We start from the raw sequence: 72,089 nt of genomic DNA on the forward strand, positions 1-72,089 counted from the left end.
GACGGTGGTGCACAACGTTCTTTTGACTAAAGTGCTTGAAACCACATTTTCTAGCGTGGTGAGTGTACTACTCACTTGTGTGTTACTATATGGCTTTGAATGTAAATTGCTTGAAGTGAATTGAATGTGACTTGATTGAAGTGAAAGTGTACTTTATCACTCTCACTTATATGCTTTATATCATTGTTGCCATGTTCTTGGAATGTTACATGAAATGTTACATGAAATGAAGAGCCATCTTATTCAACGACTACAAATGTTATCATGAGCTCAAATCCTGTGGCTAAGTTATTCGAGTCGGGCCGGCAAGGGCCTGGACGATTAGATAACGAACCACGGTAGTCTGTTTTGGGATCTTTGGGTATTGAGACCCTTGATTCCGGTATACTCGAGTAATACCACAATGCATGCGTTTGGATGGCGGGCCCGGTTGGGGGATGTTAGGAGGAATGGAATGGGAGTAAAGTGGAGTCTACGGTTGGTTACTTTTAAACATTGACGGAGAGTCAATGAGATCCGATCAAGAATGCAAACGAGGAAAAGGGCTCTTGAGAGCCACCCGTATCCTTTTATCCTCATTATTGATGCGTGGCTTTACTTATTTGTGGTAAATTGGACTGTTAAGCTTGATGCATCTATGAACTTGGTTGCTTGAGTTGTATTCTCACTGGGCAATTAGCTCACCCCGTTCCTTTTGTTTTCCTTACGGGAATATGACATTTTTTTGGAATATATCTTGATAGATGGTTGCCGAATGAACTAGATGAATGTCTCTTTTGTATTGTATATGAAATGGGACCCTAAATGTATCATTAGGGTCGTTTTACTTTTGATTTGGCAAACCACATATGTAGTGACTTTTGTATCACTTTTAAATGCCATTTTGGCTTGTAAATGCTTAATGTTATGTTGTATATGTATTTCGATGTTTGGTTGGGTTCGGACGGGTCGGTTACTATTCATGGCCGACTCCAGATTTCATTTTTTTTTTTATTTTGGGTTATTTTGCCCTTTTGCCTTGTTTACGCGCGTTATAAGTTCCGGAACGTGATAGATCGCTCTATACTGCACCGTTAGTCCTAGCGAGAGCTGGGCAGGCAGTCCGCTAACGTCTTTGGTTCACCTTAGGGGAAAGTGGGGCTGTCACAGTCGGCCTTATCCTGAGTTAGGGACACTATTCACGAGGGGAGGGATCCAACCCCTTTTTCCCTTTTATTGCTTTATTTCTTTGTATTGATTTATTTGGTTGCTACAATGTGTTATGTGTATTTATCTGGCTGAACTAACTTTCTTGGTTTTGCCCCCATTGCATTCACAAACCCTAGCAAATAAGAGGTCTGGCATGACCTTCTTTTAGAACTTACCCTTGTAGATAGGCTATTGCACGTTTAAAGATTTTGGTATATTGCATTCTTATATTAATAATGTCATATCATTTTAGGCTTACCCTGGCAAATAAAGGGTCCTTTAGGTCATATTTCATTTCAAATTGCATGTTTTATCGCTTTAATAAACTGGCATCATGCATAAACTGTGAGGACTCGCAAAATTTACTTATTTAATCTCCTATTTCTAGCTTATTTAATTAGTTATTTGGTCTTTTACTCCGAATATTATTTTCTAAGCTCTTGAGACCTAATTACATGGAAATATAGTTTCATTATATTTTTAAAATGACTTGTTTCAAAAAAATTAATTTCCGGAAGTTCGTTTAGTGAAAATAGTGAACACGTCTTTGGAAATCTTGATCGATTGAGAGTACAATAGGTTTGAAATATTGGAGACATGTACAATGGACCTAAATTAGGCATTTTAATGTTTAAATACTCAAGTGATAGTTATTAGTACTATCGTTATAAGAATTTCTCGGAAGTTTCGCGTTATTGCGCTTAAATTGGAGATACGCGTTTTCACACGCGCGATTTAAATTGAGGAACTTTAGACCCTTATTTTGGGACAATTAAGAGTGAATAATATTTATATGAATATAAGTGCATTAGAGGTTTAGTGTACTAGTAAAACAAACGCAAGAGGAATCGAGCCGAATCGCGCCAAACGCACCCTAATGTGAGTTGACTAATGGGTGATTTGTGGCCACAAGTTATTATCTTCTCTTGGAAGCTAAAATCTGATCACTCTCTCTCTCTCTTGAGCTCCAAGCAGCCGGCCATCTCTCTCTCTCTCTCAACCTCCAAGTTTCAAAATTTCTTCTCACAAAAACCACCACCAAATCATCTCCAAATTCAACCAAACTTGCACCACACTTAGCTTAACACTAGGAGATCATTTTGAGCTGCAAAAGGGTGCTGGAAATCACGGTTTCTTGGAGCATTTTGAGGGCCAAAAATTCTGATCTAGTACATTAAGAAGGTATAACATGATCCATCCTCTTAAACTTGATTGATAGTAGTGGATATGCATCTCTAAGTACTTGCATGTAAGTAGATGACTTGATATTGTTGGAAAAATGTGAAAGTGGGCTCTATGAACTCCCACTCTTGGGTTGTTGCTGATTTCATGATTGATGATGGATATATTGTTGGTTTAGTGGTTAAAATGATGAATTAATGGTGAGTAATTGATAGAAATTTCATTGGGTGCAAGAAGCAAAAGTTTCCGATTTTACCCCTGCCTTGTCCGACCACTTTTGTGCAAATTTTTGAGGTTCTAATGACTTGATTATGTTGTTTACATGTTATTGTGAGTGTGTACAAAATTTCATTGAAAAATAACATGATTTGGTTGGTCAAATGAGTTGATTTCCAAAGTTAGCAAAACTGGAAAATGAATCCCGTATTGCCCAGGCAGTCATTTTGTATCGGCCATAACTCTTTGCTCCGATGTCGAAATCAAGTGCCGTTTGCGGCATTGGGAACTAGACATTCTCAGCTTTCCATTGGTACCAAATTCACGTTCTGGTTCCACTTGAGTGAGCCACACCATTCGTTTGAAAATCACTGCCCTGTTTCGTTGCTCTCCAGGAGACAGGACAGAAATTGCTTCTTGATGCTCACAAACGAGCTGTTTGTGGATAGAATTTGAAAATGGTTTCTTCTGAAAAAATTCAGCTTTATAAGAGAGCTTTCCAACGCCACCAACCACGTCCAATTCCAAGTTGAATTGAGTGAGTTGTGGCCATATTTTGAAACTGATGCAGTGAGTAAAAATCCTCTTTTGACTAGTTAAATGGCCTAGCTTGATTTGGGACTTGTTGTTTTGGAAAATTTGATGTCCAACATCTACCAAACTTTATATTAGATGTTTCTTGGACTTTGTTTTACAAATAAACCAGATTTGGGTTGGTTGCTTTGGACAAAATGTTTAAAAAGGAAAGAAAAGCTAGAAGACAGTTTTACCTTGGGAAATTTCCTGAACTTTGATGGTTTAGTTAACTACCTTCCCGTGTGAATTTTCAAATGAAATTTGATAGAAGAGTAATCCTCATATGGAGGTTTAATTGTACAAAATTTGGTAAAATTCTAAGACCATTTTGATATGCAAATGATGTCACAAAATTCGCTCATCGAATCTGGAAAACTTTTCGTTTTCTCTTAGCCAAATGGTCAAATCTGATTTGGAGAGTTTTATTTCTAGAATTTGGATGTCAATGGTCTTTAAATTGCTCTGTGGATGTTTATGAACTCTTGGTTTCAATAATGGAGAGATTTGGAACTGATTTCATGGTACAAAAAGTTTGTAAACGAAAGAAAAGTGAGAAGGTAGTTTAGCCTTGAAACTCTTCATAAACTTTGGTTGTTTTAATGACTACCTTACCGTGAGAGTTTTTGTACGAAACTTAGTAGAAATGTTGTTCACACATGGAAGATTTAGTGTACCAAGTTTGATGTATTTCTAATGCCAACTTGATGACCAAATGATATTTCGAATCTAGTTTTAAACCTGGAAAATAGCCCAACAGTCTTAACTTTTTCAGCAACTTGGAGGTACTATATCTTGGTGCTCAAAACTCCGTTTCTCGTTCCGCTTGTTTTGTTATACTCTTGGATTGCAACACTAATTGATTTCCAAATTTCAAAGGTTAGTTCAAAACAAGTGAATTTTGCCGAATTTCTAAAGTTGGCCAAAAACCAACTTAAATCTGTCTTGGTAATTCAAGTTACCAACTTTGAGCCAAAATTTGAGTGCCTTTCACTTACATTCGTGGAAAAGTGTCTTCTAAGAACTTTTAGTACTTTGAAAGAGGATTCCAACAGTACCAAGTTTTCCAATTTTGGACTTGTGGAGAGTGAAATATGATTTTTCAAATATTGCTTGTTAAATCTGGAATTTTCTAACTTAAAGGAAACTAAGGGTTTCAAACCCTCCATTTTCCTTCAATATCATTTGATCGTTTTACATTTGATTTCAAAGATGGAAATCAGATTTGTCTTGTATTTTAAAACCCACTTTTGAACCTCGAGTTACACGAACTCTTAGACTCGTCTCTGCGTTAATTTCTTAGATTGTACTAGTGTACAATTTTCCTCGATAATTAGAATGATTTTGAGTGGTAGTTGATTATTGTTTGCTCAGGCACTCGAGGGAATCTCCAAGAGGAACTCGGAGCGGACACCTAAAACGCTTGTTTGAAAACTACTCGCTTGTTTTGACTAGGTGAGTGTTCCATATAGGAATACGTAATTGGAATAAGTCTATGACATGCTTAACCCCTGGTCATTAGGTGTTAAGTGCTATATGTTAAGTATTTACCACACTCATGCATATTTGAATAGTGTATACTTGAATTACTCGACATGAAACACCTGAAGTATGTATATTTGAACTATTCGATATGAAACCCTTGAAGAGCATATTTACATGACTACTTGAACTATTCGATATGAAATGCTTAAAGAGCATACTTATGTGATTACTTGAAATACTAGATATGAAATGTTTGGAGAGCATATCTACATGATGTGTTTAAATGATTAATTATGCTATGGAAGCATAAGTCGGTTGGAGTAAATCTCCTCGACTCTTACGTGGTGAAAGTGAAAAACGGCCAATGGCGGCCTATTGAAATGACATATGTCTACCAATTAACCGTAATTACTACCGTTAACCGTTTACTGTTTACCGTTAACCGTGTTTACTTACCGTTTTCTAATCTATTTGGTTACTTGCTTACTTGGTTATCTGCTTACGTGATCACCAACTTACTTGGTTACTTGACCACCTGATTACTTGATTATCATGAATCACATGTTATATGAAGCTGTCCATCATTATTAGGCGAGTGTGTACTTTACCTCACTCGACCTACTCAAATGATGAATTTTACCTTTTGTCGAATTACTTGGTTACCTGTGCATGTTGTAAGCTCTAAGGTGAACTTGGGCCCTGCCCTTGGTTACTGACCTACTCGAGCCAGGACTGGGCTCGGTCGGGTAGGTTGGAACCCTGGGCCACCGTTTCGGTATACTCGAGTATTACCACTGGAGGGATAAGGCGATGGCCAGACCGTACCGTGGGGATCAGAAGTCATAAGGTGCAGATGACCGACAGAGTTCCACTGGAACACCGTATTGTGACAGCCCCACCTTCCCCTAAGGCGAACCAAAGAGGTTAGCGGACTGCCTGCCCAGCTCTCGCCAGGACTAACGGTGCAGTATAGAGCGATCTTTCACGTTCCGGAACTTATAACGCGCGCAAATAAGGCAAAAGGGCAAAATAACCCAAAATAAAAGAAAATGAAACCCGGAGTCGGCCATGAATAGTAACCGACTCGTCCGAACCCAACCAAACATCGAATTACATATACCCCATAACATTTAGCCTTTACAAACCAAAATGACATTTAAAAGTGATACAAAAGTCACTACATATATGGTTTGCCAAAACAAAAGTGAAAACGGCCCTAATGATACATTTAGGGTCCCATTTTATATACAATACAAAAGAGTCATTCATCTAGTTCATTTGGCAACCATTTATCAAAATTCATTCCAAAAGAGTCATAATCCTGTAAGGAAAACAAAAGGAACGGGGTGAGCTAATTGCCCAGTGAGAATACAACTCAAGCAACCAAGTTCATGGATACATCAAGCTTAACAGTCCAATTTACCAAAATAAATAAAGCCACACAATAATAATGAGGATAAAAGGATATGGGTGGCTCTCAAGAGCCCTTTTCCTCGTTTGAATTCTTGATCGGTCTCATTGACTCTCCGTCAATGTTTGAAAAGTAACCAACTGTAGACCCACTTAACTTCCATTCCCTTCCTCCTAACATTCCTCAACCGGGCCCGAAATCCAAACGCATGCATTGTGGTATTACTCGAGTAAACCGGAATCAAGAGTCTCTCATACTACAAGATTCCCTATGATGTTGCCCCAAGGCACATTAATTGGCACGACCAAGCCCTCGCTGGCTCGATTCAATCAACTACCAATGGGGTTGAGCTCATGGATAACATTTGAAGTCATGTATTTCATTTCATATAACATTTCATGTAAAATTCCAATAACTTTTCAATAACATGCGATACAATAAGTGAGAATGATAAAGTACACTCTCACTTCAATTATTTAACATTCAACATCTCAAGTTGAGCCATATAATAGCACATAAGTGAGTAATACACTCACCAAGCTAGCAAATGTAGTTTCAAGCACTTTAGTCAAAAGAACGTTGCACCACCGTCACGACCTAAAAACATGTAAACAAATACAATAAGACTCGCTAACGAGTCATAAACCAAGGCCAAACATGACCCCAATAAGGTTCCATAAGCATTTACAAACATTAAAGGAAACCAGAAATTAAGAAAGGGCTTTAACTAAAGGCCTTGATATGAAAACCGGATTTGACCTCATAATGCGGTAATGGCACAACTCTCACTACAATTATCGGATGGGGGTGTAAGACCCACCATTTCGAACCCAAGAAACAGAACTACAACAATGTAGAAGGTCACTCAATCCAGTTCCTAACACAACTAGGTCAAATATACGAAATACTATACCACAATTCCCAAAACAGGTTTGCAAAACGCAGAAAACTGTAATCGGTATATCTCAGTCCATACAAGTCCAAATTCCGAAATTCCAAAGGTATATGTTAGCTAAGACATTCAGGTACATTTCATCAGAAGACACCAACTTCAAAATCCAAACCAATTCCAGTCAAAACAGGCAATTTCTATCGCAGTTCGGACATTCTGTGCACCAAAAACAGCAACAGTAAAAACGGCATAACTCACTCTACACTCGTCCAATTGCCCTGAAATTTTGCAGGCACACTAAACTCATCAATACCTACAACTTTCATGTTTTGAGAAAAGTCCAAATCGGCCTCTAGCTATGACCTAAATTTTCGGACAGAATAGGGGTTCATGAACCCTAACTTTGCACATTTCATTCCAATTCCAAAATTGGTTGCATTTAACAACAATTCACACCCACTAGAGTCATTTCCAACCATTACAATTCATCATACAAGCCCCCAACATCAAGATCCTATTAAACCAGAAAAATTCCCAATAAAATAAAAACTTCACCAAAACAAGCCAAATCAAGAAACAAATCATATATTCCTTCACTCATGCCACCATTAAGCATAATATAACCATCATTAGGTATAGGGGAGAGGTTGTAGCATCACTTACCAAGAAACAAGGGAAAGAGAGATTGTGGACACCTTAGAGCTTCAAACAAACTTCACTACAACCCTTACTAGCACTAGAAGATAGGATTTTATGGAGTGAAATGGATGGAAGCAAATGTTTTGGGTTGATTTGCACCAAGTAGAAGCTAGAACTTGAAGAGTTTCTCCTTCCTTCTTGAGCTTAGAGAGCCGGCCAACAAGAGAAGAAAAATGGTGATTTTTGGGCATTTTTTTGATATTTAATCCTTGGGTCAAAAAAGTCAAGAAATTGAATAGTAATTCTTAAAGTGCAACCAATGAGGAGGTGACACTTGTCACCTTATTAAATGCATCCTTATCATTCTTTTCTCTCTCACATCAATCACTTCACACATTCTACTTATCACTTAACACCCGACAAATTTTACACAGTATCCGAAACTTAACCTTATTGGCCGAATTTTTCCGAACTTTTCGCACTAGTGGGTCCCACGTCCAATATAGATTCTTAATTTTCTAAAAATTCACCAATGCTAGAAAAATCATCTTAAAACTATAACTGCTCATAAAATCCACTAAGAAAATATTTCTAAGCCAGAAAATGCAGAAAACATGCAATTAAGGGGAAATAAACCCTAGGAAAATAATAGGGTTTTACGGGTTCTCACACGTATCCTACCGTATATGTTTACCTTGTATCATGATAATTGTTTCATGCTAAAATGTCAACATGAAATCCTGAACTATGCCTGTGATATGCTCCATACCTGTTACCTGACCAATGTACTTATATCATGATACCTGTCTCATGATAAATGTCTCATACCATGATAAATGTCTCAAATTACTCGTACAATGATTATCACCTCATGATAACACGCCATTGTGTAACATTGAACCATGCATATGATATGCCCAACTTACTTGATTTATTTGAACTGTTAGAGTGTCTTGGAACCTCACTGGGCTGTGTAGCTCATCCCACGTTGTGGTTTTCTTTTACAGGGTTCGAGACCAAGGGTGCTCGTGAGTAGTACTAGATTGTTTTCTTTTGAAAACTTTAAGTTATATTATAACGGATGGCTATTGTACCCTTTTCCGTTGGGTTGTATTTAAGCTTGGAAGCTGCATAATTGTAAGTGTGAGATATTTGGAGTACTTTAATTATGTATTGAAGTTACTTAAAGTATTTCGAGCTTTTGAATGATGGATTGTAGTGAGTCCTGGCGAGAGCTGGGCAGGCGTCCCGCGGATACCCTTTGGTTCGCCTTAGGGAGAAGTGGGGGTGTTACATAAACCCTAGAAGGGGAATGCCATTTAGGGGATCCCGCTATTAGGATTAAACTCACCTTGATTGTTCCCATGGGTACATAACCCTTCAAGGGATTGCATGTTTAAATTCTTGCCAACCGGAGAATGGGACTCGTAGGTAAGGTAATTGACAACCCGCCTCTTCCATTTTTAGATGGAGTGCCCCCGTCGAATCTACCAGTTGTTGGTACCGTCGGCCGAGATTCAAAGATGGCCTGCCCTCATGCTACCTAGCGAATTACATCAAGTAGCTCAATATTTAGGGCCAATTGGAGACCTTAAGGAGATCAAGCCCAATGGCTATCTAGTAGAGGCATTAGTACATCTGTGGGATCGGGAATGTTTGGCCTTTAGGGTAGGCAATAAGCACATGACAGTGACACTTGAGGAAATTGCCGGCCTCTTCAATTTACCTTTGCATGGAACCGCCTTGATTTTCCCATACGTTTCAGACAAGATAGAATTTTGCAAGATCATAGGATTGAGAGAGGCTGTACTGCGAGGGTCGGATCAGGGAGTCCCCGTGAACACTTTGTCTGAGCATTTTGCACTACGAAATGGGTTCGAGAGATATAGGGAGGATTTTTCATTCACATCCAAGGATGTTTGGGAACGCAAAAGGCCAGTGGTGTATGCAATAGTTATGGCGGGAGTTTATTTCTTCCCGAGAAGAGATCAGAAAATAGCTTTCAAGGTAGCAAAGGTTATACAAGACCTCTTTTCAGGAATCCGAGGTAAACAATGCACCATAATCCCGACCATCCTTGCGGACATTTTTCTAGCTTGTACCAACTGCCAGAAAGGGGAAAAGTTCTTCTGCGCGGCTAATATAGTTTTGCATATCTGGGCCCTAGAACGTTTTAAGAGACGAGCGTCCGTTCCGGAAAGTTTGCCAGTAGCTGGGTATAACTGGGTAATCACGCATCATAAGCGAGTCAACGAAGGGGGTCTGCCGAACGATACGGATGAATGTGTCAAATACTTAGAGATGTTGCCAGATCAAGACATTAGGTGGGTGTTAGACTGGACGATTTGCCTTAGGCCGATACTCCGCACTAAAGTGTCAGATTTTGTTCTCCTATTGGGTACCCAAGGAATCGCCGCATACACTCCAAAGAGGTTCCTCAAACAGTTAGGACGTACATAAGAAGTGCCGCCTGTGGTTGATTTGAGTAAGCTTACCGTCGTTTTCAGTAAAGGAATGTGCCCAAACGAGCTCCCTATGAAAGACCAGATTATCGAGGCATGGGTGACACTGTCGGATGACGAGAGATTTCAATACATCCCGGAACTCAAGCAAAAGGGTTTGACCACTACACAATACAAAGACTGGGTAACAAGATCCGCTGCGCAAGAGATTCAAGATGAGCCAGCTGAGGAGGTGAAAAGGTTGAAAGCCATTGTCGAAGCAAAGGATAAGGAAATTCTGCAGTTAAGTAAGTCTGTCGAAACATACAAAGGGATAGCAGAGCCAAACAAGCAATTGTATGAAAATGAACGAGAAAAGCGTCAAGAGCTGAAATGGATGTCGCGCCCCACTTTTTGAGTGTGTGAAAGTGGTGTGTGGAATATGTATGTGAACGTGTGTGAAAATGAAAATAAAAGGCCGGGGGATTGTGAAATGCGACGGTTTGGCCAAATAAAGTTCAAAAAGGGTTTTGAATGGAAAATGGAGTCGCCACTTGGTATAGAATTAGGGTGTACCAAGTCACCCAAAAAGTGATTTTTTAACAAACCCTTTTTAAAGAACTTTTAGGTCTACGTAACCAAAAGAAAGGGATCGGGGGTCACATTTGATAAGGGAGAAGGCAAAGGCAAAGCCTAAGGCACTCCCTTACCCTAGCCAAAGCTAGTTGCGTGACTTAGCCCTTCTTTTCCCAATTTTTCTACCCAAAGTATGTGTTGCATGTTGGACATGACTAATGGATGCTAAAAAAAATGCAATCCTAAATCTAAAATGTCTCTTATGAAGCTTTTTGGTTCCAACCACATGAGTCGTGGTGGCCAATAAGGAAAGTCTTCATAGAGGTCACGAGTGATGCAAATGAAGACTCAAATATGAGTGCAAGTGTGAAAATGTAAGAAAACGTGCATGTGTGCAAATGAAAGACAAGTGCGTGTGTGCAAATTGAAAAAAATAAAGGTGTCTGTGTGCAAATGGATGAAAATATGATAGTAGATACATATAAGTGCAATTGGGTGCAATTTGTGAGGTAGAAAAACAAGTGACAGGAAGAAGGATGTGTGAACATGACATTTGTATTGAGAAAGATGTAAGTAGTGAGAAAATGTGGATAAAGAAGGTGAGGGAGTGACATAATGAGAATGAAAGTGTATGAACCTAGAGGAATGCATCAAGTCGGGTACGGGAATGACTCCTAATTTCACGACTTTAATTTTCCCTTTGATTAGAAGGAAGAACTAGTGTGCTAAGGCTATTTTGTAGCCACACTCGCTCGTTTCCCTTATCGAGAGGGGACCCTCAAGCAAATGTACCCTATAACTAGCATGAAGATGCAAAAGCCTAAAATGAAAGGGAAAGGATTGGTGGAGCATGCCAAATGCTTAGAAAACTAAGAAAAATGCATGAAATGTAGTGAAACATGCAAGTATGAACTAGCAAGGGGAATCCCTAAGGGTCTAGCGTTGGACTAGCCCATATCTATGAATTCCTACTAGCGTTGGACTAGTGGAAAACGGAGCAATGAGCCACAACTAGCGTTGGACTAGTGTGGTGACGTGCATTCATTCATTACATCCATCTATGACTATAGGAAGCAAGTAGACATGCCAATCACTTAAAAACACGTAGCACATAACACTTAGCATGCTCGACTAAATGCAAGAGCCTAATAAAGCAAATTAACACGTAGCAACAAAAGCAAGCAATCAATCTAATGAACCTATTACATTTGCTAACTAAAACAAAAGGGGAAGGGGAAAAATGGACAAAAATGCTCGCCAGGCCCTATCTATTACAAGCCAAGAGGTGTACACATACCCCATAAATAAATAAAAGAGAGGCTTAATAAAAAAAGCAAAAGTAAATGAAACAAATGAAAGGTATTAAGGAAAAGCAAGGAAAGCAAAGTAGACATGCAATTTTCACTTAGCACGTTGGATCACATAGGGTCAAATAAAGTGCAAATAAAGGGTTAGCGTGTACCTCCCTTGAAATGATGTCCCTAATGAGGCGAAATTACTAATTTATCCTCCAAAAGAATAAAAAGGTCAAGGTACCACTTTAATTATCAAATAATTACATGAAAATAAAAATTAAATATGAAAGATGAAAGTTAAACACTAAGTGGAGTCAACTAAAGTATTTACATAAACAAACCAACCATATACAAGAAACTAAAGCAAGAAGGACTTAATTAAAATAATTAAAAATTTTGAAAGGGTCTAAAATAAAATACTAAAATTGATGGCTTAAGATGAGACCTATTAAAATCAAATGCTATAATCTTCATAAAAGATGAATGGAAATCTATTTGTCCAAATTAAACATCAAAATTATCCAAGATGTGATTAGAACACAAATCCAAGCTAAAACTCTATCAAAACATATTGAACCTCAAAATGCATCCTAAAACTCACTAAACGTTTTACCCAAAATCATATCAAAGCATACCAAGAGCAATTAAGATTCTAGAATGACAAAATTGATTAAATTATTCAACTAATCGGGCCATAGTAGCACTAAACCCAAATTAAGGGGTTAAAGTACAAAATTTGGAGAAACATTTCCATGCATGCTACGGAATTCTCTTCGTTTCTGCTGGTTCCTTACCAGGTTTCTCAAATGCAATCCTAACGTAGCTAGAATATCAGCCCAACAATCAAAACCGCAACACTAAACCAAAGACAACCATAACCCAACAAGTCCACAACTAAAAAATGAAATCATGCAAGTTCTGGCAACACAAAGAAAATTCGGAACTTTTCTTGTTCCCTGCTGCGCTTTTCATTCAACAATTTTTTGCAACTCCAAGAAACTTTCGGCCAGCAAGATTCCTGCCAAGCCTTGATTTATTTCCAATCCAACATGGCTACAACTTAATAACAATAAAATTCTTGGAAGACTTCATGCAAGTTTCATGCAACAAAAGAAAACAAGAAAGTTTCTACAACTAGAGTTCACATGTTTCTGCAATAATGGCTTTCGGCAACTCCCGAAATTTCTGTAATTTCCAGCTTTCAACCATGCAGGAAGACAGCCGTAAATCATGAATTCAAGTGGAAATGCAAGCCTACCAACTAATTCTACAGGACCCAATCCAACATAAATCATGCAACAAGAACTCTCGGCAAGCTAAATTGCTTCCATTCTGCTGTTTTGCTGTAATTTTCATGCGCAAGCTTCGGCAAATTTCGGCAAATAAGATCATTCACAAACTCACAAAATAAACCATGAATTCGTCAATCCCAACTACCTATTTTGGTGATCATGCACTTCTGGAACAAGGAAGGACAAATAAATCACGAAGGAATGAACAATAACTCAGCAACATGCAGACCAATTTACTTCAAGCCTGCTGCAAATTACTCACGAAGCATGTTCATATGACCATCTTAAATCCAACCTACCAAATGTAAGTATTCCCCAACCACTGATGCCATTACCTTAGCATGCATCCCCAACAGATTTGAAAGTGCATAGAATGCAGGAAAGATGCATAAGGAAAGAAACATAGGAAAAACGCAACAAGGCCTGCTCAGCTTGCCTTCTACCATTTCAGCATGTTTATAAAACCTTTACACTCCCCATTGAAACTTGTAGATATCCTACCCAAATGACCCAAGTCTTCAACCCAACCGACTTTGAGTCAAAGAGCGAAATCATAATTTTAGTCACTGCCTTCCCCCTCCCAGAAAATCCGAAAACAAAAGACGCAAACTTTGGCTATTTTCTGCAACTTCACAAACATGGCATTCCGGGCAGATGAGACTAACAAAATCCACCAAAACAGCGATCTTTCTAATAAAAGCAAACCCTCATTCAACCCCCAATGTCAAACAGATCAATCGCTACACTCTAACGCAAGATAATAACAAAACGGAGATAAGAAAGCAAAGAAACGAACACGAAATGCCGAGAGCAAAAAGAAAAATGAAAAATTTCTGTCCTAGAACCCGAGCTTATATAGCAAGGGGGAAACAGGGATTACCTCTGGTAAGATGAACAGACTCAAGCCACCGGTGGAGAACTGCAAAGTTTTCTCCTTTCTGCTACTTTCACTCGCCTCAAAGCTCCCTTTTTTCTCTGCCATTGTTTCACTCCCTCCCCAGATTCTTTCAGCTGCCTTTTTCCTATGGTTTCTGGTTCCTTTTCACAGCCGACCACCTCTCTCTTAGCTCTCTCCAAAACCTAGTCGCCACTCCATTTCCCTCAGCACCCCTTTGCTGTCTGCTCTCTTGTTTCTTTTTTTCAGGTTTTTTTTTCGTTTCTTTCTTATCAGCCGTCAACCTTCAATCCTCCTCTATCTCTCGGCTGTTTCTTCCCTTTTATATGGGGACCTATATCCCCTAAACCCTCACCTCAAAGGTGAGGATGAGGGGTTTGTCCCTACCTTAAAATCCAGCCCTCCGATGGGGCATGCGTGACTGTCCTTGCAAGCTGCGTTTCCGCAGCTTGCATGTAAAAATCTATTTTTTTTTTGAATACTAATTTAACACAATATAAATAACTAATTAAGAAAAATAACTAATGAAGAAAGATTGAATAAAATGAGCGGAACTAGGCATAAAAAAAATGAAATGTTAATTTTTCTTTCTTTTTCCTTTTTTTCCTTTTTTTTCATTTTTCCTTTTTCAGTTAATCAATAATAAGTAAAATCGAATAAAAGGAGCAAAACTAGGCATAAAATAAAATGCTAAACCCTTCTTTTTTATTTTCTTCTTTTTTCTTCTTTTTTTTATATATTATAATAATGAACCCAAATAAATAAAGAAAAATAACAATTTAAATAAAAATCAGATAAAATGAACAAAACTATGAATAAAAGATAAAAACAAAATGCTAATAATTTTTCTTCTCTTTTTCAAAAAAAACCTATGCTAAAATGACTCAAAACAAAAATAAAAGACTAAAAATAAATAAAAACTAACATGAAAAATAAAAATAAAAATAATAGTAAATAAAAATATACTAAAATTTTGGTGTCTACAGTTTGCCCCTCTTTGTCTGAGTTTTGGAAAAACTTAAGACAAAGAAGTAGACACCAAATACTCACATGTGCTATTTGGCTGCGAACAACTCAAACGACGGGGACTGACCCCTGACAGGGAATTTTAAAACGGGACTGATCCGAACAGGAATTTAAAACGGGACTGACCCGAACAGGAATTTAAAACGGGACTGACCCGAACAGGAAATTTAAAACGGGACTAACCCGAACAGGAATTTAAATGGGATAGACCCACGGGATAGACCCAGACAGAAATGTAAATGGGATAGACCCGGACAGAAATGTAAATGGGATAGACCCACGGGATTTAAAACGATGAGTGAAGTTTTTACTTGAGAACAGCTAAGAGTTTTGTATTGAGGAAAGATTTGATCCTTGTAGCCAAAATGGTAGCTGACTTTGTTTTAACATGTTGCTCCTTCTGATTGCACTTGTCAGTAATACTGTTGATTCGTCTTTTGTCCACTGGGGGGCTTTTCTGACACTAATTTGGGCGAGAAAAGAGGGTGGTTGTTTCCATTTGTAGATGTAGCATCCCTGCAAGAAAAAGAGGAAATAACGAACTTGCCACCATCATTGGATCCAGTTTCCCTTGAGAATCGTGTAAACATGAGTCTTTTGATGCTTTTGCCTCTACTCTGTGGTGTCTTGCTTGGTTGAATTTGCGAAAACCTTTTGACTCCTGAGACTGATGAAGTACGCATTTGCCATATCTACAAATCTGTGTAGCAAGTTTGTTGCATTTCACCCATTTTAATAGATGATTGAATCCATCGTGTTTCACAAACCTTAGGGTTTATCATCCATTCGAATCCAATGGTGAAAGAATGAATGATGCATGAAAATTTGTCATATAAAATCAATGATTTATACAAGATGATTTCCTATGTCAGGCAAGAATGAGTATGCAAAAGAAGACACACAACCATAAGCAGTCGAACGCAAGTAATCGAAAAAATCAAGAGGTTTATGAAGATACATTTTGCAAAAGGATACTTGTAAAGAAAAATACAAATTTGGCCAACGAATATCATATTCAAGACTTTGGATATATTCGCTTCGGAATTCGATACTGGCAGAAGTATCATAAAAATGAGGAAAAATCCAAACGAACCAGGTCACCAGCTGTTCCTTCTCGTGCTCGTCTTGTTGAGAAAACCTGCCTTGGCGCCCTTTCGGGTTTTCACCAAGGTTGCCCCCCACCCTTTTTGTTTTTGCTTTGTCTTTTCTTTCTTTCTTTCTTTTCTTCTTTTTTTTTTCTTTTCCCCTTTTTTCGAAGCGCCCTTTCGGGTTTTCACCTAAAGAACAATGAAATATCTCGACCACGATCAACTTAGAAAGATGAGTTAAAGATTTCCGGCATCAGTAAAATGCACTTCCCTTGTAAGACTAGGCGAAGGCATTACGGACATCACTTGCTAATTAATTAGCAAACTCTCGAGTAGAAATGCAGCAAGTGACGAAAGCCAGGACTTTGGGCTTTTGTAATGAGGTCAGGTGGGGTGTTTTCAAGATAAGTTGAGGCTTGAAAGAAAATTTCGATGCGAGGTGTGACATAACCTGAGATTGCACTATTTTGAAATTATTTCCAATTTTGAACGAAACTGAGGAAAGTTTGCCCCAGTTGGATTGGATTTCTCTCTTTGCATTTTTCATTGCACTTTCTCACTTTTGCATTTTCCTTTAAAACTAAATTTGCCCAGTGTGGGGCTTTCTGCTTTCTTTTTCTTTTGATCATCTCTCTTTCAAAATAAATTTGCCCCAGTGTGGGATTTTCCTTCTTCTTTTTCTTTTTGAGCATTTCTCCTCAAAAATAAAAATTTGCCCCAGTGTGGGGTTTACAATTCTCAGGGGCTGCCAAACGAAAATCATTGTTCTGATAGCTCAAGGGGGACAAGTAGGGATAAAATGTCTTAAGTGTAAAAGAAGATGGCCTGACTTGCATTTCGCCGTTTGCATGAATTTCCAAAGAAAATTTGCATGATCAAATGGAAAACTTCTTGCACATATCTGAGTTGATGGGTTGAGGGAATGTTCGTCCATCCATTTCTGCCAAAATAAGCACTCCGCCAGGTAATACCTTTTGGACAATGAACGGCCCTTGCCAATTTGGAGCAAATTTGCCTTTAGCTTCATCTTGCATCGGCAAAATTCGCTTTAGTACTTTGTCACCTTCCTCAAAATGAATGCTGGTGAAACTTCTTGTTGTAGGCCTAGGCCATGCATTTTTGTAACATTTCATGACAAACGGCATTTTTTTTTTTTGGTTGAACTCCCATTAGAGTGTGCAAAGATAGAATTTCTGCTGCTGCAAACGAGACTGCCTCCAACCATCTGTACACTTTGACACATAGTCAAACCCTTAATCATCTCCTTTTCTGCTTTTGTCCAAACGAATGCTGATTTATGTCTTCTTGACCTCATTCTCAGTGCCAAAGTGAACAATTGCTGTGGCTTCTAGGTTTGGTTCGAATTTCTCCTCATGTTGTTCAAGATTTTTGAAAAGAATCAAATATTTTCTCATTATCACTCTCGCTTGGAAATTTGGGTTCCAAAATTCTCAAGTCGTGAGTGAGATAGAGATTGCCATTATTGAATTTCAGAACGGTGATATCCAAAGGGTCAAATAGCTTTATTTTTGGCCATCTGAAAGAATTAACGAATTTGGGATAATAAACAAGCAAGTATACAACAAACAAATGAACAAGCAATATGACCGAAATATAAACAAACGAATAAACAAAATAACATGACAAGAATGACTTGTGCATTTTCATAAAACCTTTGATTGAAAGCGGAAATAAAAAGAAAGCAAGTGGAAATGAAATGAAAACATGCGCAAACTTTTAGTCAAAAATAAAGATGCTTTCATTCGCTATTTACAGATGCATGAATGACAAACCCCTTTAGGTTTACGACACTCCTTCTAAATGGCAGAAACTCGGCTGTTCAATTGGAAATTGATCCTTCAGGGATGTCGGGAAATTCTGCATCATTCCCAAACACCTCAGCCTCACTTGACGAGTTTCTAACAGGCTCCTTAAATTCTGTATTGTCCATAATAACCCCAATGGTGTTATCGTACTCTGGCAGGGGGTTCTTATCCACATTTGGTGCTTGTGCCTCTTTTCTTCTAATTACAATCTCTCCAGCTTCAATCATGTCTTGAATTTTATGCTTGAGTGCTTTACACTCAGCAATCGGATAGCCGGGTGCCCTTGAATGATAAGCACAGACAGTCCGTATGGCATACCCAACGGGTATGCCATACGGATAGGTTGGAGGGGGAATGATACCTATTTTCCCAGCAGCCTTCAATTGGTCATATAATTGATCCAAAGGCCTGTCGAGATTGGTGAATGTGCGGTTACGTCCCGGGTTGTTGTCTTTAGGGGGCTGAGGATAGTTGTAAACGGGTCTGTTTGGTGGGGGCGTTCTTGGATTGAATGGAGGCCGATGACGATTTTGGTAAGGATTTGGTTGAGAAATTTGAAAAGGGGCCAAAGGTGGGTTAGGATAGCTTGGGCGAGGTCGAGGGTGATTGATATTGGTGTGATAAACAGGATGAGGGTTTGAATAGTAAGGGTGAGGGCTTGAGTAAGTGGGGTATTGTCGAGGTCTAGGTTTTGGGATAGGGTTTCGATCCCAGACGAAAGCGATTTCCCCCTCTTTCTTTTTAAGTTGCGGGTTCTTCCCACTATTCCCCTGTCCTTGCAAGGCATCCAACTGGAATTTGAGGGCGGAGATATTAACAATCTTCCTAGCTTTCACGAAGTCATCGTACTCCTCAAGTTTATTAACAATGGCAGCGAACGAGCATCCAGTCATGCGGAAAATTTCTTCAAAATACGGCGGATCATGTGCTTTAATGAAAGTGCGTATGATTTCGTCCTCAGTCATCGGTGGCTCGACTTTTGCAGCTATTTTCCTCCACCTCTTCGCATAAGTCTTGTGATCCTCGGAGGGTTTTCTTTTTGTTCCTTCCAACGTGGTTCGTGTCGGAGCCAGCTCGTAGTTATACTCGTATTGCCTTACAAAAGCATTGGACAAGTCAATCCAGGTTTTTACTTCTTCAGGCTTCAAATTTGAGTACCAGTCGAGGGCATCCCCCTCCAGACTTTCCGGGAACAACCTTAGAGGCAGGTTCTCATCGTCTACAGGCTTTCCCAACTTATTAGCAAATAGTCGGAGGTGTGTCTTGGGATTACCCGTCCCATCGTACTTGTTAAACTTAGGGGTTTTGAACCCCTCAGGCAACTGCACATTCGGAAAAAGGCAAAGCTCATCGTAATCCAGGACTCCTTGCTTGTTCAACCCCTGACTCTTTCTCATAAACTCATCAAAACGGTCAAGGCGTTTGAGCAGCTTTATATCAACGGGAGCGGAAGATTCCCCCATTTCTAGCTTGGTTTGAACAGTATGGTCTGGTAGGAATGGCTCAGCAGTAGTGTGATAAAAGGTATGTGGCTCAGGTGGTATGTTTGGACCACCTTGACCACCTTGAGGCTGAAATCCTTGCCCATAGGAAGGATAGAACGGAGGATTTTGAGTGTAAGTATACTGCGGGTTGAAAACTCCCTCAAAAATGGTTTGAATTGGAGGAATGACAAATGGTTCGGATTCCGGTTGTTTGACGGGCGGAGGCTCGGGCTGCACTCCGCTACTAATGAGCTCGTCGATCAACTTCTTTTGGGCGGCCATTTCAGATGCCATTTCCCTAAATTTGGTGAGTAATTCCGTCAACTGAACCCCGGGACTTGTGGTTTCCGATTGGGTAGTTGCAGCGGTCTTATCAGACGATTCTGGCTGAGTACTCATGTCTACACGATTCCTTTGGGCTCGACTACGGGATCGCGTTATGATGGGGCTTCGACGAGAAGCTATGTTTAAATGTTACCTGAAAATACAAAATGGCGTGCTTTTAGATTTAGCCCTGGCTTAGCCTTTTTAACAAAAATAAGACAAAGAAAAAGAAAAAGACAAGAGTTAGTAGATGTTCCAAAAATTCGGATACATGTCCTATCGGGGGGACCCTTTTTGTGCCAAGGGTAGGCCTAGCATGATGCAAGCCTTCGGGGTAAATTCCCATTTCCAAACCTGTAAGTGAATTTAGAACTTTGAAATGGAAAGCTTCTCATAAAATGTGGAAGAGTTCAATCTTTCTTTACAACCTCGTCAATGGTCTTAGTAACCATGTTTACAAAATCCCTATGTCTCAAGAGACTTGTACTTTGTGACTCTCTAGAGCTCCCTAAACTGAGCTTACGCGCTCCTTCCCTAATTCTATCAAGGGCGTCTATGGCTTCCTCTAGTTTCTCGTTCTTCTTCTTCTCCCTCCTCAACTGCACTTGGGTATCTTCTAGAACTTTGTTGGCCATTATAAGCTGGGCTTGAGATTCCTCTAATTCCTTCCTTAGCTTCTCCATTTGTTCTTCGGGACTGGTCGATGCTGATTGCTGCCTTGTCCTATCATGTTCCACCCTTTGTTTGATCCATTCATTGTACCCAGGCATAACTGCAGGTGCCACCTTGTTTACCAATTCCAACTGCAAATTCTCAAGACCTTGCAAATTTCCCCAAGTCTCTAATACCATGCTTCGACTCTCGGTCACCGTACTCAATCTGAAATCTTCAACCCCTTGTACCATTGGAATGCTTTGCGGGTATCCAAACTGTCTCATAACCCTTTGTGGAATATAGGCGACTAGACCATTAACTCCAGCTAGAGGGATGAAATCATGTTGAGTGGTCCTAAAAGCTGGGTCCCTAACCTTGGTCCAATCTAGAACCCACTGTACCTTTTCTGGTGTCAAACTGTTGAATTCCTCAATAAACTGGCTGGACGACATCACGCGGTAGTAGCGGCCGACTCTCTCTCGATGTGAATCAATCCAATTCTCAACTGGGAGACAAGGACCCAAAGGGTTAAGTGATCTCTTCACCAAATGTTCCATGATCCACATTTGAAGTACCAAATTTGAAGCGTAGAAGAAACCCCCTTTCCTTTGGCAGTTGGTAAGGGCTGAGAAGATGTCCGCTACGACAACGGGTATCAAAGTTGGTGTTGTTCCACGAATTCCTAAAAAAAGACTTTGAATCATGTTGATTGTTGCAAATGTCACCTTGCCATGCCTTTGAGGGAATAGCAATAAGTTGATCAAAATCAAACCAAAAGCTTGCACACGCTTCTCTTCCCATTGCCCCCTTGTTATAAAGAAATCGATCTGATGGCGCTCAAAGGACTCCTTTTCCCCAAACCGATCATATAGAAACCTCAGTGGACAAGATCTAGCGTCGGGGTGTTGGTCTAAGCTATTGTTCCTCAATCCTAAAAATCTGCAAAACTGCTCTTTCGTTCCCCCACTCGGATATATCATAGGACTGCCTTTTCCCGGTACTTGCAACAATCCCTCTAATTCTTCTAGGGTTGGGGTGAGTTCGCATATTCCAAACCGGAAAACTAAGGCATCTGGATCCCAATAATTGATCAATGCTTGGATAGCAGCTACGTTGGGTATTATGTCGACAAGGCTTGGTAGATGCCCCACATATTGGAATAGCCCCCCAATCTCGTAAGATAGGTTATTCTTCCACTGATTCAGCTCTCGGGGAACTTGGTTGAGCATTCGACACTGCATCATCTGGATGGGGAATTCACTTAGATACCGTTACCTTGGGATTTTACCCCTTAGGTTATTTGCAAAAAGGGTAAACGTGCAGATCCCAAAAATAGGGTTAAATACCCATGGGATTATAGGGTTGGCTTATCCTAAAATGGAATTGCCTAAATGGCGTTCCTTCTAAGGTTTAATGCATGATGCCATTTATTAAAGCGATGTAAATATGTGGGAAATATGGCCTAAAGGACATAAATAATGCATCGGGGGGAAAAGGTCTAAAAATGAAATGTATTTATTGAAAATTAGGTGTAATGACTGAAATTTAAACATGTGAGTTATCTAGTGGGTAAGTCACTAAAAGAGTGCCAAAGAGGCCCCTTATTGCTAAGGCACATGAATGCAAGCAAAAACAACGAAATGGTTAGTGCAATTGATAGTACACATAACATATTGGGAGCAATTAAGAAAAGAAATACAATAAAAGCAAGTAAAAGGGGTGGAACCCCTTCCCTCGTGCCTAATGTGCTTATCAAGGGTGAGGCTGACTCTAACCTAGGAAAACTCTAACATGGATGCATGAGGCTGGGGTTCACTAATGCGACTAGACTCGAAAAGGCTTAAAAAGGTCCCCAAGCCTTCAGACCTAAGGGAATGGGTCATCAATCCCAATACCTTCGGCCGGTGGCTCGAGCGATCCCCTAGGTACTGCTATGGGCGCAGAGCACACCATCCACGTACCTAGAGAAACCATTCCTAGTCCTACAAGGCGGTGTGGGAAAGAACCCACGAAAAATAAAATAAAATGGGATAACGGTAAATAAACGTGCACGTATGAAGTGTTCCCTATTTTGAGGGAAAGGGTTGAGAACCAACGCAAGGCTCTAAAGGTGACACACATCCCCCCCCAAATGCAATGCAAAGCGCGAGATAAAACAAGTACAACATACATCCAAACAACCAATCATACATACGTGAGTGAGGGAATAGTTTGATACGCGCGCACGAGGCAAAAGGCTCTAAAATGGAAAATGCAACCCTTATATCCAAATGCTATACATAAAAAAGGTAGAAAAAGGAAAAGAATAGCTAAATCGAATGCTTGGACCCACTTAGGAAGTCCCCAGTGGAGTCGCCAATTGTCGCGCCCCACTTTTTGAGTGTGTGAAAGTGGTGTGTGGAATATGTATGTGAACGTGTGTGAAAATGAAAATAAAAGGCCGGGGGATTGTGAAATGCGACGGTTTGGCCAAATAAAGTTCAAAAAGGGTTTTGAATGGAAAATGGAGTCGCCACTTGGTATAGAATTAGGGTGTACCAAGTCACCCAAAAAGTGATTTTTTAACAAACCCTTTTTAAAGACCTTTTAGGTCTACGTAACCAAAAGAAAGGGATCGGGGGTCACATTTGATAAGGGAGAAGGCAAAGGCAAAACCTAAGGCACTCCCTTACCCTAGCCAAAGCTAGTTGCGTGACTTAACCCTTCTTTTCCCAATTTTTCTACCCAAAGTATGTGTTGCATGTTGGACATGACTAATGGATGCTAAAAAAAATGCAATCCTAAATCTAAAATGTCTCTTATGAAGCTTTTTGGTCCCAACCACATGAGTCGTGGTGGCCAATAAGGAAAGTCTTCATAGAGGTCACGAGTGATGCAAATGAAGACTCAAATATGAGTGCAAGTGTGAAAATGTAAGAAAACGTGCATGTGTGCAAATGTAAGACAAGTGCGTGTGTGCAAATTGAAAAAAATAAAGGTGTCTGTGTGCAAATGGATGAAAATATGATAGTAGATACATATAAGTGCAATTGGGTGCAATTTGTGAGGTAGAAAAACAAGTGACAGGAAGAAGGATGTGTGAACATGGCATTTGTATTGAGAAAGATGTAAGTAGTGAGAAAATGTGGATAAAGAAGGTGAGGGAGTGACATGATGAGAATGAAAGTGTATGAACCTAGAGGAATGCATCAAGTCGGGTACGGGAATGACTCCTAATTTCACGACTTTAATTTTTCCTTTGATTAGAAGGAAGAACTAGCGTGCTAAGGCTATTTTGTAGCCACACTCGCTCGTTTCCCTTATCGAGAGGGGACCCTCAAGCAAATGTACCCTATAACTAGCATGAAGATGCAAAAGCCTAAAATGAAGGGGAAAGGATTGGAAGAGCATGCCAAATGCTTAGAAAACTAAGAAAAATGCATTAAATGTAGTGAAACATGCAAGTATGAACTAGCGAGGGGAATCCCTAAGGGTCTAGCGTTGGACTAGCCCATATCTATGAATTCCTACTAGCGTTGGACTAGTGGAAAACGGGGCAATGAGCCACAACTAGCGTTGGACTAGTGTGGTGACGTGCATTCATTCATTACATCCATCTATGACTATAGGAAGCAAGTAGACATGCCAATCACTTAAAAACACGTAGCACATAACACTTAGCATGCTCGACTAAATGCAAGAGCCTAATAAAGCAAATTAACACGTAGCAACAAAAGCAAGCAATCAATCTAATGAACCTATTACATTTGCTAACTAAAACAAAAGGGGAAGGGGAAAAATGGACAAAAATGCTCGCCAGGCCCTATCTATTACAAGCCAAGAGGTGTACATATACCCCATAAATAAATAAAAGAGAGGCTTAATAAAAAAAAAGCAAAAGTAAATGAAACAAATGAAAGGTATTAAGGAAAAGCAAGGAAAGCAAAGTAGACATGCAATTCTCACTTAGCACGTTGGATCACATAGGGTCAAATAAAGTGCAAATAAAGGGTTAGCGTGTACCTCCCTTGAAATGATGTCCCTAATGAGGCGAAATTACTAATTTACCCTCCAAAAGAATAAAAAGGTCAAGGTACCACTTTAATTATCAAATAATTACATGAAAATAAAAATTAAATATGAAAGATGAAAGTTAAACACTAAGTGGAGTCAACTAAAGTATTTACATAAACAAACCAACCATATACAAGAAACTAAAGCAAGAAGGACTTAATTAAAATAATTCAAAATTTTGAAAGGGTCTAAAATAAAATACTAAAATTGATGGCTTAAGATGAGACCTATTAAAATCAAATGCTATAATCTTCATAAAAGATGAATGGAAATCTATTTGTCCAAATTAAACATCAAAATTATCCAAGATGTGATTAGAACACAAATCCAAGCTAAAACTCTATCAAAACATATTGAACCTCAAAATGCATCCTAAAACTCACTAAACGTTTTACCCAAAATCATATCAAAGCATACCAAGAGCAATTAAGATTCTAGAATGACAAAATTGATTAAATTATTCAACTAATCGGGCCATAGTAGCACTAAACCCAAATTAAGGGGTTAAAGTGCAAAATTTGGAGAAACATTTCCATGCATGCTACGGAATTCTCTTCGTTTCTGCTGGTTCCTTACCAGGTTTCTCAAATGCAATCCTAACGTAGCTAGAATATCAGCCCAACAATCAAAACCGCAACACTAAACCAAAGACAACCATAACCCAACAAGTCCACAACTAAAAAATGAAATCATGCAAGTTCTGGCAACACAAAGAAAATTCGGAACTTTTCTTGTTCCCTGCTGCGCTTTTCATTCAACAATTTTTTGCAGCTCCAAGAAACTTTCGGCCAGCAAGATTCCTGCCAAGCCTTGATTTATTTCCAATCCAACATGGCTACAACTTAATAACAATAAAATTCTTGGACGACTTCATGCAAGTTTCATGCAACAAAAGAAAACAAGAAAGTTTCTACAACTAGAGTTCACATGTTTCTGCAATAATGGCTTTCGGCAACTCCCGAAATTTCTGTAATTTCCAGCTTTCAACCATGCAGGAAGACAGCCGTAAATCATGAATTCAAGTGGAAATGCAAGCCTACCAACTAATTCTACAGGACCCAATCCAACATAAATCATGCAACAAGAACTCTCGGCAAGCTAAATTGCTTCCATTCTGCTGTTTTGCTATAATTTTCATGCGCAAGCTTCGGCAAATTTCGGCAAACAAGATCATTCACAAACTCACAAAATAAACCATGAATTCGTCAATCCCAACTACCTATTTTGGTGATCATGCACTTCTGGAACAAGGAAGGACAAATAAATCACGAAGGAATGAACAATAACTCAGCAACATGCAGACCAATTTACTTCAAGCCTGCTGCAAATTACTCACGAAGCATGTTCATATGACCATCTTAAATCCAACCTACCAAATGTAAGTATTCCCCAACCACTGATGCCATTACCTTAGCATGCATCCCCAACAGATTTGAAAGTGCATAGAATGCAGGAAAGATGCATAAGGAAAGAAACATAGGAAAAACGCAACAAGGCCTGCTCAGCTTGCCTTCTACCATTTCAGCATGTTTATAAAACCTTTACACTCCCCATTGAAACTTGTAGATATCCTACCCAAATGACCCAAGTCTTCAACCCAACCGACTTTGAGTCAAAGAGCGAAATCATAATTTTAGTCACTGCCTTCCCCCTCCCAGAAAATCCGAAAACAAAAGACGCAAACTTTGGCTATTTTCTGCAACTTCACAAACATGGCATTCCGGGCAGATGAGACTAACAAAATCCACCAAAACAGCGATCTTTCTAATAAAAGCAAACCCTCATTCAACCCCCAATGTCAAACAGATCAATCGCTACACTCTAACGCAAGATAATAACGAAACGGAGATAAGAAAGCAAAGAAACGAACACGAAATGCCGAGAGCAAAAAGAAAAATGAAAAATTTCTGTCCTAGAACCCGAGCTTATATAGCAAGGGGGAAACAGGGATTACCTCTGGTAAGATGAACAGACTCAAGCCACCGGTGGAGAACTGCAAAGTTTTCTCCTTTCTGCTGCTTTCACTCGCCTCAAAGCTCCCTTTTTCTCTGCCGTTGTTTCACTCCCTCCCCAGATTCTTTCAGCTGCCTTTTTCCTATGGTTTCTGGTTCCTTTTCACAGCCGACCACCTCTCTCCAAAACCTAGTCGCCACTCCATTTCCCTCAGCACCCCTTTGCTGTCTGCTCTCTTGTTTCTTTTTTTCAGGTTTTTTTTTCGTTTCTTTCTTATCAGCCGTCAACCTTCAATCCTCCTCTATCTCTCGGCTGTTTCTTCCCTTTTATATGGGGACCTATATCCCCTAAACCCTCACCTCAAAGGTGAGGATGAGGGGTTTGTCCCTACCTTAAAATCCAGCCCTCCGATGGGGCATGCGTGACTGTCCTTGCAAGCTGCGTTTCCGCAGCTTGCATGTAAAAATCAATTTTTTTTTTGAATACTAATTTAACACAATATAAATAACTAATTAAGAAAAATAACTAATGAAGAAAGATTGAATAAAATGAGCGGAACTAGGCATAAAAAAAATGAAATGTTAATTTTTCTTTCTTTTTCCTTTTTTTCCTTTTTTTTCATTTTTCCTTTTTCAGTTAATCAATAATAAGTAAAATCGAATAAAAGGAGCAAAACTAGGCATAAAATAAAATGCTAAACCCTTCTTTTTTATTTTCTTCTTTTTTTTATATATTATAATAATGAACCCAAATAAATAAAGAAAAATAACAATTTAAATAAAAATCAAATAAAATGAACAAAACTATGAATAAAAGATAAAAACAAAATACTAATAATTTTTCTTCTCTTTTTCAAAAAAAACCTATGCTAAAATGACTCAAAACAAAAATAAAAGACTAAAAATAAATAAAAACTAACATGAAAAATAAAAATAATAGTAAATAAAAATATACTAAAATTTGGTGTCTACAAAGGAAATGCGGAGAATTATATGACCAACCTGAACATGTTAGAATTCCATATGCTAGAGAAACCAGGAACTCTGTATTAGATAGGCTTAGAAGTTTTGGCAATCTTGTACGGAATCGTCTTCATGACATGATGTAAATATTGGCAAGTTTATCAATGAAAGCGATTTTTCTTTTGCACTCATTTGGAATTGTTGTCAAAAATAGGTTTGCGTTACGGGTCCCATTTCGAAGGTGTTGCATCATGCTAGGCCTACCCTTGGCACAAAAAGGGCCCCCCGATAGGACATGCATCCGAATTTTTGGAACATCTACTAACTCTTGTCTTTTTCTTTTTCTTTGTTTTATTTTTGTTAAAAAAGCTAAGCCAGGGCTAAATCTAAAAGCACGTCATTTCGTGTTTTCAGGTAATATTTAAACATAGCTTCTCGTCGAAGCCCATCATAACGCGATCCCGTAGTCAAGCCCAAAGGAATCGTGTAGACATGAGTACTCAGCCAGAATCGTCTGATAAGACCGCTGCAACTACCCAGCCGGAGGCCACAAGTCCCGAGGTTCAGTTGACTGAATTGCTCACCAAATTTGGGAAAATGGCGTCTGAGATGGCTGCCCAGAATAAGTTGATTGACGAGCTCATTAGTAGCGGAGTGCATCCCGAGCCTCCGCCTGTCAAACAACCGGAATCCGAACCATTTGTCATTCCTCCAATTCAAACCACTTTTGAGGGAGTTTTCAACCCGCAGTACACTTACACTCAAAATCTTCCGTTTTATCCTCTCTATGGGCAAGGATTTCAGCCTCAAGGTGGTCAAGGTGGTCCAAACATGCCTCCAGGTCCACAAGCTTTTTATCAGCCTACCGCAGAACCTGTTGTGCCGGAGCACACTGTTCAAACCAAGCCAGAAGTGGGGGAGTCATCTGCCCCGATTGATCTGAAGTTACTTAAGCGGTTGGATCGTTTCGATGAGTTCATCCGGAAAAGCCAAGGTTTAAGCAAGCAAGGGGTGTTAGACTACGATGATCTGTGCCTGTTTCCAAATGTACAGCTGCCCGTGGGGTTCAAGACCCCGAAGTTCAATAAATATGATGGTACAGGCAATCCTAAGACACACTTGCGTTTGTTTGCCAACAAGCTGGGCAAGCCGGTGGATGACGAAAACTTGCCACTTAGGTTATTTCCAGAGAGTCTAGAAGGAGACGCCCTCGATTGGTATTCAAACTTAAAGCCAGATGAGGTAAAGACCTGGCTTGATCTATCCAACGCCTTCATCAGACAATACGAGTATAACTGCGAGCTAGCACCGACCAGAACTACTTTGGAAGGCACCAAGAGGCGACCATCTGAAGATCATAAGACATACGCCAAAAGATGGAGGAAGATAGCTGCCAAGGTTGAGCCTCCGATGACCGAAGATGAAATTATTCGCACTTTCATAAAGGCGCATGATCCTCCATACTTCGAAGAAATCTTCCGTAGGACTGGGTGTACATTTGCTGCGATTGTGAATAAACTCGAAGAGTATGATGATTTTGTGAGAGCCGGAAAAATTGTTAACGTCTCTGCCCTAAAATCACAAGTAGAAGCTTTGCAAGGGCAGGGGAGCAGTGGAAAGAAGCCGCAGTTTAAAAAGAAAGAGGGGGAGACAACTTTTATCTGGAACCAGAATCCTTCACCCAAACCCCGATACCAACCCAATCCAACCTACCAACCACATTACCCTTATAATTCAAACCCGCACCATGTATATACTACCAATATCCATCACCCTCGACCTCGCCCAAACTATCCTAACCCACCTGTAGCCCCTTTTCAAATCTCTCAACCAAATCCACCCCAAAACCGACCTCGCCCTCCATATAACCCAAGATTTCCTCCCCCAAATAGACCTGTTTATAGCCATCCTCAACCTCCTGAACCTTACAACCAACCCCGTAGCCGTACTGTGAGAACCCGTAAAACCCTAATTATTTTCCTAGGGTTTATTTCCCCTTAATTGCATGTTTTCTGCATTTTCTGGCTTAGAAATATTTTCTTAGTGGATTTTATGAGCAATTATAGTTTTAAGATGATTTTTCTAGCATTGGAGAATTTTTAGAAAATTAAGAGTAAATAGTGGATGTGGGACCCACTAGTGCGAAAAGTTTGGAAAAATTCGGCCAATAAGGTTAAGTTTCGGATACTGTTTAAAATTTATCGGGTGTTAAGAGATTAGTAGAGAGTGTGAAGTGATTGATGTGAGAGAGAAAAGAAAGATAGGAATGCATTTAAGGAGGTAACAAGTGTCACCTTCTCATTTGATGCCTTTTAAGAATTACTATTCACAATTTTGACTTTTTTGACCAAGGTTAAATATCTCAAAAAATTGCACAAAATTCACCATTTTTGCACCCTTGATGGCCGGCTCTCTCTCTCTCAAAGAAGAAGACAATTTCCTAACTTTCAAGCTTCCATAAGCTTCAATCTTCCATGAACAAAGGCTTAGACTAGATTCTACTCCATAAAACCTTATCTTCTAGTGATAGTAAGTTGTTTGGTGAACTTTGTTTGAAGCTCTAAGGTGGCCAACATCTTCCTCTCTCTTGGTTCTTGGTAAGTGAAGCTTGAAACACCCTACTACCTCTAATAATGCTTATTTTGTGCTTAATGGGGGCATGAGTGAAGGAATATATGATTTATTTCTTGGTTTGGCTTGATTTGGTGAAGTTTTCCATTTTATGATGAATTTTCTGGTTTCATATGATTTTGATGTTTTGGACTAGTATGATGGTTGGTAATAAGGGGCTTTGGCTCTAGTAGGTGTGAATTGTTGTTAAATGCAATCAATTTTGGATTTGGAATGAAATGTGAAAAGTTAGGGTTCTTGAACCCCTATTCTGTCCGAAATTTTAGGTCATAGCTAGAGGCCGAATTGGACTTTTCTCAAAACATGAAAGTTGTAGGTATTGATGAGTTTAGTGTGCCTACAAAATTTCAGGGCAATTGGACAAGTGTAGAGTGAGTTATGCCGTTTTTACTGTTGCTGTTTTTGGTGCACAGAATGTCCGAACTGCGATAGTAATTGCCTGTTTTGACTGGAATTGGTTTGGATTTTGAAGTTGGTGTCTTCTGAGGAAATGTAGCTGAATGTCTTAGCTAACATATGCCTTTTGAATTTCGGCATTTGGACTTGTATGGACTGAGATATACCGATTACAGTTTTCTGCGTTTTGCAAATCTGTTTTGGTAATTCTGGGTTAGTATTTGGCATATTTGACCTAGTTGTGTTAAGAAATGGATTGAGTGACCTTCTACATTGTTGTAGTTCTGTTTCTTGGCTTCGAAATGGTGGGTCTTACACCCCCATCCGATAATTGTAGTGAGAGTTGTGCCATTACCGCATTATGACGTCAAAACCGGTTTTCTTATCAAGGCCAACATTAAAGCCTTTCTTAATTTCTGGTTTGCTTTCATGCTTGTATATGTTTATAAAACCCTATTGGGGTTGTGAATTGGTGTTGTTTATGGCTCGGTATGGTTTCTTGTTTTATGATATTGTGAGCTATGGAACGACTCTTGACATGAAATGCTTATATGTGTGTTGTTGGGTTGTGATTGAAGAAAAATAATGAAGCCTTATGGCTGGAAAATTTGGTAAACACAAAGGGCATGCTGCCCGAATTTTTACTCGAGATTTAGAAAACTATATTCTCGACTTGAGTAAAGGTTAAGTATTTAACCCTTGAATTTCCATGCATGAAACCCTATTGGGCGATAATTGGTTTGACTTTATGACTCGTTATTGAGTCTTATGGTATTTGTTTACATGTTCTAGGGCGTGACGATAGCTCACGACATTCTCCTGACGGAAGTGCATGAAATAGCACTTAATTGATTGGTGAGTGTACTACTCACTTGTGTGCTATTATATGGCTTTGATATTTGAACTTGAGATGTTGTATGTTAATGGATTGATGTGAGAGTGTACTTTATCACTCTCACTTATTGTTTCACATGTTATTGAAAAGTTATTGGAAAGTTATATGAACTGATATATGAAATGAAATACATGACTTGATATCGATTGGACAAGTATCCAACGACTACAAATGTTATCATTGAGCTCAACCCCATTGGTAGTTGATTGAATCGAGCCGACAAGGGTTTGGTCGTGACAATTAATGAGCCTTGGGTAAAGTTATAAGGAATCTTGTAGTATGAGAGACTCTTGATTCCGGTATACTCGAGTAATACCACAGTGCAAGTGTTTGGAGTGCGGGCCCGGTAGGGGGATGTTTGGTGGAAGGAATGGGAGAGAAGAGGGGTCTACAGTTGGTTACTTTTCAAACATTGACGGAGAGTCAATGAGACCGATCAAGAATTCAAACGAGGAAAATGGCTCTTGAGAGCCACCCGTATCCTTTTATCCTCATTATTAATGTGTGGCTTTATTTATTTTGGTAAATTGGACTGTTAAGCTTGATGTATCCATGAACTTGGTTGCTTGAGTTGTATTCTCACTGGGCAATTAGCTCACCCCGTTCCTTTTGTTTTCCTTACAGGAATATGACTCTTTTGGAATGAATTTTGATAAATGGTTGCCAAATGAACTAGATGAATGACTCTTTTGTATTGTATATAAAATGGGACCCTAAATGTATCATTAGGGCCGTTTCACTTTTGTTTTGGCAAACCACATATGTAGTGACTTTTGTATCACTTTTAAATGTCATTTTGGTTTGTAAAGGCTAAATGTTATGGGGTATATGTAATTCGATGTTTGGTTGGGTTCGGACGAGTCGGTTACTATTCATGGCCGACTCCGGGTTTCATTTTCTTTTATTTTGGGTTATTTTGCCCTTTTGCCTTATTTGCGCGCGTTATAAGTTCCGGAACGTGAAAGATCGCTCTAATCTGATCCGTAGTCCTGGCGAGAGCTGGGCAGGCAGTCCGCTAACCTCTTTGGTTCGCCTTAGGGGAAAGTGGGGCTGTCACACGTACATTTACCGATTTAGGCAGGCCTCTAGACCAATTGTATGACCAGTTGAAGGCTGCCGGAAAGATTGGCACGGTACCCCCTCCGACCTATCCATATGGCATATACGCTGGGTATAACCCACAAGCCGTCTGTGCTTATCATTCAGGGGCACCCGAACATTCAACTGTTGATTGCAAGGCTTTTAAGCATAGAATTCAAGATATGATTGAACCCGGAGAGATTGTAATCAGGAAAAAGGAGGCACAAGGGCCGAATATAAATAGGAACCCCTTGCCTGAACACGCTAATACCATTGGGGTCATTCTGGACAACGCAGAGTATGAGCAGCAAGTCCAAAAATTGGCAAGGAAAGCCGAGCTGTTTGGGGTCACAGACCAACCATTTGTGATAGAGGTGCCGTTTGAGGAGGATAAAAGACCTTTTATTTTGGATCTCACTCTAGCTGAAAGCAAGGCTTTGGAGCCAGTGGTCATCGAATTCCCGGAGCAAGAGCCCGTCCTAAGTTTGCAACGAGTGCCATGGAACTACGATGAACCTGTCATACAAATTGGAGAAAAGTCAGTTGCCAAAGAAGAGGTGTCAGTGGTCACCAGATCAGGGGGGATTGCAAGTCCGTTTGGAGCTATCGTTCCGATTCAAACAAATAACCCCGACCTGCCCGCTAAACCAGCAATTACTGAGAAGGAAGCCTTGGATTTTCTTAAAAGGCTCCAAAGAAGTGAATATAATGTAGTCGAGAAGCTAAGCAAGTCGCCCGCCCAAATATCCATGTTGGATCTGCTCTTTTCTTCGGATATGCATAGGGATGCGTTGCTCGAAGTGTTGACTAAAGCTCAAATCCCCAAGGACATTTCGGTTGCTAATTTCTCACATATAGTTGGCAGTGTGTTATTTACAAAACAAATCACTTTCTCTGATGATGAGTTACCGGCGGAAGGCATTGGACATAACAAGGCTCTGTACATAGCTGTGAGGTGCAATGGGAAAATTTTGCCAAAGGTGTTGATTGACAATGGATCTGCGCTTAATATCTGTCCTTGGAGTACCTTGGAAAAGCTAGGGTTGCAAGATATCAAGCTGAGGCCTTCAGGGACCATTGTTAGAGGTTTTGATGGAGCACAAAGAGAACCTACAGGAGAAGTGGATTTAGTCATCGAGATGAGGCCCGCACAGTTTCAAATAGCTTGCCAAGTTATGCACTTTCCTAGTGTTTACAATGTTTTGCTTGGAAGGCCATGGATTCATAAGTCCGGAGCTGTGCCTTCTTCATTGCATCAATTGTTGAAATTCATAGTAAATGACAAATTGATAACTATCTTTGCCGAGGAGGATTGCCTCGTGATTGCTGATTCTGGGGCCAAAGAAGATGGTAGCCGAAGCGCCACAGTAACCCTTCATAGCACAGCTGATATCGTCTCCGTAAGTTGGATAACAAAAGAGGAACGAGCTCTGTCAAAGGCCAGTGTCATGATGGCTAAGGAAATGATCCGCGGAGCATATGAGTTTGACAAGGGGCTGGGATGTGATCTGCAAGGAATTTTGAAACCAGTGGAAATTGTGGAGAAAAAGGATTCGTTCGGTTTGGGTTTCCGACCAACCGCTAAAGACATCAAAGAAATGAAGAAACGCAAGAGAGCAGAGAAAGAAGGCAGACAAAAGGCCCTTGATATTCCACCACTGCATTATACTTTTCCACGACCAACCGAGGTGACTACATCAGAGATTAACCCAATTGACGGAATCGAAACTAGTTTGGCCCAATTGTTCGTTGGGGCAACATTTGAAGACAGTTTCCCAGATGAGGCTGAGTTTCCCGACATCCCTGAAGGATCAATTTCCAATTGGACAGCCGAGTTTCTGCCCATTCAAAAGGAGTTTCGGTAAACCTAAAGGGGTTTGTCATTAATGCGAATTCATGAAAATACTTCTGCATCTGTAAATAGCTAATGAAAGCATCTTTACCTTTGACTAAAGTTTGCACGTGAAAATATTGTTAAGTTTTCATTTCGTTTCCGCTTGCTTTCTTTTGTTTTCGCTTTCAATCAAAGGTTTTATGAAAATGCACAAGTTGTTCTTGTCATGTTGTTTAGTTTATTCGTTAGTTTATATTTCTGTCATATTGCTTGTTTATTTGTTTGTTGTATATTTGTTTGTTTATTATCCCACATTCGTTAATTCTTTCAGATGGCCAAAAATAAAGCTATTTGACCCTTTGGATATCACTATTCTGGAATTCAATAATGGCAATCTCTATATCACTCACGACTTGGAGGTTTGGGAATCCGAGCTCCAAAGCGAGAGTGATAATGAGGAGAAATTCGATTCTTTTGCAAAGGATTTTGAACAATATGAGGAGAAACCAAAACCGAACCTGGAAGAAACAGAAAAGGTTAACATTGGCACTAAAGATGAAGTTAAGGAGGTGCAAATTAGTATTCATTTGAATGAGAGGCAGAAAAAGGAGATGCTTGAATTTTTGACTATGTTCCAGGATGTATTCGCATGGTCCTATGATGATATGACTGGTATTTCAACTGATGTGGTAGTGCATAAGTTGCCCACAGACCCTACTTTTCCACCCGTAAAACAAAAACCCCGAAAATTCAAACCAGATATGAGCCTCAAAATAAAAGAGCAAATTGAAAAACAACTCAAAACCAACATTATCATTGTTTCCCATTACCCTATTTGGCTTTCGAATCCAGTCCCTGTTCCAAAAAAGAATGGAGAGGTACGAGTTTGTGTGGATTATAGAGACCTCAATAAGGCCAGTCCTAAAGATGATTTTCCTCTGCCAAATATTCACATTCTCCTGGACAATACCGCTGGGCATGAGATTGAATCTTTTTGTGATTGCTTCGCTGGATACCACCAAATTTTGATGGCAGAAGAGGATAGGGAGAAGACTGCTTTTATCACCCCTTGGGGCACGTTTTGCTACCGAGTGATGCCATTTGGTCTAAAGAATGCCGGAGCTACTTATCAAAGAACCATGACCACCCTGTTTCATGATATGATCCACCGGGAGATGGAGGTCTACGTGGATGACATCATAATCAAGTCTAAAAGAGCAGAAGACCATTTGGTTGATTTGAAGAAGCTGTTCGAAAGGTTGCGAAAGTACAATTTGAAGCTAAATCCTGCAAAGTGCGTCTTTGGGGCACCAGCTGGTAAATTATTGGGTTTCATTGTTAGTAAAAGAGGCATAGAGATAGATCCAGCAAAAATCAAAGCAATTCGAGATATGCCAGTGCCGAAAACTCAGAAGGACGTGAAAAGCTTCTTAGGAAAGATCAATTTTATTGGGAGATTTATTGCCCAGTTAACTGCCACATGCGAGCCGTTGTTCAAATTGTTGAGAAAGAATGTGCCCTTATACTGGAGTGAAGAATGCCAACAAGCTTTTGATAGAATCAAGGATTATTTGTTACATCCGCCCGTCTTGGTGCCACCCAAGCCGGGTCGACCATTAATCATGTACCTATCTGTGCTTGAAGAAGCAGTTGGTTGTGTCCTCGGGCAGCATGATGACTCTGGAAGGAAGGAGCAAGCCATTTACTATCTAAGCAAGAAATTCACGCAGTATGAGGCTAATTATTCATTCATTGAGAAAAGCTGCTGTGCATTGGCCTGGGCAGCTCAAAAGCTGAGACACTACCTGTTGAGCCATACCACTTATCTTATTTCCCGATCTGATCCTTTGAAGTATCTCTTGGAGAAGCTGATGCTAACTGGACGTCTAGCTAAATGGCAGATAATTCTCTCAGAGTTCCATATTGTTTTCACTTCACAGAAGGCTGTCAAGGGGGCAAGCTATAGCTGATCATTTGGCAGAAAATCCAAGGGATGATGATTATCAACCACTTCATACTTATTTCCCTGATGAGAAAGTCTTATTTGTAGGCGCCACAGACGATATAAGTGAGCAAAGCCCTGAATGGAGGCTTTTCTTCGATGGAGCTTCGAATTCTCTCGGAGCTGGAATTGGAGCTGTTTTGGTTTCACCCGAAGGGAAGCATTACCCTGCCGCTGCCGAATTGCGATTTGCTTGCACAAACAACATGGCTGAATATGAAGCCTGCATTTTTGGTCTCAAAATGGCTTTAGAAATGGAAATCAAAGAGTTGGTAGCTTTCAGTGATTCAGATTTGCTCGTGCATCAAACCTTGAAGCAGTGGATAACCAAAGATTCAAAAATTTTGCCCTACCATTGTAGTTTGCTCACTCTGGCTAAGCAATTTCAAAATGTGGAGTTCAGACATCTCCCGCGAGCCCGAAACACATTTGCTGATGCTTTAGCCACCTTAGCCTCTATGATCCAGTATCCAGATGAATTGAGGATCGAACCTATTCAGATTCAACTTCAAGACAAGCCTGCCCACTGTTGGGTTGTAGACAAGTCCTCTGACAATATTCCTTGGTATAATGATATTAAGGAGTTTCTCAAAACTGGGTCTTACCCTCTGCATGCTAGTACAAAGGACAAGAGTTTTCTGCATAGAATGGCTTCAAAATTTTTCTTGAATGGAGAAGTTTTGTATAAAAGAACCTCAGAGTTGAACCTCTTAAGGTGCATTGATGAAGACGAAGCTCAATATATGATGAAAGAAGTGCATAGTGGCGTTTGTGGACCTCACATGAATGGCCATTTGCTAGCAAAGAAAATCATGAGAACCGGATATTTTTGGCTTACTATAGAGCGTGATTGTATAGATTTTGTCCGAAGATGTATAAAATGTCAAATGTACGGTGACGTTATACACGCTCCACCCACTGAATTGCATAGTATGATCGCCCCATGGCCCTGTTCAATGTGGGGTATGGACGTGATTGGTACAATTGATCCTCCCGCTTCAAATAGACATTGATTTATATTGGTGGCAATTGAGTACTTTACCAAATGGGTTGAAGCGGAGTCATTCAAACATGTAACGAAGAAGGTACTTGCCAATTTTTTGAGAGATCACATCATCTGTCGCTTTGGAGTACCCGAAACGCTTATTACGGACAATGCCAAGAATCTGAACAATGACATGGTAGATGGACTATGCGAGCAGTTCAAGATCAGACACCGCAACTCTGCCATTTATAGGCCTCAGATGAATGGAACTGTAGAAATCGCAAACAAGAATTTGAAGAAGATTATCCGCAAAATGACTGAAAGGCATCGTGATTGGCATGAAAAGTTGCCTTATGCATTAATGGCGTATCGGACTTCTATCCGGACATCGACTGGGGCAACGCCATATTCACTTATGTATGGAATGGAAGCTGTACTACCAGCTGAAGTTGAAATTCCTTCGCTACGAATCCTCATGGAAGCTAAATTAGAGGAGGCTGATTGGATAAAGCAGCGCCATGAGCAATTGACTTTGATCCATGAAAAGCGGCTCAATGCTATCTGTCATGATCAGTGCTATCAAAAACGTGTCGCCCGGGCTTACAACAAAAAAGTCCATCGGCGTGCATTTGAAGAAGGTGACAAAGTACTAAAGCGAATTTTGCCAATGCAAGATGAAGCTAAAGGCAAATTTGCTCCAAATTGGCAAGGGCCATTCATTGTCCAAAAGGTATTACCTGGCGGAGCACTTATTTTGGCAGAAATGGATGGACGAACATTCCCTCAACCCATCAACTCAGACATGTGCAAGAAGTTTTTCATTTGATCATGCAAATTTTCTTTAGAAATTCATGCAAATGGCGAAATGCAAGTCAGGCCATCTTCTTTTACACTTAAAGCATTTTATCTCTACTTGTCCCCTTTGAGCCATCAGAATTGACAAATTTTCACTTGATAACCCCTGAGAATTGCAAACCCCACACTGGGGCAAATTTATTTTGAAAGAGAGATGATCAAAAAGAAAAAAGAACCCCACACTGGGGCAAATTTAGTTTTTAAAGAAAAATGCAAAAGTGAGGAAAATGCAATGAAGAAAATGCAAAGAGGGAAAATCCGATCAAACTGGGGAAAATTTTCCTCAGTTTCGTTCAAAATCGGAGACGTTTTCAAAATAGTGCAATCTCAAGTTATTTCACATCTCGCATCAAAATTTGCTTTCAAGCCTCAATTTTTCTTGAAAAACACCCCACCTGACCTCATTACAAAGCCCAAAGTCCTGGCTTTCGTCATTTGTTGTATTTCTATTAGGAAATTTGTTAATCAACTGGCAAGTGATGTCCGTAATGCCTTCGCCTAATCTTACAAGGGAAGTGCATTTTACTGATGCCCGAAATCTTTAACTCATATTTCTGAGTCGATCACGGTCGAGATATTTTATTGTTCTTTAGGTGAAAACCCGAAAGGGCGCCTCGAAAAAAAAAAAGAAAACAAAAGAAAAAAGAAAAAAAAAAGAAAAAGAGAAAAAAAAAGGAAAACAAAACAAAATCAAAAAGGGTGGGGGCAACCTTGGTGAAAACCCGAAAGGGCGCCAAGGCAGGTTTTCTCAACAAGACGAGCACGAGAAGGAACAGCTGGTGACCTGGTTCATTTGGACTTTTCCTCATGATTGTGATACTTCTGCCAGTATCGAATTCCGAAGCAAATATATCCAAAGTCTTGAATATGATATTCGTTGGCCAAATTTGCATTTTTCTTTACGAATATTCTTTTGCAAAATGGAAGAGTTGGGTTCGAATCCACGGCTGGGTACGTGCCTCTTGAAATCATTTCGTTAAATTTCCTATTCGGGTCATTCCCGTTTTAATTTCTTGTTCGGGTCAATCCCGTTTTAAATTTCCTGTTCGGGTCAGTCCCGTTTTAAATTTCCTGTTCGGGACACTCCCGTTTTAAATTCTTGCTCGGATCAGTCCCGTTTTAAAATTTTTTGTTCGGGCCAATCCCGTTTTAAAATTCCTGTTCGGGTCATTTTAAATTCCTGTCCGTTGGAATCATTTTGTGGTCGAATAACACAGGTAAGTATTTGGTGTCTACTTCTTTGTCTCAAGTTTTTTCAAAACTCAGACAAAGATGGGCAAACTGTAGACACCAAATTTTCAGTGTAATTTCATTTACTTTTTTTAGTTTTTATTTGTCGTGCTAGGTTTATTCACTTTTTAGTTTTTAGTTTTTTTTAGTTAGTTTTTTATTTTTTTTATTTTATTTTTAAGTTTTAGCATAGAATTTCTCGGAAAAAAGGAAAAGCATTCAAAAATTATGCTTTAGTTGTTTTGATTTAAATTCAATATGAAAAATGAAAAAAAAAAGAGAGAAAAAATGAAAAAGAAAATGATTAATCAAACATAATTTGTTGTTAGGCATTTTATTTTCTATCTTTTATTCCGAGTTAGGGGAAACCCGATAGCGGGTTTTGGATTATTTTGGGTTATTTTTAAAAAAAAGGAAAAAAAAAAGAAGGAAAAAGAAAGAAAAATTAGCATTTCATTTTCATCTTTTTATGCCTAGTTCCATTCATTGTATTCAATCTTTCTTCATTAGTTATTTTTCTTAATTAGTTATTTATATTTTGTTAAATTATTACTAAAACAAAAAAAAAAAATATTTTTACATGCAAGCTGCGGAAACGCAGTTTGCAAGGACAGTCGCGCATGCCCATCGGAGGGCTCAAAGTTGCCCAGTAAAACCTCCACTCTCATCCTCACCTTTCAGGTGAGGGTTTGAGAGCAGGTTCCTAGTATAAATAGGACAAGAACGCAGCTTTGAGGAGGATGGGAAAAAGAGAGCGAGAGGGAGCTGGGGGTGACGGCTAGAAACCAGGAAGAAAGGAGAGAAAGGCTAGGAAAAATCGTGAGTTTGAGAGAGGAAAAGAAAGGAAGATTGCTACGGGGAGGTTGGCGGCTGAAAAACAAGAACCGAGAGTTTGGGATAGAGGACAGAGAGCAAGGCTAGGAAGGGAGGCGGCGGAGAGAACCAGAAAGCTGAGAAAAGCTGTGAGAGGAGATTGAGGGAGGTTATCGGCTGAGAGAAAGTGAGCGAGAAAGGGTGAGTGGAAACGGGGGAGTAACTTTTCCTGCTAAGGAAACTGAAGAAGGAGAGCCCAGAAGCAGGAAAGATAGGATCTTTGGGTTCAACAAAGGCCCTTTTGTCGATCATTTCAGCCCTTGCTCGGCACTTGAAAGGGATAAAGGTACCATCTTTTACCTGTTCTTAGCTGTTTAACTTATGAAGTACCGAAGTTCCCTTCCCTTTATACTTGTTTCTGTGCTAATCTGGTTAGGAGGAAAGGGTAGGGGGTCTGATGAGGTGAACTAGTTTTTTGTTGAGGTAGAAACTTAGATCATCTATGGGGTTGTTTTTAGATCATCTTGATTAAGATTCATGGTTACGGAAAGTTCACAGTTTTGATGGTTTGTTCACTGCTGTTATGTATGTTGCTTGTCGATGTTGGTTTCTTAGCAGTGATAAGTATAAAGTGTGTATATCTTGTTGGCTTGGGTTTGATTTGTATCGTGTGAATCCTGAGTAATAAAATCCAGAAGCAAGAAATGAAGACACGATGTGTGAAAGGAAATTTCCAGATTGACATGTTTCTGTGTCTTAACCTTTTTACGTGTGTTTGACTGATATTTGTAACTTGAGTTTTTAGGGTGTGTTTGACTGATATTTGAGCGTAGAAAATTTTTGCTGCAATAAGCTTGCAGTTTTCGGTGTTTTGCCGCTGTTTTTTTAGTTTGCTGAAGTAGAGGTTTCTGATGTCAACAAGACTTTCTTTTGTCATCTCTGTTATGCATGATTTGCTGCAGAAGCTTAGTACATCAGGTTGGTGCCTTAGTCGATGTTTGTTTCTGATGCTAGATGAATGAAACATTTGTTTTCTGGGATTAGTAGACAGGCTTACACGTCTCTTTTGAGTTCATGTTCATGGCTGTCTTCCTGCGCATATAGAAGCTGAAACATTGCAGAAATGAACCCATGAATGAGTTCAAACCTGCTAGTTGTCATAGTTTCTCTTTGTTTGCATGTTACTGTCACGTAAGATTGCTAAATGTTTAAGCATCAGAAAAGCTGCAGAAAATAGTCAAAATTTGCATATTTCTTTCGGATTTTCTGGGGTTTAAATGTGACAGCCCCACCTTCCCCTAAGGCGTACCAAAAGGGTTAGCGGACTGCCTGCCCAGCTCTCGCCAGGACTACTAAAACGGTAAAACAGTAACTCAAGGCGTTCGGAAATCTACTAGCGCGCTTAACCAAGCCAACAATCAAGAAATGGAAAAACAAAAGTGAAAACATAACATGAATAGTGACTACCACGTCACAATCAGCCAGGATACATGGAACATGAATATGCCAGGATAATACATGGAACATGAATACACACACACTGTTACCAACCACATTTGTATGATTACAAGCCAAAAGGAAACATGTAAATTCAAGTACAATCAAGTTGCCAACTATTGAGGAGCTATACAAAATCTCTCAACCAGCTCTACTCAACTCATCTTCAAACTCACAAGTCCAAAAGGTAAATCCCTGTAAGGAAAACAAAATTCACGGAGTGAGCTTTCGCCCAATGAGGTACCATCACCAAAATATGCCAGGATCACATAAACACAAGAATATTCAGTCCAAATCGCACGTCAAGTAAGTAAAAACAACAACACCCAAGTGTAGGGAATAAAAGGATACGGATGGCTCTCAAGAGCCCTTTTCCTCTTTTGCCATGCTTGATCTTATCTCATTGACTCTCCGTCAATGTATACCAGGTAATCATGACCGTAGACTCCTCTTTACTCCAATTATCCGTCCACCTCACTTTCCCCTTACCGGGCCCGAACACCAAACAGTACAGAATTGGTATTACTCGAGTATACCGGAATCAAGGGTCTCATACCCAAAGATTCCCAAATACAGTCCCCATGGCTTGTCAAATGTCCCCGACCAAGTCCTTACTGGCTCGAGCCCATTGACTTCCAATGAAGTTGAGCTCAGAGTGAACAGTAAAGTTGGTATCCAAGCGATACCAAATCCAGTACAGTCAATAATATGCAAGTAATATCATAAACAGTCAAGTAAGCTTAGTATAATAACCAGTCAAGAAGGCTAGAGAGTACGAGAGTGGTAAAGTACACCATCGCCTCACCTAGCTCAAACAATCATCACAACTAGTCCAAACCACAGAATTCAAGTACAAGAAAGCCACGGACATGTGAGTAGTACACTCACCAAATTCAACAAAGAAATTTCACAAGTTTTCGCCCGACGTGAGCCTCGGATCACCAGCACGCCCTATAACAATCAAGAAAGTACAATGAAAACTCAAACACAAGTCGAATACCTTTTTCTAGGAACTATTAAGGCAAGACCCAAATATAGCTTGGAAATGAAAAATACATAACATTTAGGGTTAAAAGTAGAAACAAACCCAAAAACCGTTCATTTCTAGTCAATCTCAACCCCACTCACAAGAATCTAATACCCTAGACACTCGGACAGCATTTCCCCTAAAATTTCAGCTTTTCCAACCTGCAAGACAACCAATAAAACTATCCAACACAACCACAAGCACCCAAACAAGTCATAAGCCATTCAATATACTTCATTAGGGTCACAATACCCTTCAATGATAGCCAATTAGAAGTTCAACAATCAACTATAGAAAACCCCCAAATTGAAACCCTAAATCTGAAATTTTCCGCACAAGCGGAAATTTCCCGCAATTAACTCCAATTAACGCACAAGAGAGCTATAAAACACCATTTGGAACCATCAATTCAAGCTCAATCATAATCAATCAAGGAAAACAGAAAAATTCCAAGAAAAAATCAGAAAATTAGGAAACTTCACTCCAATCCACCAAATCTTCCGGAAAATCACGTATATAACTACTACAAGGCACCAATTGGCCAAAATTAAAACCAAAAGATGAGTTCCAAGCAAGATACCTTAGTTCTTCAAGAAAGGTTGTAGCTTGTGAGGTTTTCTTCCAAACCAACACCACTAAGTTCTTCAAACACTCCTAGGAAGATGATTTTATGGACTACTTTGGGAATTAATCGGTTAGTTTTCAAGATTTGGCAAGAATTTGTAGATGAAAGGTTGAAGAGTTTTTCTCCTTTGCTCCCAAGAAGTTTCGGCCAAGACAAGGCTGAAATGAAGAGCTCTTGGTCAAAATTACACTTTAAATCAAGTAAGGTAAGTTTGGTCAAAAGTTAGGCAAGGTTGGTCCAACCAAAATTGGACACTTGGCACTTTTGTCTTGCTAGAGTCATGTTCTTGTCTCCTCAGTATTAATTCATCTAGGTAACCTCCAATTATCTCCGAACACCTAGTAAGTAAATCCCTTTATGCAATATTTAACCGAATCGGCCGAATTTCTCTCACTAAATGCACTAGCGGGTCCCACGCCCAAATTACGTACCAAATTTCTCACAAACTACCCTATACTAGAAAAATTATTTTAAAACTATATTTATGGATAAAATGTTGAGAAAAGTAATATAATAAAGAAAATAAAAGAAACGGGTGCACAGGAATAAAATAATAAATAAATAATAATAATTTTTTTTTTCTGGGTTCTCACACTCTCTCCCCCTTAAAGAATTTCGCCCTCGAAATTGCTCACCTGGGTTACTAAATAACTCAGGGTATTTCTTTTGCATCTCTTCCTCCAACTCCCAAGTTGCCTCTTCTATTCCATGATTTCTCCACAAAACCTTTACCAATGGAATTTGCTTATTCCTCAGTTCCTTAATCCTCCGATCGAGTACTTGTACAGGTCTTTCTTCGTAAGTAAGTGCCTCATCTAACTCAATCTCCTCTGGTCGCACAACGTGGGTTGGATCAGGATAGTATTTTTTCAGCATCGAAACATGGAAGACGTCATGAATCCGAGATAAACTTGGCGGCAACTCGAGTCGGTAGGCTACCTTCCCAACTCGTTGGAGAATTTTGTAAGGCCCCACGAACCGTGGTTGAAGTTTCTTTCCTCTACTCGCAGTGACGCTTCGTAGTGGTGTGATTTTAAGGAAAACACGGTCTCCAACTTCGAACTCCAAATCTTTCCTTCGGTTATCTGCGTAGCTCTTTTGTCGTCTTTGAGCTGTTTGGAGTCTTTGACGGATCAATTTAACCTTCTCTTGTGCATCCTCCATCCAAGGAATGGTTGTTGGATCTAGAGCTTTCTTTTCCCCTACTTCATCCCAATAAATGGGCGAACGACACTTCCGTCCGTAGAGAGCTTCATATGGTGCCATTTGAATGGACGAATGGAAACTGTTATTGTAGGCAAACTCTACCAAAGTCATATGTTGACCCCAATTACCCCCAAAATCCAGAATACAAGTCCGTAACATATCCTCGAGGGTTTGAATGGTTCGCTCTGACTGTCCATCCGTCTGGGGGTGATAAGTGGTACTAAGGTTGATTTTGGTCCCCAAGTTCTCCTGAAACTTTTGCCAAAACCGCGATACAAAACGAGGATCTCGGTTTGAAACTATACTCACTGGAACCCCATGCAACCTCACAATTTCATTCAGGTACAACCTAGCCAACTTATCCATGGAATCCTTCACATTCACAGGTAAGAAATGGGCCGATTTAGTTAACCGATCAACGATCACCCAAACGGCATCATGTCCTTTTTGAGTTCTTGGCAGTCCAGAAAGAAAGTCCATCGTGATATTTTCCCATTTTCATTCAGGTATCTCAAGAAGTTGTAACAGTCCAGAGGGTTTTTGGTGTTCAGCCTTGACTTGCTGGCAAATCAGATAGGTTTGGATATATTGAGCAATCTCCCTCTTCATCTTATCCCACCAGTACAACCGTCGCAAGTCTTGGTACATCTTATTACTACCAGGATGGATCGTGTATTTTGATCGATGGGCTTCCTCTAAAATTTCTCTTTTCAGGTTTTCATCATTGGCTACCACTACTCGGTTCCTATACCTTAAAATCCCTTCAGGACCCAAATTGAAGTCAGGTAGTGCTTCCTTTTCCACCTTTTCCTTCCATTTTTGTACCATCGGATCCTTCTCTTGGGCTTCTTTAATTCGATCGAGAATATCAGATGTCACCCGAATATTCCCAAAAGTTATTTGTTTGCATCCCAGTCTAGGGTTCCACTCGCTAGCTGCTCCTAACATTTCCCACTCCTTGACCATTAACCCTGCTACTTGAGCCTTCCGACTTAAGGCGTCCGCTACTACGTTAGCCTTACCAGGATGGTAGTTGATCGTGCAGTCATAATCTTCTAAGAGTTCCATCCACCGGCGTTGCCTCATATTCAACTCTTTTTGGGAGAAAAGGTACTTAAGACTCTTATGGTCTGAATAAACCTCAAAGGTAACCCCGTAGAGATAGTGTCTCCACTTTTTCAGAGCAAAGACCACAACAGCTAACTCCAAGTCATGGGTAGGGTAGTTTTGTTCATGGGTTTTTAGTTTCCTAGAGGCAAAGGCAATCACGTTCTTGTTCTGCATCAATACGCACCCCAAGCCTTCCCTCGAAGCATCGGTATAAACGGTAAAACTGTCCTTCCCATTAGGCAAGGCCAAAACAGGAGCCATGGTTAACCTTCGTTTCAACTCCTGAAAACTGGTTTCACACCTAGTATCCCACACAAAACGGCTATTTTTCTTCGTTAAATCGGTTAAAGGGCCAGCCAGTTTGGAAAAGTCTTTAATAAAGCGTCTATAGTACCCAGCCAACCCTAAGAAACTGCGAATCTCAGTGGGGTTTTCTGGCCTCTTCCATTCAGCCACTGCCTCTACTTTCGCGGGATCCACTGTAATACCTTCTTTTGAAATCACATGTCCCAAGAAAGAGATTTTCTCCAACCAAAATTCACACTTACTAAATTTGGCGTATAGCCGATGATCTCTCAGGGTTTGTAACACTAGCTTCAAATGCTGCTCATGTTCCTCACGGGTTTTAGAATAGACCAAGATGTCGTCAATAAACACGACAACAAATCGGTCCAGGTAGGGTTTGAAAACCCGATGCATCAAATCCATAAAGGCGGCAGGGGCATTGGTCAACCCAAAGGGCATGACTGCAAACTCAAAATGTCCATATCTAGAATTGAAAGCAGTCTTGGGTACATCTTCTTTCTTAATAAGCAACTGATAGTAACCCTGTCGGAGATCTAACTTTGAAAAGACCACCGCGCCTTGCAACTGGTCAAACAGTTCATCGATATGGGGAAGTGGGTATTTGTTCTTAATGGTCATATTGTTTAATCCCCGATAATCGATACACAATCTTAAAGTTCCATCCTTCTTCTTAACAAATAGTACCGGAGCCCCCCACGGAGATCCACTCTCCTGAATAAACCCACGCTCCAACAGGTCTTGCAACTGTAATTTCAACTCCTTGAGCTCAGCAGGTGCCATTTGATAGGGGGTCTTAGAGATAGGTGATGTCCCCGGTAACAGGTCAATCTTAAACTCTATCTCTCTCTCCGGAGGTAAAGTTACTAATTCATCAGGAAACACATCCGGATACTCACTTACTACAGGCACATCTTCAACCCTCAACTTATCAGTGGGAGTGTTTAAAAGAAAAGCTAGGAACCCTTGGGCCCCTTTATACAGAAATTTCCTAGCCCGAATACCCGAAATCAATGCAGATGAGGCTAAACTACCCCTTATATCGAGCCTTAGGGTTGCCTCCCCCGGTATACGAAATTCCACTACTTTTCTCTTACAATCAAGTTGTGCATCGTACTTAGCTAGCCAGTCCATACCCAATATAACGTCGTATCCCTTAATAGCTAAACTTATAAGATTCCCTAAAAGCTTCCTCTCTCCTACCCAAATTTCGCAATTTGTATACATCAAACCAGTAATCAAACGTTGGTCCCCCGTAGGAGTACTAACTTCTAAGTCATAAGGCAAGCTAGCAGGGGTTATATCAATGCCGCACATAAAATTGGGGTTAACAAAGGAATGGGTAGCACCAGGGTCGATCAAAATCCTAGCTAGACGATGAAAAACAGGGATCGTACCTTCTACAACCCCAGAGGAATCAGGGACTTGTTGTTGCTCAAGGGAGTAAACCCGAGCTGGCACCTTTGGCTTTGTCCCTTCTACCTTGGACTGTCCCGAGTTAGCCTTCGACGACTGGGTGGTTACTCTAGCCTCCCGAGGTAACACCGGACAGGTAGCTATTTGATGCTCCGCACTCCCGCAGCGCAAGCATTTCCTTTCTTTCCTCCAACAGTTGTCCTCAGTGTGGTTTGGTTTCCCACAAAATCCACAGGGTCCGCGTGCAACTGAGGCCGAACTTCCTTGTGAGACGCTTCTCTGCGGGCCCCGTCCATTGTGACCACCCCTCGGCGGAGTCCCTCGTGTCATCCCCGGTTGCCTTCCTCCCCCGGCTCCTCTTCCAAACTTAGGAGGGGTCCCTTTATCCCCTTGGGTCGAACTACTCGCAGAGAACCCCCGCTTTTTCACCTGAAAGTTCCTTACTTGAAGCCTGGCATTTTCAACTCGCAAAGCTTTCTCCACGGCGTCACTAAAGATATTGATCTGGGCTACCGCCAAATCCTTTTGAATTTCCACATTGAGCCCTTGAATAAAACGTCGAAATCTCCTTTGCTCCGTTAGAATGAGTTCAGGGGCAAACTTAGATAAACGAGTAAACTGGCTCTCGTACTCAGCCACCGATTGCGTCCCCTGACGGAGTCTAATGAACTCGTCCTCCTTCTTTTCCTGGACTAGAGGGGGAAAGTATTTCGCATTGAAGTCCCTCACAAAGTTTACCCATGTTCTTGGGGTTTGTTCCCGGTCCCACTTCATTCGTATCACGTTCCACCAAGAACGCGCGGCCCCTTCCAATTGGAAGACAGCGAAAGTAACCTGCCTCTCCTCTGAATAGTGTAGGGCGGCAAAAATATCTATCATTTTCTCTAACCATTTTTCGGCCACGTCCGGATCTGGCCCCCCCAGAAATTTTGGCGGAGAGAACTTCTGAAATCTCTCTAGGGCCCGATCTTCACTCTCTACTACATGGCCAGGGTTCCCAGGTTGCTGGATAGGAGGTTGGCCCTGCTGTTGAACTACGTGGGCTAACAAGTCGGTCATTTGCTGCATAGCAGCAGCTATCTGGGCATTAGGGTCAACCCTAGGTTCAGGATTTGGTTCAGTCGTGGTATCCCTAGTACCCTCGTCAGTTGTGGGTTGCCTAACCCCGCGCCCGCGGCCTCGTCCACTACGAGTGCCTTCCATTGCTCTAATGTCACTCTAAAGTCGAGGTATGAAATTATATTAAAAGTGCATATAAATATAGTCACAGAAGCATGATCGAAGAACCAAAAATAAACACCACATAAGATATGTATACACATAGAACAGTCATACACAGAACACATAACTGTGACAACCAGTCATACATGAGCAGTCAAGCAAATATATACAAAAGTACTCCCGTGAAGCCAAAAGAGGGTCTGTCAAAATACACTGTACAACCGAGGTCCCAAAAGGTACAAAACAGCTAACCAAAAGCGTTTCCTAGGTATCCCTCACACGGGATCAAAACAAGGCTCAAAAACCCTAATCTAGTCCTCGACGGAGCCAACCGACTCCCCCCCAGAGCTAGAGCTAGGGGCGCCTCCCTGACCTGGAGCTCCGCCACCTGGAACTCGCCCTGGCGCATTGGCGCCAATCACTCCCTGGATGAGTGCCCCACACTCATCGATAATAGCGCCGGACCGGTCTCTCACCTCCCGGACTACCCTAGTGAGGCGGTCGTTAACCACCTGCAACTGCTCTCTCAGAGCGTTCGTCCTCTCCTGCTCCATGGCCACGTCCCCCTGGAGCTCCCCAATCCTATCGGCCTGCATCCGCGTGATGCCCCTAAGCCTAAGGGTCTCAGTGCGCTCCCTGGCGGCGGCACATCTAAGCCTCCGTCGCTCAGCAAGCACTGCCACAACCACGTGGTCCGCGTAAGAATAAAACTGGCAACGCCTACAGCGGCGGGTCCGGCTAGCGGTATACCACAGCCGGATCGGACCTCCTGGTCTCTCCTGGTAGTCGATAACCCGTGGGCGCCTCTGAGGTGGCTCGTCTCCGCCCGCTCCACTAGTGCCAGCCATAACCTACAAAGATAGCAAAGGTTTATAGCTTAGACAAGATAGTCTAGACAAAATATTCACACTTAATGGCGTCTAAACACAATCCCCAAAAGTTCTAAGAATCAGGGTTCAGGTTCGCCCAGGTTATTTCTAACCTAGGCTCTGATACCACCTGTGACAGCCCCACCTTCCCCTAAGGCGTACCAAAAGGGTTAGCGGACTGCCTGCCCAGCTCTCGCCAGGACTACTAAAACGGTAAAACAGTAACTCAAGGCGTTCGGGAATCTACTAGCGCGCTTAACCAAGCCAACAATCAAGAAATGGAAAAACAAAAGTGAAAACATAACATGAATAGTGACTACCACGTCACAATCAGCCAGGATACATGGAACATGAATATGCCAGGATAATACATGGAACATGAATACACACACACTGTTACCAACCACATTTGTATGATTACAAGCCAAAAGGAAACATGTAAATTCAAGTACAATCAAGTTGCCAACTATTGAGGAGCTATACAAAATCTCTCAACCAGCTCTACTCAACTCATCTTCAAACTCACAAGTCCAAAAGGTAAATCCCTGTAAGGAAAACAAAATTCACGGAGTGAGCTTTCGCCCAATGAGGTACCATCACCAAAATATGCCAGGATCACATAAACACAAGAATATTCAGTCCAAATCGCACGTCAAGTAAGTAAAAACAACAACACCCAAGTGTAGGGAATAAAAGGATACGGATGGCTCTCAAGAGCCCTTTTCCTCTTTTGCCATGCTTGATCTTATCTCATTGACTCTCCGTCAATGTATACCAGGTAATCATGACCGTAGACTCCTCTTTACTCCAATTATCCGTCCACCTCACTTTCCCCTTACCGGGCCCGAACACCAAACAGTACAGAATTGGTATTACTCGAGTATACCGGAATCAAGGGTCTCATACCCAAAGATTCCCAAATACAGTCCCCATGGCTTGTCAAATGTCCCCGACCAAGTCCTTACTGGCTCGAGTCCATTGACTTCCAATGAGGTAGAGCTCAGAGTGAACAGTAAAGTTGGTATCCAAGCGATACCAAATCCAGTACAGTCAATAATATGCAAGTAATATCATAAACAGTCAAGTAAGTTTAGTATAATAACCAGTCAAGAAGGCTAGAGAGTACGAGAGTGGTAAAGTACACCCTCGCCTCACCTATCTCAAACAATCATCACAACTAGTCCAAACCACAGAATTCAAGTACAAGAAAGCCACGGAGTAACAAACATGTGAGTAGTACACTCACCAAATTCAACAAAGAAATTTCACAAGTTTTCGCCCGACGTGAGCCTCGGATCACCAGCACGCCCTATAACAATCAAGAAAGTACAATGAAAACTCAAACACAAGTCGAATACCTTTTTCTAGGAACTATTAAGGCAAGACCCAAATATAGCTTGGAAATGAAAAATACATAACATTTAGGGTTAAAAGTAGTAACAAACCCAAAAACCGTTCATTTCTAGTCAATCTCAACCCCACTCACAAGAATCTAATACCCTAGACACTCGGACAGCATTTCCCCTAAAATTTCAGCTTTTCCAACCTGCAAGACAACCAATAAAACTATCCAACACAACCACAAGCACCCAAACAAGTCATAAGCCATTCAATATACTTCATTAGGGTCACAATACCCTTCAATGATAGCCAATTAGAAGTTCAACAATCAACTATAGAAAACCCCCAAATTGAAACCCTAAATCTGAAATTTTCCGCACAAGCGGAAATTTCCCGCAATTAACTCCAATTAACGCACAAGAGAGCTATAAAACACCATTTGGAACCATCAATTCAAGCTCAATCATAATCAATCATGGAAAACAGAAAAATTCCAAGAAAAAATCAGAAAATTAGGAAACTTCACTCCAATCCACCAAATCTTCCGGAAAATCACGTATATAACTACTATAAGGCACCAATTGGCCAAAATTAAAACCAAAAGATGAGTTCCAAGCAAGATACCTTAGTTCTTCAAGAAAGGTTGTAGCTTGTGAGGTTTTCTTCCAAACCAACACCACTAAGTTCTTCAAACACTCCTAGGAAGATGATTTTATGGACTACTTTGGGAATTAATCGGTTAGTTTTCAAGATTTGGCAAGAATTTGTAGATGAAAGGTTGAAGAGTTTTTCTCCTTTGCTCCCAAGAAGTTTCGGCCAAGACAAGGCTGAAATGAAGAGCTCTTGGTCAAAATTACACTTTAAATCAAGTAAGGTAAGTTTGGTCAAAAGTTAGGCAAGGTTGGTCCAACCAAAATTGGACACTTGGCAGTTTGTCTTGCTAGAGTCATGTTCTTGTCTCCTCAGTATTAATTCATCTAGGTAACCTCCAATTATCTCCGAACACCTAGTAAGTAAATCCCTTTATGCAATATTTAACCGAATCGGCCGAATTTCTCTCACTAAATGCACTAGCGGGTCCCACGCCCAAATTACGTACCAAATTTCTCACAAACTACCCTATACTAGAAAAATTATTTTAAAACTATATTTATGGATAAAATGTTGAGAAAAGTAATATAATAAAGAAAATAAAAGAAACGGGTGCACAGGAATAAAATAATAAATAAATAATAATAAATTTTTTTTTTCTAGGTTCTCACACTCTCTCCCCCTTAAAGAATTTCGCCCTCGAAATTGCTCACCTGGGTTACTAAATAACTCAGGGTATTTCTTTTGCATCTCTTCCTCCAACTCCCAAGTTGCCTCTTCTATTCCATGATTTCTCCACAAAACCTTTACCAATGGAATTTGCTTATTCCTCAGTTCCTTAATCCTCCGATCGAGTACTTGTACAGGTCTTTCTTCGTAAGTAAGTGCCTCATCTAACTCAATCTCCTCTGGTCGCACAACGTGGGTTGGATCAGGATAGTATTTTTTCAGCATCGAAACATGGAAGACGTCATGAATCCGAGATAAACTTGGCGGCAACTCGAGTCGGTACGCTACCTTCCCAACTCGTTGGAGAATTTTGTAAGGCCCCACGAACCGTGGTTGAAGTTTCTTTCCTCTACCCGCAGTGACGCTTCGTAGTGGTGTGATTTTAAGGAAAACACGGTCTCCAACTTCGAACTCCAAATCTTTCCTTCGGTTATCTGCGTAGCTCTTTTGTCGGCTTTGAGCTGTTTGGAGTCTTTGACGGATCAATTTAACCTTCTCTTGTGCATCCTCCATCCAAGGAATGGTTGTTGGATCTAGAGCTTTCTTTTCCCCTACTTCATCCCAATAAATGGGCGAACGAAACTTCCGTCCGTAGAGAGCTTCATATGGTGCCATTTGAATGGACGAATTGAAACTGTTATTGTAGGCAAACTCTACCAAAGTCATATGTTGACCCCAATTACCCCCAAAATCCAGAATACAAGTCCGTAATATATCCTCGAGGGTTTGAATGGTTCGCTCTGACTGTCCATCCGTCTGGGGGTGATAAGTGGTACTAAGGTTGATTTTGGTCCCCAAGTTCTCCTGAAACTTTTGCCAAAACCGCGATACAAAACGAGGATCTCGGTCTGAAACTATACTCACTGGAACCCCATGCAACCTCACAATTTCATTCAGGTACAACCTAGCCAACTTATCCATGGAATCCTTCACATTCACAGGTAAGAAATGGGCCGATTTAGTTAACCGATCAACGATCACCCAAACGGCATCATGTCCTTTTTGAGTTCTTGGCAGTCCAGAAACAAAGTCCATCGTGATATTTTCCCATTTCCATTCAGGTATCTCAAGAGGTTGTAACAGTCCGGAGGGTTTTTGGTGTTCAGCCTTGACTTGCTGGCAAATCAGACAGGTTTGGATATATTGAGCAATCTCCATCTTCATCTTATCCCACCAGTACAACCGTCGCAAGTCTTGGTACATCTTATTACTACCAGGATGGATCGTGTATTTTGATCGATGGGCTTCCTCTAAAATTTCTCTTTTCAGGTTTTCATCATTGGCTACCACTACTCGGTTCCTATACCTTAAAATCCCTCCAGGACCCAAATTGAAGTCAGGTAGTGCTTCATTTTCCACCTTTTCCTTCCACTTTTGTACCATCGGATCCTTCTCTTGGGCTTCTTTAATTCGATCGAGAATATCAGATGTCACCCGAATATTCCCAAAAGTTATTTGTTTGCATCCCAGTCTAGGGTTCCACTCGCTAGCTGCTCCTAACATTTCCCACTCCTTGACCATTAACCCTGCTACTTGAGCCTTCCGACTTAAGGCGTCCGCTACTACGTTAGCCTTACCAGGATGGTAGTTGATCGTGCAGTCATAATCTTCTAAGAGTTCCATCCACCGGCGTTGCCTCATATTCAACTCTTTTTGGGAGAAAAGGTACTTAAGACTCTTATGGTCTGAATAAACCTCAAAGGTAACCCCGTAGAGATAGTGTCTCCACTTTTTCAGAGCAAAGACCACAGCAGCTAACTCCAAGTCATGGGTAGGGTAGTTTTGTTCATGGGTTTTTAGTTTCCTAAAGGCAAAGGCAATCACGTTCTTGTTCTGCATCAATACGCACCCCAAGCCTTCTCTCGAAGCATCGGTATAAACGGTAAAACTGTCCTTCCCATTAGGCAAGGCCAAAACAGGAGCCATGGTTAACCTTCGTTTCAACTCTTGAAAACTGGTTTCACACCTAGTATCCCACACAAAACGGCTATTTTTCTTCGTTAAATCGGTTAAAGGGCCAGCCAGTTTGGAAAAGTCTTTAACAAAGCGTCTATAGTACCCAGCCAACCCTAAGAAACTGCGAATCTCAGTGGGGTTTTCTGGCCTCTTCCATTCAGCCACTGCCTCTACTTTCGCGGGATCCACTGTAATACCTTCTTTTGAAATCACATGTCCCAAGAAAGAGATTTTCTCCAACCAAAATTCACACTTACTAAATTTGGCGTATAGCCGATGATCTCTCAGGGTTTGTAACACTAGCTTCAAATGCTGCTCATGTTCCTCACGGGTTTTAGAATAGACCAAGATGTCGTCAATAAACACGACAACAAATCGGTCCAGGTAGGGTTTGAAAACCCGATGCATCAAATCCATAAAGGCGGCAGGGGCATTGGTCAACCCAAAGGGCATGACTGCAAACTCAAAATGTCCATATCTAGAATTGAAAGCAGTCTTGGGTACATCTTCTTTCGTAATAAGCAACTGATAGTAACCCTGTCGGAGATCTAACTTTGAAAAGACCACCGCGCCTTGCAACTGGTCAAACAGTTCATCGATATGGGGAAGTGGGTATTTGTTCTTAATGGTCATATTGTTTAATCCCCGATAATCGATACACAATCTTAAAGTTCCATCCTTCTTCTTAACAAATAGTACCGGAGCCCCCCACGGAGATCCACTCTCCTGAATAAACCCACGCTCCAACAGGTCTTGCAACTGTAATTTCAACTCCTTGAGCTCAGCAGGTGCCATTCGATAGGGGGTCTTAGAGATAGGTGATGTCCCCGGTAACAGGTCAATCTTAAACTCTATCTCTCTCTCCGGAGGTAAAGTTACTAATTCATCAGGAAACACATCCGGATACTCACTTACTACAGGCACATCTTCAACCCTCAACTTATCAGTGGGAGTGTTTATAAGAAAAGCTAGGAACCCTTGGGCCCCTTTATACAGAAATTTCCTAGCCCGAATACCGAAATCAATGCAGATGAGGCTAAACTACCCCTTATATCGAGCCTTAGGGTTGCCTCCCCCGGTATACGAAATTCCACTACTTTTCTCTTACAATCAAGTTGTGCATCGTACTTAGCTAGCCAGTCCATACCCAATATAACGTCGTATCCCTTAATAGCTAAACTTATAAGATTCCCTAAAAGCTTCCTCTCTCCTACCCAAATTTCGCAATTTGTATACATCAAACCAGTAATCAAACGTTGGTCCCCCGTAGGAGTACTAACTTCTAAGTCATAAGGCAAGCTAGCAGGGGTTATATCAATGCCGCACATAAAATTGGGGTTAACAAAGGAATGGGTAGCACCAGGGTCGATCAAAATCCTAGCTAGACGATGAAAAACAGGGATCGTACCTTCTACAACCCCAGAGGAATCAGGGACTTGTTGTTGCTCAAGGGAGTAAACCCGAGCTGGCACCTTTGGCTTTGTCCCTTCTACCTTGGACTGTCCCGAGTTAGCCTTCGACGACTGGGTGGTTACTCTAGCCTCCCGAGGTAACACCGGACAGGTAGCTATTTGATGCTCCGCACTCCCGCAGCGCAAGCATTTCCTTTCTTTCCTCCAACAGTTGTCCTCAGTGTGGTTTGGTTTCCCACAAAATCCACAGGGTCCGCGTGCAACTGAGGCCGAACTTCCTTGTGAGACGCTTCTCTGCGGGCCCCGTCCATTGTGACCACCCCTCGGCGGAGTCCCTCGTGTCATCCCCGGTTGCCTTCCTCCCCCGGCTCCTCTTCCAAACTTGGGAGGGGTCCCTTTATCCCCTTGGGTCGAACTACTCGCAGAGAACCCCCGCTTTTTCACCTGAAAGTTCCTTACTTGAAGCCTGGCATTTTCAACTCGCAAAGCTTTCTCCACGGCGTCACTAAAGATATTGATCTGGGCTACCGCCAAATCCTTTTGAATTTCCACATTGAGCCCTTGAATAAAACGCCGAAATCTCCTTTGCTCCGTTAGAATGAGTTCAGGGGCAAACTTAGATAAACGAGTAAACTGGCTCTCGTACTCAGCCACCGATTGCGTCCCCTGACGGAGTCTAATGAACTCGTCCTCCTTCTTTTCCTGGACTAGAGGGGGAAAGTATTTCGCATTGAAGTCCCTCACAAAGTTTACCCATGTTCTTGGGGTTTGTTCCCGGTCCCACTTCATTCGTATCACGTTCCACCAAGAACGCGCGGCCCCTTCCAATTGGAAGACAGCGAAAGTAACCTGCCTCTCCTCTGAATAGTGTAGGGCGGCAAAAATATCTATCATTTTCTCTAACCATTTTTCGGCCACGTCCGGATCTGGCCCCCCCAGAAATTTTGGCGGAGAGAACTTCTGAAATCTCTCTAGGGCCCGATCTTCACTCTCTACTACATGGCCAGGGTTCCCAGGTTGCTGGATAGGAGGTTGGCCCTGCTGTTGAACTACGTGGGCTAACAAGTCGGTCATTTGCTGCATAGCAGCAGCTATCTGGGCATTAGGGTCAACCCTAGGTTCAGGATTTGGTTCAGTCGTGGTATCCCTAGTACCCTCGTCAGTTGTGGGTTGTCTAACCCCGCGCCCGCGGCCTCGTCCACTACGAGTGCCTTCCATTGCTCTAATGTCACTCTAAAGTCGAGGTACGAAATAATATTAAAAGTGCATATAAATATAGTCACAGAAGCATGATCGAAGAACCAAAAATAAACACCACATAAGATATGTATACACATAGAACAGTCATACACAGAACACATAACTGTGACAACCAGTCATACATGAGCAGTCAAGCAAATATATACAAAAGTACTCCCGTGAAGCCAAAAGAGGGTCTGTCAAAATACACTGTACAACCGAGGTCCCCAAAGGTACAAAACAGCTAACCAAAAGCGTTTCCTAGGTATCCCTAATCTAGTCCTCGACGGAGCCAACCGACTCCCCCCCAGAGCTAGAGCTAGGGGCGCCTCCCTGACCTGGAGCTCCGCCACCTGGAACTCGCCCTGGCGCATTGGCGCCAATCACTCCCTGGATGAGTGCCCCACACTCATCGATAATAGCGCCGGACCGGTCTCTCACCTCCCGGACTACCCTAGTGAGGCGGTCGTTAACCACCTGCAACTGCTCTCTCAGAGCGTTCGTCCTCTCCTGCTCCATGGCCACGTCCCCCTGGAGCTCCCCAATCCTATCGCCCTGCATCCGCGTGATGCCCCTAAGCCTAAGGGTCTCAGTGCGCTCCCTGGCGGCGGCACATCTAAGCCTCCGTCGCTCAGCAAGCACTGCCACAACCACGTGGTCCGCGTAAGAATAAAACTGGCAACGCCTACAGCGGCGGGTCCGGCTAGCGGTATACCACAGCCGGATCGGACCTCCTGGTCTCTCCTGGTAGTCGATAACCCGTGGGCGCCTCTGAGGTGGCTCGTCTCCGCCCGCTCCACTAGTGCCAGCCATAACCTACAAAGATAGCAAAGGTTTATAGCTTAGACAAGATAGTCTAGACAAAATATTCACACTTAATGGCGTCTAAACACAATCCCCAAAAGTTCTAAGAATCAGGGTTCAGGTTCGCCCAGGTTATTTCTAACCTAGGCTCTGATACCACCTGTGACAGCCCCACCTTCCCCTAAGGCGTACCAAAAGGGTTAGCGGACTGCCTGCCCAGCTCTCGCCACCAATAAGGTTAAGTTTCGGATACTGTGAAAAATTTATCGGGTGTTAAGAGATAAGTAGAGAGTGAGATTTGATTGATGAGAGAGAGAAAAGAAAGGATAGGAATGCATTTATGATAGTGACAAGTGTCACAAGATCATTGGAGTTGACTTAAGAAATACTATTCACATTTTTGACTTTTTTGACCAAAGGATTATATATCTCAAAAAAATCACAAAATTCACCATTTTTCTTCTCATTGTGGCCGAACCTCTCACTTGCAAGAAGGAAGAAAATTCTTCAACATTTCAAGCTTCCAACTTGTCCAAATCCACCAAATCAAGTGTTTAACTTAGTTTTTACTCCATACAACCTTTCCTTCTAGTGATAGTAAGGGTATTAGTGAAGTTTGTTTGAAGCTCTAAGGTGGCCAACACCTCTCTACATCTCTTGATACTTGGTAAGTGATGCTTGAACCTCTACTACACCTAATGATGGTTATAGTATGCTTAGAAGTGGCTTGAGTGTTGGAATATATGATTTATTTCTTGGTTTGGCTTGATTTAGTGAAGTTTTCCATTTTATGATGAATTTTCTGGTTTCATATGATTTTGATGGTATGGTTGTTTTTTATGGTTGGTAATAAGGGGCTTTGACTCTAGTGGGTGTGAATTGTTGATAAATGCAACCAATTTTGGATTTGAAGTGAATTGTGAAAAGTTAGGGTTCATGAACCCCTATTCTGTCCGAAATTTTAGGTCATAGCTAGCGGCCGAATTGGACTTTGCTCAAAACATGAAAGTTGTAGGTATTGGTGAGTATGAAGTGTCTGCAAAATTTCAGGGCATTTGGAGTAGTATAGAGAGAGTTATGCCGTTTTTACTGTTGCTGTTTTTGGTGAACAGAATGTGCGGAACTGCGATAGTAATTGCCTATTTTGACTGGATTTGGTTTGTATTTTGAAGTTGGTGTCTTCTGATGAAATGTTACTAGATGTCTTAGCTATCATATTCCATTGGAATTTCGGCATTTGGACTTGTATAGACTGAGTTATAGTAATTACAGTTTTGTGTGATTTGCAAACCTGTTTTGGGAATTCTGGTATAGTATTTTGCATATTTGACCTAGTTGTGTTAGGAACTGGATTGAGTGACCTTCTACATTTTTGTAGCTCTGTTTCTTGGCTTCGAAACGGTGGGTCTTACACCCCCATCCGATAATCGTAGTGAATTTGACGCCATTACCGCAAAATAAGGGCAAAACAGTTTTTCTATTTGGGGCCAAGACTAATGCTATTTCTAATTTCTGGTTTGCTATCATGCTTATTTATGCATATGAGACCCTATTGGGGTTGTGTTCAGCATTGTTTTATGACTCGTCGTCGAGTCTCTCTTAGGGCTTGCTTTCATTTTGGTTGTTTCCTAGCTAACTTTTGTACTTGTACCACTTTGAGCCCTGTACGGCTTTTGGGAAATGAGATGACCTTTGGTGTGAAATGTTGGGGCTGATTTGAGGAAATAATGAAGCCTTAATGGCTGGAAAAGTAAGAAATTTAGGGGAAGTGCTGCCCGATTTTCTAGGCCGTTTGGTTCTTTTAAGTTGGATTTGCCTTTTGGTAGAAATGAAAGGGCTTTTGGGTTGTTTGCGCCTAGGTCTTCATGCTACCTTTTCGTTTCCAAGGGAATCGTGTTTTTGCATTCCTGCACTAGTATTTATTTGGCAAGGCGTACGACGTGTAGTCGAGCCTCACATGTGCATTCTGTTTACTCGATTCTGGAAGTAAAACCTTCAATTGGTTTATTTTGGTTATTTTAGGGTTTCTTGGCGATTAAGGCCAATCTGAAGTGAAAACTTTTGAAGTTGAGCCGGTGAGTGTACCACTCCCCTCCATTGCTGTTTAACTTGATTTCTGCTCTGCAATTTGTTTAATTTGTTTGAGACGAGGGTGTACTTTATCACACTCGTTCTCTTGTCTGTCCATATGCCAATTTTGAGTGCCTATCTGAATCTGCCGTCTGAATCTGCTATCTGAATCTGCTATTCTGTATCTGTATCTGAATCTGTTATCTGTGTCTGCATCTGTTCGGATTTCTATGACCTATGAGCTCAATCCTGTGGCTAAGTTATTCGAGTCGGGCCGGCAAGGGCCTGGACGATTAGATAACGAACCACGGTAGTCTGTTCGGGGATTTTGGGTATTGAGACCCTTGATTCCGGTATACTCGAGTATTACCATTTCTGTTCGGTTGAGGTGAGCGGGCCCGGTAAAGGGGTGTTTGGTGGACGGAATTCGGTGTAAAGAGGGGTCTACGGACGCGTTGGTTCTATATGCGTTGACGGAGAGTCAACCGGTTTAGATCAAGCACTGCACTGGAAATTTGGCTCCTAAGAGCCACCCGTATCCTTCTGATTTGAATCATTGGTTCTTTTGCTTTATATCTGGCATGTGTACTTGATTTGATTTGCTCAACGTGAAATGTCATGATTTTATTGCTATATGTTTGGTACCTCATTGAGCGCAAGCTCACCCCGTTCTGTTCCTTTTGTTTTCCTTACAGGAAAAATAAATACTTTTGGACTGGATTTGATAATCGGTTGCCGACTTGAGCTAGTTGAACATATCTTTTGTATAGCTCATGTATTAAAACCCTACGTGTACTTTTGGGGCGTTTCTCTTTTGATTTGGCAAACCGTGTATATGTAATATCTTTTGAAAGCTTTTGTATGTTATTTTGATTTGTAAACGCTAAAGATCAGATGTAAATGTTTGTTAGCTATTTCGGTTGGGTTCTGACGGGTCGGTTACTATTCATGGCCGGCTCCGGATGTCATCTCATTTTATCTTGGGTTGTTTTACTATTTTGATTTGTTTACGCGAGTTTGTAAGTTCCGGATTGAAGCGGATAGCTCTAATCTGATCCGTAGTCCTGGCGAGAGCTGGGCAGGCAGTCCGCTAACCCCTTTGGTTCGCCTTAGGGGAAAGTGGGGCTGTTACAAGTGGTATCAGAGCCACTTCGCGTGGTCTCTGCGCGGAGTGAGACTGGGCCAAGTGGTGTTGTGGTCCTAATTTCATGAATATGTCTAAGTGCTCGTTTGAGCGTAAGTTATGAACCGGGCATGTGATAAGTGTACGAATCATTATCATAGGACTCGAGGAAGCTAGGTATGTATGTCGGGTAGGAATCTTTAATAAGGATGGTTTACTCTTGGGACCGGCCGGCTCGAGTTGTGAATTATCTTAGATGGGATTCTTGCGCCCGGATACGAAAGATATGAGGGCCTAGGTTAGAAAGGATTTGGTGAACTAGAAAGGCCATTCCTCGGTGGATCGTCTATGTTTGTACTTGACTTAACTGGCTGTATGTATGTGTGCGGCCTAATTTTGACCGGCTTGTATATATGCGTTGATCTTGTTTGGAATGTATAAATGTGTGTTATCATAAAAGTTTTGAGTGTTACTTACATGCATCGTGCTTATTTTGGTTTAGCATTCTTGCCTAGACCGAGTGAAACTTATGGAAGGAACACGAAGTGGTCGGGGACGTGGGCGCGGAACTAGACAACCCACGCCGGTTAGGGAAACAGGGGAAACCTCTACTGGACCCAATCCTGAATCCCAAATAGACCCCAATGTGCAGATAGCTGCCGCTATGCAGCAAATGACAAACCTACTAGCACAAGTAGTACAACAACAGGGCCAAAACCCAAACCCTAACCCCGGGAACCCTGGTAACCACGTCGAGAGCGAGGATAGAGCTCTCGAACGTTTTCAAAAGTTTTCCCCGCCAAAGTTTATTGGGGGACGCGACCCCGACGTTGCTGAGAAGTGGCTTGAGAAAATGGTTGATATATTCGCGGCCCTACACTACCCTGACGAAAGGCAGGTCACTTTTGCCGTGTTCCAACTGGAGGGAGCTGCCCGTTCCTGGTGGAACGTAATTAGACAGAAATGGGAGCGGGAGCAGACGCCTAGGACTTGGGTGAACTTCATCCGAGAATTTAATGCAAAGTTTTTCCCTCCTCTAGTCCAGGAGAGGAAGGAGGACGAGTTTATCCGGCTCCGGCAAGGGGCTCAGACTGTGGCGGAATATGAGAGTCAATTCACCCGCCTATCCAAATTTGCGCCCGAACTGATCATGACCGAGCAACGGCGAATAAGGCGTTTTATCCAGGGCTTGAACGTGGAAATTCAAAAAGATCTGGCGGTAGCCCAACTTAATGCCTTTAGTGATGCGGTGGAAAAAGCCCAGCGCGTTGAAACTGCAGGGTTACAAGTTAGAAACTTCCAAGCAAGAAAAAGGGGTTTTCCGGGGAGCAGCTCAGAACAAGCAGATAATAGTACAATCTCTAAAGTTCGCAAGGGAAACGGGGAAGTACGGCAACCAGGGGTGTCGCGTGATGTCCCTCAGGGAGGACTGGTCTCTGCTACTCGTGGTCCCTGTGGATATTGCGGAGGGCCAAGTCATACGGAAACAAATTGCTGGAAGAAAGAAGGAAAATGCTTGCGCTGTGGAAGCGCTGAACATCGGATTGCTAACTGTCCAGCTCGCCTGCACGAGCGGAGAGGGATTCTGCCACCGACCAAGACCAATTCTCAGCAACCCGCCAAGAACAACCCTGGACAGACGAAAGGAGAAGGGACGGGATCGAAGGCACCAGCTCGAGTATATTCTCTAGAGCAGCATCAGGTCCCTGACTCGTCTGAGGATGGAGAAGGTATGGTCCGTTGGGTACTCTAGATTTGATAGATTCCGTTAATAAGAAATTTCGAGGACGAAATTCTTTTAAGGGGGGGAGAGTGTGAGAACCCGTAAAACCCTAATATTTTTCCTAGGGCTTATTACCCCTTAATTACATAATTTTTTGCATTTTCTGGCTTAGAAATATTTTCCTGGTGAATTTTATGAGCAATTATAGTTTTTAGATGTTTTTTCTAGCATTGGTGAATTTTTAGAAAATTAAGATTATCTATTGGATGTGGGACCCACTAGTGCGAAAAGTTCGGAAAAATTCGGCCAATAAGGTTAAGTTTCGGATACTGTGAAAAATTTATCGGGTGTTAAGAGATAAGTAGAGAGTGAGATTTGATTGATGAGAGAGAGAAAAGAAAGGATAGGAATGCATTTATGATAGTGACAAGTGTCACAAGATCATTGGAGTTGACTTAAGAAATACTATTCACATTTTTGACTTTTTTGACCAAAGGATTATATATATCAAAAAAATCACAAAATTCACCATTTTTCTTCTCATTGTGGCCGAACCTCTCACTTGCAAGAAGGAAGAAAATTCTTCAACATTTCAAGCTTCCAACTTGTCCAAATCCACCAAATCAAGTGTTTAACTTAGTTTTTACTCCATACAATCTTTCCTTCTAGTGATAGTAAGGGTATTAGTGAAGTTTGTTTGAAGCTCTAAGGTGGCCAACACCTCTCTACATCTCTTGATACTTGGTAAGTGATGCTTGAACCTCTACTACACCTAATGATGGTTATAGTATGCTTAGAAGTGGCTTGAGTGTTGGAATATATGATTTATTTCTTGGTTTGGCTTGATTTAGTGAAGTTTTCCATTTTATGATGAATTTTCTGGTTTCATATGATTTTGATGGTATGGTTGTTTTTTATGGTTGGTAATAAGGGGCTTTGACTCTAGTGGGTGTGAATTGTTGATAAATGCAACCAATTTTGGATTTGAAGTGAATTGTGAAAAGTTAGGGTTCATGAACCCCTATTCTGTCCGAAATTTTAGGTCATAGCTAGTGGCCGAATTGGACTTTGCTCAAAACATGAAAGTTGTAGGTATTGGCGAGTATGAAGTGCCTGCAAAATTTCAGGGCATTTGGAGTAGTATAGAGAGAGTTATGCCGTTTTTACTGTTGCTGTTTTTGGTGAACAGAATGTGCGGAACTGCGATAGTAATTGCCTATTTTGACTGGATTTGGTTTGGATTTTGAACTTGGTGTCTTCTGATGAAATGTTACTGGATGTCTTAGCTATCATATGCCATTGGAATTTCGGCATTTGGACTTGTATAGACTGAGTTATAGTAATTACAGTTTTGTGTGATTTGCAAACCTGTTTTGGGAATTCTGGTATAGTATTTTGCATATTTGACCTAGTTGTGTTAGGAACTGGATTGAGTGACCTTCTACATTGTTGTAGCTCTGTTTCTTGGCTTCGAAACGGTGGGTCTTACACCCCCATCCGATAATCGTAGTGAATTTGACGCCATTACCGCAAAATAAGGGCAAAACAGTTTTTCTATTTGGGGCCAAGACTAATGCTATTTCTAATTTCTGGTTTGCTATCATGCTTATTTATGCATATGAGACCCTATTGGGGTTGTGTTCAGCATTGTTTTATGACTCGTCGTCGAGTCTCTCTTAGGGCTTGCTTTCATTTTGGTTGTTTCCTAGCTAACTTTTGTACTTGTACCACTTTGAGCCCTGTACGGCTTTTGGGAAATGAGATGACCTTTGGTGTGAAATGTTGGGGCTGATTTGAGGAAATAATGAAGCCTTAATGGCTGGAAAAGTAAGAAATTTAGGGGAAGTGCTGCCCGATTTTCTAGGCCGTTTGGTTCTTTTAAGTTGGATTTGCCTTTTGGTAGAAATGAAAGGGCTTTTGGGTTGTTTGCGCCTAGGTCTTCATGCTACCTTTTCGTTTCCAAGGGAATCGTGTTTTTGCATTCCTGCACTAGTATTTATTTGGCAAGGCGTACGACGTGTAGTCGAGCCTCACATGTGCATTCTGTTTACTCGATTCTGGAAGTAAAACCTTCAATTGGTTTATTTTGGTTATTTTAGGGTTTCTTGGCGATTAAGGCCAATCTGAAGTGAAAACTTTTGAAGTTGAGCCGGTGAGTGTACCACTCCCCTCCATTGCTGTTTAACTTGATTTCTGCTCTGCAATTTGTTTAATTTGTTTGAGACGAGGGTGTATTTTATCACACTCGTTCTCTTGTCTGTCCATATGCCAATTTTGAGTGCCTATCTGAATCTGCCGTCTGAATCTGCTATCTGAATCTGCTATTCTGTATCTGTATCTGAATCTGTTATCTGTGTCTGCATCTGTTCGGATTTCTATGACCTATGAGCTCAATCCTGTGGCTATGTTATTCGAGTCGGGCCGGCAAGGGCCTGGACGATTAGATAACGAACCACGGTAGTCTGTTCGGGGATTTTGGGTATTGAGACCCTTGATTCCGGTATACTCGAGTATTACCATTTCTGTTCGGTTGAGGTGAGCGGGCCCGGTAAAGGGGTGTTTGGTGGACGGAATTCGGTGTAAAGAGGGGTCTACGGACGCGTTGGTTCTATATGCGTTGACGGAGAGTCAACCGGTTTAGATCAAGCACTGCACTGGAAATTTGGCTCCTGAGAGCCACCCGTATCCTTCTGATTTGAATCATTGGTTCTTTTGCTTTATATCTGGCATGTGTACTTGATTTGATTTGCTCAACGTGAAATGCCATGATTTTATTGCTATATGTTTGGTACCTCATTGAGCGCAAGCTCACCCCGTTCTGTTCCTTTTGTTTTCCTTACAGGAAAAATAAATACTTTTGGACTGGATTTGATAATCGGTTGCCGACTTGAGCTAGTTGAACATATCTTTTGTATAGCTCATGTATTAAAACCCTACGTGTACTTTTGGGGCGTTTCTCTTTTGATTTGGCAAACCGTGTATATGTAATATCTTTTGAAAGCTTTTGTATGTTATTTTGATTTGTAAACGCTAAAGATCAGATGTAAATGTTTGTTAGCTATTTCGGTTGGGTTCTGACGGGTCGGTTACTATTCATGGCCGGCTCCGGATGTCATCTCATTTTATCTTGGGTTGTTTTACTATTTTGATTTGTTTACGCGGGTTTGTAAGTTCCGGATTGAAGCGGATAGCTCTAATCTGATCCGTAGTCCTGGCGAGAGCTGGGCAGGCAGTCCGCTAACCCCTTTGGTTCGCCTTAGGGGAAAGTGGGGCTGTTACAACCAACCACATTTGTATGATTACAAGCCAAAAGGAAACATGTAAATTCAAGTACAATCAAGTTGCCAACTATTGAGGAGCTATACAAAATCTCTCAACCAGCTCTACTCAACTCATCTTCAAACTCACAAGTCCAAAAGGTAAATCCCTGTAAGGAAAACAAAATTCACGGAGTGAGCTTTCGCCCAATGAGGTACCATCACCAAAATAAGCCAGGATCACATAAACACGAGAATATTCAGTCCAAATCGCACGTCAAGTAAGTAAAAACAACAACACCCAAGTGTAGGGAATAAAAGGATACGGATGGCTCTCAAGAGCCCTTTTCCTCTTTTGCCATGCTTGATCTTATCTCATTGACTCTCCGTCAATGTATACCAGGTAATCATGACCGTAGACTCCTCTTTACTCCAATTATCCGTCCACCTCACTTTCCCCTTACCGGGCCCGAACACCAAACAGTACAGAATTGGTATTACTCGAGTATACCGGAATCAAGGGTCTCATACCCAAAGATTCCCAAATACAGTCCCCATGGCTTGTCAAATGTCCCCGACCAAGTCCTTACTGGCTCGAGTCCATTGACTTCCAATGAGGTAGAGCTCAGAGTGAACAGTAAAGTTGGTATCCAAGCGATACCAAATCCAGTACAGTCAATAATATGCAAGTAATATCATAAACAGTCAAGTAAGCTTAGTATAATAACCAGTCAAGAAGGCTAGAGAGTACGAGAGTGGTAAAGTACACCCTCGCCTCACCTAGCTCAAACAATCATCACAACTAGTCCAAACCACAGAATTCAAGTACAAGAAAGCCACGGAATAACAAACATGTGAGTAGTACACTCACCAAATTCAACAAAGAAATTTCACAAGTTTTCGCCCGACGTGAGCCTCGGATCACCAGCACGCCCTATAACAATCAAGAAAGTACAATGAAAACTCAAACACAAGTCGAATACCTTTTTCTAGGAACTATTAAGGCAAGACCCAAATATAGCTTGGAAATGAAAAATACATAACATTTAGGGTTAAAAGTAGAAACAAACCCAAAAACCGTTCATTTCTAGTCAATCTCAACCCCACTCACAAGAATCTAATACCCTAGACACTCGGACAGCATTTCCCCTAAAATTTCAGCTTTTCCAACCTGCAAGACAACCAATAAAACTATCCAACACAACCACAAGCACCCAAACAAGTCATAAGCCATTCAATATACTTCATTAGGGTCACAATACCCTTCAATGATAGCCAATTAGAAGTTCAACAATCAACTATAGAAAACCCCCAAATTGAAACCCTAAATCTGAAATTTTTCGTACAAGCGGAAATTTCCCGCAATTAACTCCAATTAACGCACAAGAGAGCTATAAAACACCATTTGGAACCATCAATTCAAGCTCAATCATAATCAATCATGGAAAACAGAAAAATTCCAAGAAAAAATCAGAAAATTAGGAAACTTCACTCCAATCCACCAAATCTTCCGGAAAATCACGTATATAACTACTATAAGGCACCAATTGGCCAAAATTAAAACCAAAAGATGAGTTCCAAGCAAGATACCTTAGTTCTTCAAGAAAGGTTGTAGCTTGTGAGGTTTTCTTCCAAACCAACACCACTAAGTTCTTCAAACACTCCTAGGAAGATGATTTTATGGACTACTTTGGGAATTAATCGGTTAGTTTTCAAGATTTGGCAAGAATTTGTAGATGAAAGGTTGAAGAGTTTTTCTCCTTTGCTCCCAAGAAGTTTCGGCCAAGACAAGGCTGAAATGAAGAGCTCTTGGTCAAAATTACACTTTAAATCAAGTAAGGTAAGTTTGGTCAAAAGTTAGGCAAGGTTGGTCCAACCAAAATTGGACACTTGGCACTTTGTCTTGCTAGAGTCATGTTTTTGTCTCCTCAGTATTAATTCATCTAGGTAACCTCCAATTATCTCCGAACACCTAGTAAGTAAATCCCTTTATGCAATATTTAACCGAATCGGCCGAATTTCTCTCACTAAATGCACTAGCGGGTCCCACGCCCAAATTACGTACCAAATTTCTCACAAACTACCCTATACTAGAAAAATTATTTTAAAACTATATTTATGGATAAAATGTTGAGAAAAGTAATATAATAAAGAAAATAAAAGAAACGGGTGCACAGGAATAAAATAATAAATAAATAATAATAATTTTTTTTTTCTGGGTTCTCACATTAAATCAGGGGTTTTTACGTTGAGAAATGCAGAATGCTTGATGGCCCTATGGCCATATTGTAGATTGTGTGCGGCTGAAGGTCGATCCATAAAATCTGCTGCAACAAGCTTGTGACTCTCTGTGAGAACCCAGAACGGAAAAAAAAAAAAAAATTTATTATTATTATTATATATTATTTTATTTCTGTGCACCGTTTTCTTTTATTTGTTTTATTATATTACTTTTATTAACATTTTATCAGTAAATATAGTTTTCAAATCATTTTACTAGTATAAGGTAGTTCGTGAGAAATTTGGAACGTATTTTGGACGTGGGACCCGCTAGTGCATTAAGTGAGAGAAATTCGGTCGATTCGATTAAATTTTGCATAAAGGGATTGTATTACTAGGTGTTAGGAGATGATTAGAGGTTACCTAGATGGATTAACCATGGAGGGACAAGAGGATAACTCTAAGTGAACATAAGGTGCCAAGTGTCCAATTTTGGTTGGCCAAACCATACCTAACTTTGCCTAACTTTCTTTGTCTTCACTTAAAAGTCAAAATTGGACCAAATTATCTTCATTCTTCATCTCCTCATGGCCGAACCTCTCTAAGCAACAAAGAGAAAAATTCCTCAACCTTCCATCTTCTCATCTTGCTTCAATCTTGAAAATCAACCGATTTCTTCTTGAATTAGTCCATAAAATCATCTTGCTAGGAGTGTTTGAAGACCTTGGTGGTGTTGTTTTGGAAGAAAACTCTCTAAGCTTCAACCTTTCTTGAAGATCTAAGGTATCTTGCTTGGAACTCATCTTTTGTTTCTACTTTTGGCCAAGTGGTGCCTTATAGTAGCTATATGCGTGATTGTACGGAAGATTTGGTGGATTGGAGTGAAGTTTCCTTAATTTTCTGATTTTTCTTGGAATTTTCTGGTTTCATATGGATGTGATGTTGTGGTCATCTATGTTGGTTGATAATAAGGGGGAATGACTCTAGGAGGTGTGAATTAGTGATGATTGCAACCAATTTTGAAGTTGGATTGAAAAATGAAAAGTTAGGGTTTCCAAACCCCTAATTCTGTCCGGTTTTGTATCTCAGGCTTAGAGGCCGAATTGGACTTTGCGCAAAACATGAAAGTTGTAGGTTTTGATGTGTTTGAGGTGCCTGTAAAATTTCAGGTCATTTGGAGTAGTGTAGAGAGAGATATGTCGATTTTACTGTTGCTGTTCTGGGTTGATCAGAATGCGAAAACTGCACTAGTAATTAGCCATTTTGACTGGAATTTGTTTGGATTTTGTTGTTGGTGTCTTCTGATGAAATGTAGCTGGATGTCGTAGCTATCATATTCCTTTGGAATCACTGCATTTGGACTTGTGTAGACTGAAATGGACTCATTACAGTGTTGTGCAATTTGTGAACCTGCAATTTCGGTTCTGGTTTGGTAATCTGCATTTTTGACCTAGTTGTGCTAGGATTTGGACCGAGTGGCCTTCTACATTGTTGTAGCCCTGGTTCTTAGCTTCGAAACGGTGGGTCTTACACCCTAATCCGATAAGCGTAACGCAATTTGTGCCATTACCGCATTAGGAGGTCAAAACTGTTTTTTTTGTTGTTGGAACAAATGAGTTACATTTCCTGATTTTCTGGTTTGCTTTCATGCTTAAAATGCATATGAAACCCTATTGGGGTTGTGATTGGTATTGCTTATGACTCGTGTTTGAGTCTTAATTGTACTTTCTTGATTATTATAGGGCGTGTCGGTGATCCGAGGCTCACGTCGGGCGAAAACTTGTGAAATTACTTTGTTTGACTTGGTGAGTGTACTACTCACCTATTTGTTATTCCGTGGCTTTCTTGTACTTGAATTCTGTGTTTTGGATTAGATGGGATGATTGTTTGGACTAGGTGAGGCGAGGGTGTACTTTACCACTCTCGTACTCTCTGGCCTACTTGTTTGGATATGATATAACTTGAATACTCTTGACTGTATTTGATTTGGGTGTCGCTTGGATGCCGATCTTGACTGTACCTCTGGATCTGTACTGTTCACTTTGAGCTCTACCTCATTGGAAGTCAATGGACTCGAGCCAGTAAGGACTTGGTCGGGGACATTTGACAAGCCATGGGGACTGTATTTGAGAATCTTTGGGTATGAGACCCTAGATTCCGGTTTACTCGAGTAATACCAATTCTGTACTGTGTGGTGTTCGGGCCCGGTAAGGGGAAAGTGAGGTGGACGGATAATTGGAGTAAAGAGGAGTCTACGGTATGATTTCCTGATATACATTGACGGAGGGTCAATGAAATGAGATCAAGTATGGCAAAACGGAAAAGGGCTCTTGAGAGCCATCCGTATCCTTTTATTCCTTACACTTGGGTGTTATTGCTTTTACTTACTTGACATGCGTATTTGGATTGAATATTTCTTGTGTTTACGTGCTCTTGGTATATGTACGTGATAGTACCTCATTGGGCGAAAGCTCACTCCGTAAATTTTGTTTTCCTTACAGGGAAGTATCTTTTGGACTTTTGATTTTGAAGAATGAGTTGAGTAGAGCTAGTCAAGAGATTTTGTATAGCTCCTCAATAGTTGGAACCTTAATTGTACTTGGATTCAATACTTCCTTTTGGCTTGTCAACATACGAATGTGGTTTGTAATAGTGAGTGTACTCTTGTCCAATGTATTATATTTGGCTTGTATATATTCTTTTCAGTGATTGTTGGATTACCTGTATTCGATTGGGTCTTGGCGGATGATGACGTGGCTATCACTATTCACCCTACGTTTTGACTTTTGTTTTCCGTTTTACGATTGTTGGGTTGGCTAAGCGCGCTAATAGTTTTCCCGAACGACTTGAGCGAGGATTTGACATTTTAGTAGTCCTGGCGAGAGCTGGGCAGGCAGTCCGCTAACTCCTTTGGTATGCCTTAGGGGGAGGTGGGGCTGTCACAAGTGGTATCAGAGCCTAGGTTAGAAATAACCTGGGCGAACCTGAAACCTGTTTCTTAGAACTCTTGGGGATTGTGTTTAGACACCATTAAGTGTGAATATATTGACTAAGCTATAAACCTTTGTTATCTTTGTAGGTTATGGCTGGCACGAGTGGAGCGGGCGGAGACGAGCCACCTCAGAGGCGCCCACGGGTTATCGACTTCCAGGAGAGGCCAGGAGGTCCGATCCGGCTGTGGTATACCGCTAGCCGGACCCGCCGCTGTAGGCGTTGCCAGTTTTACTCTTACGCGGACCACGTGGTTGTGGCAGTGCTTGCTGAGCGACGGAGGCTTAGATGTGCCGCCGCCAGGGAGCGCACTGAGACCCTTAGGCTTAGGGGCATCATGCGGATGCAGGCCGATAGGATTGGGGAGCTCCAGGGGAACGTGGTCATGGAGCAGGAGAGGACGGACGCTCTGAGAGAGCAGTTGCAGGTGGTTAACGACCGCCTCACTAGGGTAGTCCGGGAGGTGAGAGACCGGTCCGGCGCTATTATCGATGAGTGTGGGGCACTCATCCAGGGAGTGATTGGCGCCAATGCGCCAGGGGGAGTTCCAGGTGGCGGAGCTCCAGGTCAGGGAGGCGCCCCTAGCTCTAGCTCTGGGGGGGGGAGTCGGTTGGCTCCGTCGAGGACTAGATTAGGGTTTTTTGAGCCTTGTTTGATCCCGTGTGAGGGATACCTAGGAAAACCTTTTGGTTAGTTGTTTTGTACTTTTGGGACCTAGGTTGTACATTGTATTTTGGCAGACCCTCTTTTGGCTTCACGGGAGTACTTTTGTATATATTTGCTTGACTGCTTATGTACGACTGTTTGACACAGTTATGTGTTTCATGTATAAATGTGCTATGTGTATACATGCCTTATGTGGTGTTTACTTTTGCCTTTCGTTCATGCTTATATGATGATATTGATATGCCCTTTTAATATTATTTTTGTGCCTCGCCTTTAGATTGACTTAGAGAATGGAAGGCACTCGTAGTGGACGAGGCCGTGGCCGCAGGGTTAGGCAACCCACAACTGACGAGGGTATTAGGGATACCTCAACTGAACCAAACCCTGAACCTAGGGTTGACCCTAATGCCCAGATAGCCGCTGCTATGCAGCAAATGACTGACCTGTTAGCCCACGTAGTTCAACAGCAGGGCCAACCTCCTATCCAGCAACCTGGGAACCCTGGCCATGTAGTAGA

General features: G+C 41.2%; 1 protein-coding gene across 1 annotated transcript; it reads left to right on the forward strand.

Annotated features, from left to right (window-relative positions):
- The first annotated feature begins 28,052 nt into the window (after nucleotides 1–28,052).
- On the forward strand, nucleotides 28,053–34,322 carry LOC140038451 (uncharacterized). Its single transcript, XM_072083811.1, has 3 exons — nucleotides 28,053–29,204; nucleotides 32,484–33,480; nucleotides 33,529–34,322. Exons 1-3 carry the CDS (start codon nucleotides 28,053–28,055, stop codon nucleotides 34,320–34,322), a joined length of 2,943 nt encoding a protein of 980 aa, XP_071939912.1.
- The last annotated feature ends 37,767 nt before the right edge of the window (nucleotides 34,323–72,089 follow it).

The sequence above is a fragment of the Coffea arabica genome, chromosome 3e (genome assembly GCF_036785885.1).
Source record: "Coffea arabica cultivar ET-39 chromosome 3e, Coffea Arabica ET-39 HiFi, whole genome shotgun sequence".
NCBI lineage: Eukaryota > Viridiplantae > Streptophyta > Magnoliopsida > Gentianales > Rubiaceae > Coffea > Coffea arabica.

Bases quoted from the DNA above. Each gene is read 5' to 3' on its own strand.
- LOC140038451 (XM_072083811.1), top strand. From the start codon at position 28,053: ATGGCGTCTGAGATGGCTGCCCAGAATAAGTTGATTGACGAGCTCATT. The intron at 29,205-32,483 runs GTATATACTACC...TTGTATGACCAG, and splicing joins ATAATTCAAACCCGCACCAT to TTGAAGGCTGCCGGAAAGAT. The intron at 33,481-33,528 runs GTACCTTGGAAA...TGAGGCCTTCAG, and splicing joins GCTTAATATCTGTCCTTGGA to GGACCATTGTTAGAGGTTTT.